This window comes from Bidens hawaiensis, unplaced genomic scaffold (genome assembly GCF_021521415.1).
Source record: "Bidens hawaiensis isolate Kalapana, Puna unplaced genomic scaffold, B.hawaiensis_p1.1 tig00032105_1, whole genome shotgun sequence".
NCBI lineage: Eukaryota > Viridiplantae > Streptophyta > Magnoliopsida > Asterales > Asteraceae > Bidens > Bidens hawaiensis.
This window is the reverse complement of record NW_027495448.1, coordinates 93,216-165,304: the sequence shown is the minus strand read 5'-3', so window position 1 is coordinate 165,304 and position 72,089 is coordinate 93,216. Positions and strand designations below refer to the sequence as shown.

General features: G+C 37.3%; 2 protein-coding genes across 2 annotated transcripts; one reads left to right on the top strand and one right to left on the bottom strand.

The window, feature by feature from the left end:
* The first annotated feature begins 42,961 nt into the window (after positions 1–42,961).
* On the top strand, positions 42,962–43,889 carry LOC143583039 (E3 ubiquitin-protein ligase RMA1H1-like). Its single transcript, XM_077065468.1, has one exon. The coding sequence runs from the start codon at positions 43,038–43,040 to the stop codon at positions 43,731–43,733; it is 696 nt and encodes a 231-aa protein (XP_076921583.1). The 5' UTR covers positions 42,962–43,037; the 3' UTR covers positions 43,734–43,889.
* Positions 43,890–48,907: 5,018 nt separating this feature from the next.
* On the bottom strand, positions 48,908–52,060 carry LOC143583038 (pentatricopeptide repeat-containing protein At2g20710, mitochondrial-like). The gene is made up of 2 exons (XM_077065467.1): positions 51,794–52,060; positions 48,908–50,065 (listed from the first exon to the last, which is right to left on the bottom strand). The coding sequence occupies exons 1-2, from the start codon at positions 52,058–52,060 to the stop codon at positions 48,908–48,910; spliced, it is 1,425 nt and encodes a 474-aa protein (XP_076921582.1).
* Between the last annotated feature and the right edge of the window lie 20,029 nt (positions 52,061–72,089).

Sequence of the window (72,089 nt, the reverse complement as noted above, 5' to 3'; positions counted from 1 at the left end):
ACACTCTTTTTTAGGTGCACACCAGTTGTTCGACCAAATGTCAGTTATTTACTTTGTTGTTAAAATAGTACTCTAATACATCAATGTTGTTAGGCTTACACATCGGTACGATAACATTAGGGCTGTGCAACTGTTTGGAACCGCGAGAACCGAACCGGAACCGGAACCATTAAATGCTAAATATAAGAACTAGAACCGAACCGTATTTTAACGGTTCCGGTTCAATTCGGAACCAAGTTAAACGGTTCTTGTGTAAACGGTTCTTGCCAGAACCGATTTTCAGTTAAAATTCTAAATATGAAATAATAGAAGGTGAAATAAATAAGCGACACCCGATAAAATAAAGCATTATCATATCAACATATTATATTTTAATGAAGGGGATTGAGAATAGATTAGAATGACTCAAAATATTTCATAAAACAATTATTTTTAAAACATATTCAGGACCGTAGAAGATGATTATCATTTATGATATCGTAAGGGATTAAATGTAACCGGGAAAGGAGAACGTGGATGGTTGCTCGTACATGGAAGTATGAAAGTGAACTAAATAAATAGGATTTTAAATGTAATCTTCAAAGTTTAAACCTCACCCGGTTCTAGCGGTTCTATAACTGGAACTGTCGGTTCTAACCAAAACCGAACCGGGAACCGTTTTCATTCAAATTTAAGACCCGGAACCGGACCCGAAATACAATAATACGGTTCGGATCTAGCGGTTCGGTTCCGGTTCCCCGGTTCACGCTGTTAGGAACCGCGAATTGCTCACCCCTAGATAACATGCTTACCTACAGAAGTCATATGGCATACTAACAATAAATCGATAACGTTCACGGGTGTGCACTCCTTATTTTTTTATGTTATTGCAACTTACTGTGGTCACTTTTCTTACGGGGCATTTAAGAGACAACTCCATAAGGTTAGAAATGGCTTCTTATATGTTGATTTGTATTTAAAATTGTAAACAAAATTTTACAAGTTTCTTTTAAATTTTACTGATCACGTGATCTTAGGACTACATTTGCATGTTAATTTGTGATTTATAAGTCATTTCATTTATCCAGATCGAGTCAGTAGACTAGAAAATAAAAGGTAACTGAGTTGTAAGAATCTCGGGTTCGCATGTGAACATTGGGAATGACCAATGTGTGATCAAGGGCTTTGGAGGCTGCCAAATGTATATGTAATGTTACACCATATTTCTTGTATTTATAGAGACTTGAATGCTATAAATCTGTAACCGTACAAGCACACGCGCAAGTAAAAACTACTTACACATGATATAGAACGTGAAGTGGATGTCGAAGAAAATGACGATGACCCATTTCTTTTTTTACTGCACATTAATATTATAAATCTGTAGTATTCTCTTTGAGATGTTAAATTGTTTTTTTCTTTCTCTTGAATATTACTTTAATATTTATGATTAATATTGATTTATATATTGCATGTTTTTTAATAGATAGTATGGGTTGAAGAAAATTTTAAAGACAAGAAGGCATCTTAAACTCAAGTGATCATACCAGTTAATGCAAGGTGGTCAATCAGATTCTCCAGAATATCTGTCTACAAATGAACCGGGTACTGAATTAACCTTATTGACTGTTTAAATCTCTATACACTTTTTGTTGCTTTACTCCATTATTTCAAACTGCCCCTGTACATTCTTTGATCTACAATCTTAAATTAGGCGCAGTTTAAAATGTGTACAAATATACCCTTTCCTTCAGCCTTTTCTGCATGTAAGAATTGGCCAATTAACAAAATGAATCACTAACGTTTTTTTTTTACACCAATCCGACCCGTTCAGTTGCAACAGTTGATTTGGTTTATTTACAAAAACACAATTTGACCAGTAACCAGAAATACCCTTGATGTTGATGACGTACACCAACAATTTGACCAGAATGCCCTTATGATAAAACCTGTAATGTGATCTGGATCTAAAATTACATTTAAACCCATAAATTCGCTGCATGTCCTTTTATTTTAACAGTTTAATCCGTTTGATGACATGCACCAACAATTTGACCAGAATGCCCTTCTTATGCTAAAACACATAATGTGATCCGGATCTAAAAATTACCTGTAAACCCGTAAATTTGCCACATATTCTTTTATTTTAACAGTTTAATCCGTTTAATGAGATTTACTCAATAAGAGTTTAAAAATGACCCGTATACAAGTGTGTGTGATAAGTCTGATCTGCTCAGTTTACAGCCTTTTCATCTCTAAAATTTTAGTAATTCCAGTTTTACCGTTCATTGTAAAAACAAACCTGTAATGCAAAGTTACGTAAGATGCCCTCCTAACTGAAAATTTTAGCCGAGTAGTTGCCTGAAACGCAGATAATAGCTGACCCGTAGTCAAATCTATTGCACCCCACATGTAGCTTGAAGCCTTGAACTTCTGTAGATATATATTTGACTACTTTCACCTCATTCCTAAAAGACGAATAATGCTCTTATTGTTTGCATATTGAAAAGTCCTTATTTTTTTATTAGGTATTTCGCATGAAGATTGATGATTTCGAAAGGGTTCATGCACTGAAGAAACACTAGGTGACCCAGGGCAGATTACGGATAATCTGTGGGTTAAGTAATGTTTCCCACGAGGATGAGGTCCAGCAGAGAAGGTTATTCTTCAGGTGACCTGCAAAACAGACACCGTAAGCTCGTCACTGAGAAGGGGGGGGGGTTTCTCCTTGTGACCACCCTCCGGCGTGAGAATCAGACTAGATTGCTCTGAATATAAGTGTATATTAAGAGATTGCTAGATAAGATGAGATATCAGATGATGTCCTTACCATTCCAAGGTGTTGGAGTATTTATAGCCGAAGGTAGGTTTCCTAGAAGGTACAGCCGGCTGAATAGTATTCCTGTTCTACCAACAGTGGGTTACGCACGAGCCATGCTGGTTGGTGGATAGGCTGCGGCCGACAGTGACAAGGTCGGCTGTATACTGTTCCTTTACTGCCGGCTATGCACTGTTCCACCAACTGTAGGCTGCGCACGTCCCACAGTAAGGGTTGGTGAGTAGGCAGCGGCTAATAGTGAAACAGTACTAGAGGGTGCTCCTCCTCGTACTGTTGTCGGTGAGCTGTCACCCTGTGATTGGTTCATGGGCTGCTCTGGTCAGATCGTCTGTTTTGCCCATACCTTGGTAGGTATAGTACAAAAGATCTTCCAGAAGTATACGGACTGGCTCAGTTGGTTTCTGCGCAGACGTCTCTTTTCAGGGTGAGTCTTGCGGGTCCAACTGGGCTCTGCTGGGACCTACCTCTTCAAGTCCCCCCAGTCCAATGTTCTTCTCATGAATGTTTAATAAAGTGAGGTGAACTTTTGGACTTAAGCAAAGGGTTTTGAAAAGGGTTTAGTTTTAAGGTTTTCCATGGGGATTCTTCCCGCGGAAGTCCTTGTCACTTGCAGAAATTCCCGACTTTCCTGCTTGATCTTTGGGTATGATGCGGGTAGGTCTGTAACCTCCTCGCAAGTCAGGAGCGTTGAGTCCCACGTGTGGATTCTCCATGAGGTTTTGGTAGTTTTGAACATAGTGATCAATTATGTTAAAACCACCAATTCCATCCTGGAGCTTCAAACAATGTAGTTCTCGACGTTCCCGCTATGCGGGGATGTTATTCCCGTTTCCGCAAGCATTGCCCAGAAGATCCTTCTTGGTTTCAATTCCCTGCGGAGCGCTAGGTATGTGAAGGGTTTTGCCTTAACACTGTACCCGCACTCGTCTTACGGTTACTTTACTTCCAAGGTGTTCCTGGCGTCAATTCCCTGCGAGTGCTAAGTATGTGAAGGGTTTTGCCTTAACACTGTACCCGCACCTGTCTTACAGTTACTTGGTTGCCAAGGTAAGGGGTATTTTCCCGCTTACTTTTGAATCTTTTTGAAATTTTTTGAAATTCGAAGAGTTGGTGAAAGGATAAGAACAGTCCAAACTGCTGAAACGTCGTGCGACGGTTTCTTCTGACTGTGTTAGGACGTGCAGGAAGTTATGGTGACGTGACAGTACCTGGTCATTCCAGACGCTTTTTCAGGCGCGTGGGCGCGATTTTTCGGGCGCGTGGCCGCGAAATTAATGGTACGCGTCCTTTCAACAGCTGTTGCCAGCTTGCTTTTTGCCACGTGTCATAGTTTCATTGCACCTGCGATTTCTCTCTCTTCCGCATTAAATTCATCGCATTAATTGCGATTAGTATATAAAGGGGGAGAGGGTTCTTTGTAATCCACACTTTCACTTTTCTCTTCATCTTCAAAACGATTTCCGGCGAAGACTCTTCTTTTCAGTCGAGCATTCTCTTGAAATCGTTTTCTTCTTTCATATCTGCAAGATGTCGTCTCACGATCTTGAGGCTACAGCCCAGGAGGCTGGGGTGTACGCCGATGACAAGAGTACTGCTGGCGAGTGCCAGTGTGCTCTGCCTGTCGATCTATATCAGTACATCGTCAGGAAGTTCATGCTCGAGTCTCTTGAGCCTGAGTTTCCTGAACCCCATCAGACGGTGTATGATGCCCCCAGAGGCAAGATCGGGGTATATGCTGCATTCTTTGTCTATGGGAATCTTAGGTTCCCATTGACAAAGTTTGTGTACCGTGTCCTAGAGAGGCACGGTGTACACCTGACCGAGGTGCACCCGATGGCGATCGCGAAGATTCGCCACTTCGAGTGGGTGTGCCGGATTCTGGGCATTGAGCCCTTCGTCGACCGCCTGATGACCTTCTACTCTTGGAGGTGCATCCAGGGGTGGTATACTCTGATAACCCGTATAAAGGGTTTGAAGATTTGCGCAACCGAGCACAGTCTTCGTTCGTGGAAGCGGGAGTTCTTTTTCATCTCCGCTCGCGCCATCCCCCTTGCCATGAAATTTAAGAATGGGCAAGCTCTCCCCAGCCTTCACGCCTCCAACTACCAGGAGGCGGAATGGTTTTCAAAGATTTCCCGAGTCCAATCTCCGGTTTACCGGTTTGCGGAGTCCGGGATGGTGATGCTCGGGATGAGCCGGGTGTGGAAAGATGCGGATGCGCAAAAGATCCCGATCGTTCTCGAATACGGTTTGAACTCTGTTCCTTACGGTATGCTCTGTTTACTTTGTTTATATAGGTTTGTCTTCTAACTGCTTTTCTTTTATTTCAGAGGGGAACGACTTGCAGTCGCTCCTGTATCCGCGTGAGGCTGACAGTCCCGCTCGGATGGGTACTCGTGCTCTAGATGAGAACGAGTTGCCCATCCTAGAACAAGCGGCGGATCGGTTCGTGGAGGTCTACCCGCTAGGCCACGAGATCCTGAGCGCCAGGCGGCCAGGTAAGGCGTTATTCAACCCTCGACCCCTCAATGCTGAAACCTCTGCTGGAATTCCTCTAATCTTATGTTCTGATGAGGAATCCGCAGATGGTCCTCCGTTGGTGCGGAAGAAGAAGGCTGCCGGCGGGAAGGGGAATGAGAAGGTGGCCTCCACTGCCGATCCGGTGCCTCGGTCTGACTCAGAAGCCGAGAGCGAGGAGGTGGCGGGGAACCCCGGTGGTGATAAGACCACCGCTCCGGAGGCTGCGACGACTGTCACCTCCAGAGAGCCCAGGATGACAACGGTGAGCGGCGTGAAGAGGCCGGCTCCATCGGGTTCATCCCCGCCTGTCCGCACTTTTAGGCTCAAGAAAACCCGTAAGTACAAACTTTATTTTTAACTTCATAGCTTTCCATCATTAATACTTATCTTCCTTGTGCAGGCGTGGATTTTGACGCATTCCAGGGTGGAGCGGGGAGGAGTACTTCCCCGCCCATGACGGTAGGCTTGGTCAGCCTACCTGAGGCGACGACCCAGGCGGCTGCGCCTTCGCCTGCTTCCGCTGGTTCAGTTGCTCACTCCGTTGAGCCAACTGTTCCAGCTGTGATGACATCACCGCCGGCTGTCAGTGCCATATTTACCGCATCTTTCACTGAGCCGGCGGTTACTTTTGCTGCGGACTCCGCAGCGGCGACTTCGGCGGCCTCCACCATGCCTCCTCCGTCATCGGCAACGACGGCCGATCCTTCAGGTATGCATGGGGCTTCTCGCCAACCTCTGCCTCCTTCCCATCTACCTGACCTCTTGGACGGATTTCCCTTGGGTTCAGGTGATGGGTTTGGCGGCTATCGGCCTGTTATTGACCCTACAGGTGCGTAGGGTTCTTTTGGCCTATTTTTTTTTTTTTTTTATATCATCTTTTCCTAACTGCTTTTTGTTTTTTGCAGTGTCGGATTCCAATGAAGTGTATGTTCCACGATGGAACATCCGCAGAGGAACAACCCTTCGCACACCTGTGGAGTGCGTGGAGTGGGCTCGTCACGCAGCTCCCAGTGGTGCGTTGGGGGAAGCCATGGCTAGCTACCAGGAGGGTAGGCTAACCAATGAGCTTCGGGTTCTCCTGGCCCGGATGCAGCCGCGCGTCGAGCTGCTTTGTCGTGAAAACGACAAGTTAAAAGCAGCTAGCATTCAAGAAGTAGCTCAGGCGCGGGCTGTCCGGGAGGAGAATAGGAGGCTCTCCGCCGCGGCTGCGGAGAAGGAGAAGGCATTCAAGGCCCTTGAAGTTGAGGTTCAGGCCCGTCTCGAGGCCCGTTCCAAGGCTGCCCAAGCTGTTAACGAACAGCTTCGGCTGGCTAAGGAAACTGCTAGGAACGCAACTGAAAGGGCCACCAAGGCTGAAGCTGTTGCTGAGCCTCTACGCCTCGAGAATGAGGAACTTAAAGCTAAATTAGAGGCGCTCCAACAGGCTCATGATGCCTTGGCGATGGAGGACGCGAAGAAGCTCCAAGAGATCCTGGACCAGAGGGGCGTGCTTGACCACACTGAGCGGAAGCTAAAGGGCGTCGAAGAGGCTGCTGCAAAGGAAGTGTTGCTTGCCAACCTCAATAAAAGTGAAGCCGAACGCGCCTGTAACCAAGCTCAAGCCGCCCTCCAAGAAGCTCTGGTTGCCAAGGAATGGCTTCTTCGAGAAGCGTTGTCTCAGGTAAGCTTTTCATGTCTTTACGCTTCTCTTTGTAAATAGAAAAGGTTTTGATACTTGAATTTTTTTTTCTTTTTGTAGGTTGTGCATCGGGTCTTCACGGAGACGTCTTATGACGATGCTATGAGCACAGCCCTCAACGCTTCTCATGAGGATGGGGAAAAGGCCAGCTTCCTGCTTGGTCTAGGGTTTGTTGAGAAAGGCATCCCACCTTCCAACTTCCCTTTGTATGATGTGGATACTGAAGCTGTTTATGACCAAGCAGTGAATCAGTATGCCGCCTTCCCGCATCCGGTGGTGGAGAAGGTAAACGAAGTCGCTGCTGCTGATGATGGGCTAGCTATTCTTAAAGCTTTCCTTGAACCGCCACGCTCTACTGATGGTGCGGGTCCAAGTGGAAGTGGTCCTGAAGCATGATCCTGAAGATCCCTTTCCACCATTAGCGTAGATTTTTGTTTTTGTATAGCTTCTTTTGTATGCGGGTATGCACCCAGCAATCTTTGTAATATTTGAATTTGATGGAATAAAGATTTTGTTAATTCCTTGCCTTGTTTATTTTACGCATGTTTTGATCTAACTTAGCAATTTCTTTAGTACTTAGATAAGTTAACTTTTTAACGTGGCAAATTATAAGTTTGTTTCGCTTCCTCTTTCATGATTGTGCGGGTATGACCGTCACTTACACTTAGTAGGATGGCTTAACTTTACTTATATCTGACCTGCGTGGAAGTTTTCCTCATCTTTTCCTTTGAAATTTTCTAAGTGTTCAGAATAAGTTAACCTTTGGACGTGGTAGATAATAGGTTGAAGTTTTGCCTCCTTGTTCGTGATTGTGCGGGTAAGACCGTCACTTGCACTTACAAGGATGGCTAAACTTTACTTACATCTGACCTGCGTGGAGGTTTTCCTTAAAACTTGAAATTTTTACCGTTGTGTTTATGCGGGTTTTGCCGCCTTCCACACGTAACGACTTACTTCTTCCCCTATTTATGCGGTGAATACCGGCACATCAGTGTGGGAAGTTCATAAGTATAAAGGTAAGGCTATCAACACATTGTGAAAGGAGAATCATTTCCATTAGAAGTGGCTCTAGGCCTTTTCTTTACAAGTTTGGAATTGATCTACATATAACATTTGCGTAATTGAGCTCCATTCCATGTTCTTGGGATGGGAGTGCCATCGAGCCTTTCGAGCCGGTATGCGCCCTTTCCCAGAACTTCTTTGATAATGTATGGCCCTTCCCAGACCGGGGCCAGCTTTCCTGGGCGTTCTTGGTTCGAAGCCTCGTTGTTACGCAGTATGTAGTCTCCTACATTGAAGTTGCAGAGTTTTACCCGCGTGTTGTAGTACTTTTGCATTTGTCGCTTGTAGTTCTCTTCACGCACTGCGGCTAAGTCTCTGCGTTCCTCGGTTAGCATAAGGTCTAACCGTCTTTCCGCATCATTGTCTTCTGGCTGAATCAAGACCCTTGGTGAGGGTAAACCAATTTCGACCGGGACCATGGCTTCAGTGCCATAAGTGAGACTGAACGGGGTTTCTTCCGTACTGGCCTTCTTCAGCATTCTGTTTGCCCAAAGGACGTGCGGAAGCTCGTCCACCCAGCCGGATCTGTGTTTCAAGAGTCTTTTCTTTATGCCTTCGACGATGCTCTTATTTGCTCTTTCCACCTCACCATTACCTTGCGGGTGTGCCACTGAGGTAAAGGTGTGGGTGATTTGAAGTTCTTTCAGCCATTGTTGTAGCTTCTTATCAGCAAAGTTGGTGCCGTTATCGCTCACCAAATTCTGGGGAAGTCCAAAACGACAAATAATAAATTCCCAAATAAATTTTTTGATATGTTTCGCGGTTGTTTGGGCTAAGGGTTTTGCTTCTATCCACTTGGTGAAGTAGTTGATGGCTACCACTAGGAACTGAACATTTCCTGCTGCTGTAGGAAATGGGCCTGTCATATCGATGGCCCACTTCTGAAATGGCCATGAAGAGGTGACTGGAACAAGTTCATTCTTCGGGCGGTGCGTGTTGGGTGCGTAGAGCTGACAAGACCTGCATTTTCTAATGTATGCCAGCACATCCGTATGCATCCCCGGCCAAAAGTATCCCGCGTTGTTTAGCTTAGCTACAACAGCGCGTGGACCTGCGTGTACTCCACAGATGCCTTCGTGTACTTCCCTTAGGAGGTAGTCAGCATCTTGGTTGTCCACGCATATTAAGAGTGGGCCAAGAAAGTTACGTCTGTAAAGGATGTCATCGATGAGTTGATAATTCAATGCTTTACAGCGTAGTTTTCTTGCTTGTGTTTTTGACTCTGGTAGTGTACCTGCCGCGAGGTATTTTATTATTGGTGTCATCCACGTTTCTGTGCCGGTTTGGATGACACAAATTTCCTTGTGCGGGACCGAAGGTGCCTCGAGGAGTTCAATGCGGATGTCCTTTCCCAAGTGGGTGAAGGCTAATGATGCAAGCTTGCTTAACGCATCCGCAGATTTGTTTTCACTACGCTTGACGTGTATGACTTTGCAGTCGTTGAAATCGCGCATAAGGGTTTTTGCTTGTGCGAGGTACAGGGCCATTGTGTCGTTCACGGCCGTGTACGTCCCGTTGATTTGATTGGCTACTAACATGGAATCCACGTGGGCTTCCAAGTGTTTCACTCCCATCTTACGCGCAATTCTCAGCCCAACCAAGAATGCCTCATACTCGGCTTCGTTATTCGTACTTGGAAAATCCAGTCGAATAGCGTAAGTGTATTCTTGGCCTGCTGGGTTGGTTAGTTTCAGCCCTGCGCCTGAACCCTCGTTACTGGCTGCTCCATCAGTGTAGAGTCGCCAGACATCATTGATGTCTTGTGCTGGAGAGGGTTGAGCCTCTTCCTGGCACTCTTTTTCCCGCGATGCAGGCACTTCCGCAATAAAGTCGGCCAAAACCTGGCCTTTTATGGCTGGTCTTGGCTTATACTTTATCGCATACTCCCCCAACTCAATTGCCCATTTGGCTAGGCGTCCCGATAACTCGGGTTTGCGTAGAACGTTTGCAAGTTTGAAGTTGGAGAGAATGGTGATTGGGTGACCCTGGAAATATCGTCTTAACCTGCGTGAAGCGTGTATAAGTGCTAAGACTAATTTTTCGAGGGTAGAGTACCGGGTTTCTACGTCTGTTAGGATACGGCTAACATAATAGATTGGCATCTGGATGCCTTTTCGCTCTACTAGCAGGACTGCCCCGGTTGCTCTATCTGTTGCGGAAAGGTATAGGATTAACTCCTCTCCCGCTTTTGGTGCTATGAGCGTTGGGAGTTCGATCAAGCGTGACCGAATCTCCTGAAAAGCTGCTTCCGCTTCTGGTGTCCAGCGGAAGTGCGTTTTCTTTAAACAGTTTCTCAACGTTGACACGAAAGGAAACGACTTATCCGCGTGGTTTGCCAAAAAGCGATTAAGTGCCACTAGTCGTCCATTCAGTGTCTGAGCCTGTTTGATGGTAGTAGGTGATTCCATTTTGATAATGGCTTCGACCTTTTCAGGGTTCGCTCTGAAGCCATCTTTAGTGACGATGACCCCCATGAACTTCCCTTCTTCCATTCCAAAGGCACACTTGCCCGGGTTGAGTTTCATGTTTATCTTCCTAAGCGTGTTGAAAGTTTCTTCGATGTCTTTCAACATCGCTTCTGCGTCAGGGCTTTTGATGACCAAGTCATCCATGTAGACTTCCAAGTTCCTCCCAATTTGGGCATGAAACTGGTTGTCCATCAAGCGTTGGTATGTGGACCCGGCATTCTTAAGTCCGAATGGCATCATTTGGTAACAAAATGTGCCATCGGGCGTCCGAAAAGCGGTTTTTGTCCTGATCATCAACGGCCATGTGGATTTGATGGTACCCCTTATACGCATCCAGGAAGCATTTAAGGCGAAACGGTGCTAACGAATCCACCTTAAGATCAATTTCGGGTAACGGATAACAATCTTTGGGGCATGCTTTGTTTAAGTCCTTGAAATCTATGCACATGCGCCATTGTTTGTTATTCTTCGGTACCATAACGGGATTTGCAACCCATGTTTGATATCTACTAACGCGTACGATGCCTGCGTCAAGGAGTTCCTTGACTTGGGTTCTACACGCGTTAGTTTGTTCTGGCCCCATTACTCTGCGCTTTTGTACGACTGGTGTAACAGCCGGATCACATTTGAGCTTATGCTCTGCCTTACTTCGGGGTACACCAGTCATGTCAGCTGGTGTCCACGCGAAGATGTCAGCGTTTTTCTGTGATAAGCGCTTGAGTAAGGTGCGTGTGGGATCAACAACTGTTGGGCCAATGGAAACGGCTTGGTCAGGGTATTTGCCGTTGAAGGCCCATCTTTCCGGTTCGGTGATGGTTGGTTTAGCCATCTTTGGTTTGGGTTTAGATGAGACAGATGCGATGCATACCTGGGGAATGCCGGTGATCATCGCTACACCCTCAGCTGTTGGCCATCCCATCATGCCGTGGACTGAAGATACCACGGCGTTGAATCTTGCCATCCCGTCTCTTCCGAAGAGAATGTCGTATGTGTGGTGTGGCTTCCTCATTACGACAAAATCCACGTCTTCTGTGCGTGAGTGATTCCCGTCCGTAAGAGTGACGGGGAAAGATAGGATACCCAGGGGGGTGTTTGTGCTGCCGTCAAACCCTTCCATCGAGGCGTAGATCGTTTCCAGGCGTTCCTTGTCTTCGTCATCTAGCTTGTCGAAGAACTGCCTGTACATCACCGTTGACGAGGCGCCGTTGTCAGCAAGAGTGCGAGAAGTGATGTAGTGTCCCAGCTGGCTTTTGATGACGATAGGGCCTTCTTTGCTGGGTCCTCTTGGCACTCGCGGGAAGCGCACCTCGGCTTCCTTCCACGCGCATGGTTCTGTCGCTCGCCTTTTTCTTCCTCTCATCTTACCATGAACCATGTTGATGCTGATGTCAACGGGCTTTCGTCCGTTGCCTCTGTACCGGTTGTCATTCCTTCCTCCCTTCTTGATTGATGCCACAAGGTGTGCAAGTCTTCCATCCTTGACGAATATTTCAACAATATCCTTCAAGGATGTACACTCTTCCGTACTATGACCTTTTGTCCCGTGGAAGTCACAAGATTTGCTCTGATCCGCATTAGGTCGCTGCCGGATCATTGGAGCTTTTGACCATGGTAGTTTTTCGGTGGCAAATATTTCCGTGACGCTTTTGGTGAGTGGCGTCCACCGGTGTTTTCGGCTTGAAGGGTGTGTGTTATCTCTTCCGCCAACAAGCGGATGAGAGCTGGATGAGGTGTCAAAGTTTACCCTTGACTGCCAAATACCTAGCTTCCTCTTTTTGTTCTGCCGGGCGATCCGAACATTGTTTTCTCTAGTCCTTTGCGTGTAGAGGTGTGTACTCTGGGGAAGATCCCTTCCCAGTTGCTTCTCCGTCTCGGCAAAGCGCTTGGCCGCCGTCATGATGGCATCCCATGTGGATGGCATGCCGTCCTTACCCGTCAATGTGCGGATAAGCTCTGGGTATTCGGCGCCCTGGATGAAAGCGGCGCGAACAAGATCTTCACTTATGTTGCCCGGACTTAGCTTTTTGGAGTTGAAGCGAGTGATGAAGTCTAGTAAAGATTCATCCTCCTCTCTCACGCAGTTGAGGATCGTCCACTGTTCTTCAGTATATTTCCTTTGTTGGCTGAAGTGTTGGCTGAACTTGTTTTGAAAGTCCGCCCAATCATAGATGTAGTGGACTGGTAAACGATCGAACCATGCCCTGGCCGCTCCAACCAGAGTCATCTGGAACATATAACACCACGTGGGTTCCGTCCAGTTACTGACGGTTGCCCCCGCAATGAATCTGTTCAAGTGGTCGTCTGGGTCGGATAGACCATCATAAGTGCCGATGTTGGACATTTGTTTGGCACTTCTCGGGGCGATTGCTTTCGCAATCTCCCTTGCAAACTTTGACTTTCCTGCATTCGCAGCAGTTGGTCTAAAGGTTTTGGAGAAGTCACGCGGGTTTCTCTCCGCATTCGTTGGTTTAAAGGTTTCTCCAAAATTCCTTGTCGGTTGGAAGTCCGTTTCCTTACGCTTCCCTTTTGCCTTATGGCGAGGGTTTGCGTCGGTATCGGATTCTTCCCGCTCATCTTCTGAGTACTCGCACTCACTGTTCATATTGAGATGTTGGCGAGTACTGCCGAATTCGTCAGCCTGTTGAAGTGAACGCAAGCGTTCATCCAGCTCAGCTTGGAACTCTTTCTGACGTGCTTCGGCCCACGCCTTAACTTGATCTAGTGTTTGGCGAGGGACCCTCGTCCGTTTCTCCAACTGGGCATCAGTGAACCCAAGTGAAATATTGTTTACTGCACTTGTCCCGGCTTGGGTAACCGGGGTAGTGTTCGTAAAATTTGTATAACCGCCGGTGTTCCCAGTTGCTGGGGTTGTGGTCACCGGGGTTTCTTGGTCACTTACTGGCCTTGGGACCGGAGTAACGTTAACCATTTCTTCAGAAATTTTGAAAAAACTAAGAATTAGTTCTAGCTTTTATGCACGGATGGCGCCAATGAAGAAACACTAGGTGACCCAGGGCAGATTACGGATAATCTGTGGGTTAAGTAATGTTTCCCACGAGGATGAGGTCCAGCAGAGAAGGTTGTTCTTCAGGTGACCTGCAAAACAGACACCGTAAGCTCGTCACTGAGAAGGGGGGGTTCCTCCTTGTGACCACCCTCCGGCGTGAGAATCAGACTAGATTGCTCTGAATATAAGTGTATATTAAGAGATTGCTAGATAATATGAGATATCAGATGATGTCCTTACCATTCCAAGGTGTTGGAGTATTTATAGCCGAAGGTAGGTTTCCTATAAGGTACAGCCGGCTGAATAGTATTCCTGTTCTACCAACAGTGGGTTACGCACGAGCCATGCTGGTTGGTGGATAGGCTGCGGCCGACAGTGACAAGGTCGGCTGTATACTGTTCCTTTACTGCCGGCTATGCACTGTTCCACCAACTGTAGGCTGCGCACGTCCCACAGTAAGGGTTGGTGAGTAGGCAGCGGCTAATAGTGAAACAGTACTAGAGGGTGCTCCTCCTCGTACTGTTGTCGGTGAGCTGTCACCCTGTGATTGGTTCATGGGCTGCTCTGGTCAGATCGTCTGTTTTGCCCATACCTTGGTAGGTATAGTACAAAAGATCTTCCAGAAGCATACGGACTGGCTCATTTGGGCGGGAGTATTCCCGCCTTGCTCATTCCTTCAGGTGACAACTGTATTTGAGAGCTAAGTGCCTTGTGCGTGTAGCCTTGCTGCGCGGGTGGCCTTCCCTGATGGCTTGTATCCGCAACTGTGGGAACAGGCAGAGTACTTCACCATTGGGAGGCATTTCCTGCGGGAACAGCTTGCGTACTGCGCGTAAGGACGTCACGTCTCTGAGCATGGTGGGTCCTGCGGATCCAGTTGGTTTCTGCGCAGACGTCTCTTTTCAGGGTGAGTCTTGCGGGTCCAACTGGGCTCTGCTGGGACCTACCTCTTCATGCACGCAATGAAGTTGAGACTTATTAGATATTCGTTAGTTTTCCTTTTTATATGTTTGACATTTAGACTTAATTTGAGACTTGTTTGACTTTGGTGTATACATGGATATGGTCGAACTTTTAAATGTGGTGAAGATATCATGATTTCTATTTTTTATGGTTTTGTTTTTATTATATATTGTAAATAAATATTGATTTCAATTAATCAAAATTAATGGTATTTAGCTCTTGTGTCACTAAAAGCCCTAAGTTTGTAGTGGCAAACAAAATAAGCCATTAAAAGCCAAAAAGTCTGTAATGGCAGATGAAAAAGTGCCACTAAAAGTTTAAAAGTTAGTGGTGGCAGATGAAAAAAGTGCCACTAAAAGCCTAAAAAGTTATAGTGGCAGACGAAAAAAGTGTCGTTAAATTCTAAAATTTTGTAGCGGCAGACGGAAAAGTGCCACTGAAAGCCCGGACAGTAGTAGTGGCAAACAAAAAAAATGTGCCACTAAAACGCCGAAAAGTTGTAGTGGCAAACAAAAAAAAGTGCCGCTAAAACTCTGAAAAGTTTGTAGTGGCAGACGGAAAAAGTGACACTAAAAGGCTTTAGTGGTAGCGATTCTATAGCACTTTTTTGTGTGTCACTCATTCCTACAAGGTTCTTTAATGGCATTTTTTTGGTTTCTTGTGGCACTTTTTGTATGTCACAAAATATCTTTTTGTTTGTAGTACACGTGGTGCTTGTTTGAGACCATAAAGGGATTTTTTTAACTTGCAAATAAAATTGGGGTATTGTGTATGAGTGTACCCTGGTGGTTGTGTCATGTAGACTTCTTCGTGCAACGTACCATGGAGGAATGCGTTGTTGATATCTAATTGACGCAACAACCAATTCTTTGCTAAAGCAATGGAGAGAATTGTTCGTATAGTGACCGGTTTGGTAACTGGACTAAACGTTTCAAAATAATCACGACCATATTGTTGATGGAACCCTTTGGCAACGAGACGGGCTTTATATTTTTCAACCAAACCATCAGGTTTTCGTTTGATCTGAAAACCCCACTTACAACCAATAGTGTGCTGAGATTTATTAGGAATAAGTTCCCAAGTACCATTTTGGATTAAAGAATTGAACTCATCGTCCATGGCCTTCCGCCAGTGTGCATCTTTTGGGTGTGAGTGATTGGTTCAATGGTGGGTGGGATAGGATGGAAAGTGGATGTGTTGACAAAAGAGGGATTGTAGTATTTTGGGTTTGGTTTGCGGATGCGTGGTTGTGGTTGTGGTGTGTTTCGGGATAGACAATGGTGGAATCGGATGAAATGGTAGTGGGTAAAATTTTGTTGGTGTATGGTATTTGAGTTTGGTTAGTGGGTGATGAAGAGTGTAAGTGGTTAGTGGGTGATGAAGAGTGTGAGTGGGTTGGAGATTGAGTCGTTTGTGATTGGGCAGTGGAGGGTGCTTGGGTAGGTGAGATCAGTGTAGATGTGGTGAGTTGAGTTTGTTCTGGTTGATTGGATGTGGGTTGTGATTAGTCTGAATTATTAGAGGAAATACTATGGCCCGAGTGTTGGTTAGTAGGGAAAGGATTAGGTAAGTGGGTTTGGATTGGTGGTAAGGTAGTGGAGGAAGGTTTGATAGGGGTGGGTTCAGTGGATGGGTTTGATAGGGGTGGAATAGGCAAAAGGGTATCGGGTGTAGGTAAAGTGGGAGAAGGGTGATTTGTATTTTTGTGTGGAAAACTTGTTTCCACAAAGTGCACATGTCGAGAGTGAAACAGACGTCTGTTCTTTGGATCATAGCATTTGTACGCCGCTTTAGATGAGGAGTATCCAAGAAAGATGCATGGGGTGGATCGTGGTTGAAGTTTTGAAGTGGAGTATGGGCGTAGCCAAGGATAACAAAGACATCCAAATGGTTGGAGTGTGTTGTAATTTGGCGGTTTTCCATGTATTACTTCAAAAGGTGTTTTAAGATCAATAATTGGAGTCGGAAGACGATTGATAAGATAGAAAGCTGTTTGGAAGGCATGTGACCAATAATGGTGAGGTAGCCCGGAAAAATGTAGTAAGGTGAGTCTGGTTTCTACGACATGACGATGTCGCCTTTCGGTAACACCGTTTTGTTTAGGTGTGTATGGTGGTGCTGTGAAGTGAGATATGCCATAGACTTTAAATACGATTCAAGTCCTTGATACTCTCCCCCATTGTCGATGAACAATGAAATTATAGGTGTTTTTGAAAATATTTTTCCACAAGCATTTTAAATTGAGGAAATAAGTGACATACATCAGATTTTCGTTTTATAGGGTATAACCAAACATATTTTGAATAAAAGTCAACGATAGAACATAGTAGACAAAACCATCAATTCATTGTTGAAGTGGACCTAAAACGTCTAAATAAATTAATTGTAATGGTTTAGTTGCAACAAACAAGTTAGTGCCAAAAGGCAATTTATGACTTTTATTAACTAGACAAGAATCACAATGATTGTTTCGGTTCATGTTTTTAATGCATAGTGTCACACCCCGACCATGACGGAAACGTTGGGGCGCAACCGATTGTTTATCGCACACGACACTATTAAGTGACAATATTTAATCAACTCATTTAAATTCATAAAAACACAAAGAGTCACATAACTTGTTCATACAATAACCGAATTCAAATCATAGTAAATAATATACTGTTCGTTTTGCTAATATCCTAATAGCCTCGATAACGTTTTTTCTTCAAGTCCTCGAATCAACCTAAAGTCAAACATTAACATTGAATAAATAGATTTTGTCAACACAAAGGTTGGTGAGCCATTTCATAGTTTTTGAACAATAGATATATAATATGAAATTCCACAACTTGTATACAAAACAATAAATAATAGCAACAATTTAGATAAATGAAATCGTTAATAAGAATACATTAACGACACCTTATACTATAAGGGGATGCCAAATATACTCGGATTTTGTAAGAAATCGTTAATAAGAATACATTAACGACACCTTTCTATAAGGGGATGCCAGATATACTTGGATTTATGAATCAACTATCCAAAAGCAAAAATGGGGCTGCTGCTGGTCAGCACGTCGGTTCGCGTCCGGAAGTTCGTTTTTTATGTATCTTGAGCGTTTTAAGTAAATTTTCGAATCCGTAAAAGGGTTTTTCAAATTAGACGAGCGGGAATGTTTTAGTAACATAAAATCCAATATTTTATATATTTGAAATGTTCGGGATATAAATCGGGTCGGTTTACAACATAAAAACAAATACAAAAAATATATACCATTTGACCCGAAATCGAGAGATGTCACACATAGATGCTTGAGTAAAAAACGAAAAATACGGATAGATGGATGTCCCAACTTATGATGTAAATTGAGAACAGGTACTTTTGCAGCGTAGTTGCTTGAGGAAGGGAGCCAATGCTAGTGTAATAGACATCATGGATGTTCGAAGATCCTTAACAGGAAAATGAAACGGAAAAAATTCAACGGAAACACGATTAGTACGACATAATTTAGCAACGGAAATAAGACTTTTTTATTTGCGGGACACATAAAACATCGGTGAGTGATAAAACTCGTGATGAAGTGGGAAGTTTAGTGTGTCCTGTGTGAGAAATTGAAAGAGTGTTACCGTTGCCAAGAACAATTTCATCCGGACCATTATAGTCAGATAAAGGGTTCAAGCGAGACTGATCATTGGTGATATGATTTGAGGCACCTGTGTCAAGCATCTAGGGTGCGGCTGTAGGGGTTGTAGCATTGGCTACAGGATTGATGATAACCTGATTTTCTTTGAGAAAACGAGCAAGCTTGCGGCAATCTTTTGTGCCATGTCCCGGAACATTGCAATATTGGCAATATGCATTATTACGGGCAAAACGATGGCCATTGGTTGGCTGTTGACAATTCAAACAATTTGCTCTCTGATTAGAGTTGCTGTTGCGGTTTGAGGTTGGTCCGGAAGCCCGATTGGAGTACCTGGAGTTGGAACGTTGGGTGTTGTTGGCTATGACAAGCCCAGTTATGGGTAGTTCGGTGTCTTTTAGGGTTCTTTCAAATCAATTAATTTCTCAAATAGTTCCGGGTATGAAATCAGGGTTTCACGGGCATTGATGGCAGTAGCAATTGGTGCGAAATCATCACCAAGTTGAGCCAAGATGTGAATCATGAGGTCTTCATCATTAGCCGGGTTTTGGACGAGTGCAGGTTCGTCTGCAATGTTTCTCATCTCATGCAAGAAATCCGCAGCAGGTCGGTTTCCTTTGGGATTCTTGTTAAGTTTAGATTTTAGAGAGATGATTCGGAACCGAGATGAATTTGCATAGCTTACTGTTAGTTGATTCCAGGCTTCTCGGGACGTGTTGGCAGAGGCGAGAAGTGGTTAAATACCCTCCGAACAACTTCCAATAATGGTACTTATAATTATATGATCTTGTCGTACCACGCGACGTATGTCGGGTTAGAGTTGTTGTTCGGGAGAAACATAGGTGGTGATGGGGTTGTTCCAGTGATGAAGGAGTCAAGTTTCAACCCTATGAGGGTTGATAGCATTTGTTTTCGCCATACCGGGAAGTTTGAGGATGAAAGTTTGATTGGAAAGTGAGTGCTGGCAGTGATTTGAATGATTGAAGATTGGGAAGCCATTGAAGAAGATCAAACAGGATAGGATCGAGAAACTCTAACGGATTAAGAAGGGCTGTGATACCATATAGAAAATACTATATTGGTATGAAATGTTGTGTCTTTCATTTACTTACAAGATGACTTTTATAAGCCAAATAATATAAAGGAAATGAGAGATCTATGGGAGTGATACAAGCGATTTACAGTTACAGAATTATTCAATCAATAAACATATTTATGGTCTTGAATGAGATCCCGGATTATGTGTTATTTCCTTGTATAGGTATGTTGACTTGATCAATAAAACCAACCAATAATATGCTGCTTCATTTTCTCACAACGTAATAATTAGCAATGCCACCCTTGACCTTGTTACGATGATTAACTCTCGATTCTTGGACGGATTCTTGAAGGAACAACGGTTTAACAAACGAAGGGGTTTGATTTTACAGATTTTTATTGGTAAAAGTTGATGGATTATTTTTAAGTGAAACTATGTGATGAACTTTTAGTTGCAAAGAGAAAAGGGAAAGAGAAAGTAGTGAAGTGTGTTAAAAATGACAAATAAGTGAGAGAGAGAGGGGGTAGAGAGGAGAGAGTGTGTGTGTGTTTAAAAAGCGCAAAAGTAGAGAAGTGGAGAGAGTGAGAGTAGGTGACTATTAGTTTTTGAATCATTTGTGTATTTGTTATGGGCTTTTTAAAAACTGTCGTCTTCACAACAAATTTGGTCGTCTACGTCAGTTTTGAGAGGAGAAAATTGAAAACTTATTATAAGTGAGGATATTTAAGGAATCTCTCTACGCAGAGAATTATTTTGGGAATTTTTCCTAAAACTGAACATAGCAAATGACAAAACATACAAATAATCTAAACTTATGACATGCCAATATACACGTTCATAATATCACCAACACACTACATAAACTTGTGTAAGAGGGTGTTTGAGATTTGCGTATTTAACTCTTAAAGTTTTTTTTTCTTTGTCAAAAGTATTTATTGACTTCTGACTTGTCTAAAAGAATAAAGTTGTTTTTTCTTTGTCAAAAGTATTTATTGACTTCTAACTTGCCTAAAAGAATTTTTCAAAAAAGTGTTTGTATTAATACTCTTAAAGTTGTTTTTTCTCTGTCAAAAGTATTTATTGACTTCTAACTTGCCTAAAAGAATTTTTCAAAAAAGTGTTTTTATTAATTTTAGTGACGGGAAAAGCCAATAAATTAATAAGTTGTTTTTTAAAAAGTGTTTGGTTTAGCCTTTCGTTGAGTTAATTTCCATTTTAGTACATGTGGTTTGTCCAACTACGCAAATTTAGTATCATTTTTTAATTCATTGCAAATGGCTACCTCACTTTTCTAAAAACTTGCCATTTTAGTACTTTTTTCTAACCCTGTCTATTTTTTCAGTTAAGACAGGGGTAAATTGGTAATTTTATGTATTTTATTTATTTTCTCTTATGAGCTAAGTGTCATTTCCATACATGTGGTTTGTTTAATTACGCAACTTTAGTACATTTGTTTTGAATTTATTGCAACCGGATACGTGGATTATTTTTTAATACATAGGCAAACCAAGAGAGGCATTACACATTACAATTAAAAGATAATTTCTAACCCTAAATGAAAAGATCACCCCCCCCCCCCCGCCGCGCACGCACGTTTATCGATTCTTTAAACCCTAGCCATATTTCGTCTTCAAGTTCAATGAATTTCGATATGGTTTTTTGCTCATATGGTTCGTCAACCGTTGTTCATCTACATGTTCAATTGATGTTATACTGATAGGTGCAAAGCTATGGGATTGTTATTTGGCTTGATCCTCTGATTTGTCAAAGAGCTACTACTATTATACCCGAACTTTTGAAAAAAAATATCAATGCACATGAAGAAAGTGCAAGAGAAATGGCTAAGATGAACTCAGATATTGAGCTATTGAAAGTAAATTGGCAATACACAACAAAAGGCTAAAAAATATGTTATACATTTCATGGTGGTTGTCATTTTCTATCATGTATTTTAGTTACCTTTTAATTGTAATATGTAATGTCTGTTTTGGTTTGTTTATGTGTCCAAAAGTAATCAAAGTATCCCGTGCAAAAAAAGGTACTATAGTTGCGTAATTGAACAAAATACATGTATGAAAATGACACTCATAAGAGAAAATAAATAAAATAAATGAAATTACCAATTTACCCCTAACTTAAAGGAAAATTAGACGGGTTTAGAAAAAATTACTAAAATGACAAGTTTCAGAAAAGTGAAATAGCCATTTGCAATGAATTCAAAAACGTTACTAAAATTGTGTAATTGGGTAAATCACAGGTACTAAAATAACATTTAACTCTTTTCATTTAAAATGAACAAAAAGTGATATTCTTGTATATTTAAAACAATTACTACTTTTACGTATATTTTTATATTAACAATTTTTTTGGACAAAAATTATAATTTTAAAAACGTTACAAAATATACAATATATATTTCTTTTAAAAGTTCTATAATTTCTTGATTAGACCATATCAATATTACGTTCAAGTTAGGGGTCATTCTATTTCAAGCGTGATTCTGACAAATATAACGGCAGTTGAGATTCCTAGTAAGCTTCAGTATTCTGAACTAACTGACTAGGGTAAGTTATATTTATTTTTGCTTGCAGGCTACTCAAGTTTATAAAAGCTCATAGTAGCTAATATGACTGATTCTCACATGAATCTCAGAGGACCATCCAAATCTCGTGTGGATAGAATAATAAGTCTTCTATCGGCCACAGCAGCCAGGATTTCTGAATTTGTAGGAATTTTAGTTATTTTCTTTTTTCTGTATAAGGAGGCTTTGAGAATGATATAGGTACCATTGTATTCACCCGCTATACTACTCTCTGTACTCTAGGCGTCATTTGCAATCAATTCTCGAGCTATAACCCATCTATTCACCATTAATAAATTGAGGCAAAGGATAGTTTTTTCCCTCCCGTGGTTTTTTTCCTAGGATCTAAGGCTTTTCCTCGCTACATCGCGTGTCAACCATTTACTTTTACCGTACTCACTTACCATAGTATTGCAAACACACTACCTCACTTAACGAATTTATTCATTAATTTGCTTCGACAATTTTTTAACCAAAATAGTTCATACGAAATGTAAATACTTCATAAATAAAAATGCCAAAACTCCGGCGAGGCCTGTCCGACATTTTAGTCGATGACAGCGAGAAGTAGGTCGGTGACTCCGAACGATGTATACTGTTGGAGTAGGGTAAAGTGTGTGTAAATTGGTAATTAGTCAATCAAAAAGCCAAAAGCCATTTTAAAGAACAGAATTTGTAGATTTTAAAAACAGTTTTTTAAGAATTTTCATAAATCTAATATAAAAACGACTGTTGTGATTGACAAATACTTTTTTTTAACTTATTAGAAGTTATTAGATTTTGAAAAAAAGTGAATAAGTAAATAAATTATTTTCAAACTCACTCCCAAACTTGCCCTAAGCAATACATGAATTTGTGTAGGCTGTACATGATATTTGACTAATTACGAATGAAGATATTCTAGTATTTCATTAACAACACTTCAGATTAAAAAAATAAATTAATATAAACAATTTTTAAAAATTTGACTTGTAACTTTGATTTAATTAGTTATAAATATCAGTTGATGTTAATAATAAACACAAGCTAAACTAATAACTCAATTAAACTTTGAATTAATTAGTAATAAATACCAATTTGTTATTAATAATATACATGTTTTTCATTAAAATACTTGTTAATAAGTTTTTGTTAAAGCCGTTCAAAAAAAATTTATTAATTACGAATTGAGCATCTATATTTTGGACTATTAATTACACTTATTAATTGATAGGCTTAAGTAGTAAATGGGCTTTAAAAAGGATCCAGGAGCTTAAAAGAGTATAAGTACTCTTAAACCATGATTTTCATGCAACGCACAATATTTAACTTCAGAAATATATATTAACTCCAAAATGTTTCATCATATATATCCCATACAAATCTTAATTTAACCCCAATGTTTTACAAACGTCCATTGAGGATCAGGAAATGGTACATTCCACAAAGATATGTAAAATCCATCAGGTCGTACCAACCAATAGCAACTGTTAAGACCAAATCCCATCCTCTCACACTTGGCTCGAGCAAGGTCATGAAAAACATCCGCACACTGGTATTTTTGGCCCCACCAAAATTCAGCATCGAATCTTGTCCTTCGATCAAATCTATCACAAAATGACCAGTGGTATTCACCTTTGAACGGGATAATATGATTTCCGAGATCATCATCTTTTGATAAAGCATGAGTAACAATATTTTCAGGAATATCATTAATAATGTAGATATGCCATTTTGCAGTTAAGAAGCAAGAAGTTGTAACGGAAACACCTGAAGACGCTAGAATGAGAAAGATAAAGAGCAAGTGCATTGAACAAGATGCAAGTTCAAAGCAAACCTTTTATATATGTATAGGTTTCATTTTAAAATCCATATGCTTTCAACATATATATAGAGAGCTGAATATTAATTACGTAACTGAATCAAGATGTATGCTACCACACATTGGAATTCTCATTGTTGTAATGAATGCTCTTTTCATTAATGTAATATAATATATAACACGATATAATATAATATAATATAATACTGTATTATAATATAATGTAATGTAATAATTCTATACGATAAAATATAAAATGGCACGTTATGATACAATACAACGTGGTACATGTGATACGATCCAATAAACAAATAATACGGCAATTATTGTTTAAAAAAAAAAAATTTGTAATGATACCATACGAAACAATACAATATATACCATAACATAATAGTATGTAGTATATACAGAGCTGACCTTGAGAATTCACGTGCCCCCGCTGAGAAAAAAAATATGCCACTTAAGCCTTAAACTTACTAAATAATGTAAACACATTTTTTATACGTTGATTAAAGTTATGACAAAAAACATAACAATTAGCAAAATCATGGTATTAGAATGAGTTTATGACATACTGAATAGGTAATGACTAACTGAGGATTTGTGAAACTATCTTAACATTCTTGATAGCAAATTGGTGAATCAACTCTTCGTAGTTTACGCACTCTAATATTCCGTTCTCGATAGCTATCATCGTCAACTCGCTAAGTATTTCTTGGGGCAGTTTGGCTCGTAAATAAGATTTCAGTAACTATAATTTCGAAAAACTCATTTCTACAAATGCTGTCGTGACTACTGGCATTTCAAGTCAATTTTCTTGTTATCCTGCTAATTCGTTTCTTATTTTTTCCGTTATTTCACTTTTATTGATTAATCAAAAGTAATGGATTTCAATTTTTAATGGGCCTGTAAGTTTTTGGGTAATCTAAAAAAGCGGATCTAAAAGGTGTTTGAGTATTATAAAATAGTGGAATTATAAGCGTTCGGGTATTCTATATATATATAAGCTAATTAACATCAGAAATTGTTAAAAATTTTTATGCCCCGGAAAAAAACGTGCCCCGGTTAAACGCCCATAAGCATATATATTTATATATATATAGAAAAGGGTTCAAATAAGAATAAAGAGTTTCCTATAAATGGTAAGAACCAATAGATTTTTGACATTTGCATTAAAACCTATGGTAAAAGAATAATTCTAGGAAACTATGTCGGTTTTTGGTAATTTTAAATCTCAACAATTGATTAACATGATCCAATGACTATGATTTATTCCTAGTCTTCCTAGGAAATTACTTATTTCTACTATAACCCTCCCCTATATATATATATATATATATATAGGGGATGGATCATGCAAGAAGTTATTTTATAGCGAGAAGTAATTTATAACACTTGATTAAGTTTAATCCACGGTCTACATTAAACATGGCAATCGTGTAATTATTTCATCCTTTGTTTTAATGTCTTTTAGTGCAAAAGGGTATTATTGTATTTTTCATTATATGCATAGATTTGTAATGTCTGATTGAAGATCTTACTAAAACCAAATAGCTCTTAAATGGGTTATAACATCTCATTACATTAAAAATTAATCTCGTCAAATATTTAATATGAAAATCCTATAAAATAAGGATATACTAAAAATTAATATCCTATTTTATTTAAAAAAGATATTATATATAATTAAGAAACAATTTTATAATAAACAAAATAAATGGGTAATAGGTATCACCAAACCCAGATGACTTTTAAATCGGATTATAACATATCATTTATTTAAGAAACCGTTTTACCATCAAACGTTAAATATATTAATTATTAACTTTCTTACAATAAATTAAATTAAAATCCATATGTATATATATATATATATAGGGTTATGTTAGAATAAAAACCCAATTGAGTTGTGAAAACTCTAGAAACTCATTCTCAACCACATGTTTTTAATTAAAGATTAAATCTTGTGGTCCACAATTAAAGTTAAAAAAAAATGTAAAAGTTTATTTACATTTTCTTTCTCCTGAAAACATATATAAAAATTACTAAAAAATGTATAAAAAATAGCAAAACATTTTTTTTATGTTTTCGATGTTTTGTATTAAATGTAACAACATATATTATATGTAACAAAAAAAAACGATGTTACATAGGGTTTTCATGGGTTTTCTCAACTCAAGAAGGTTTTCAAATTATATTTCTCCTATATATATATATATATATATATATATATATATATTAAAACGAATAATGTAAAACAACCACCGTAATACGGGGGATAAAATCTAGTATATATATGTATATATATATAACAAATTATAGCATACTTAAAGTAGTAGGAGGTAATACTGAAAAATAAATTCACTTTGTAATAAACTAGTTTCATGGTTTATTTTAAATCATGAGCGGCTCAACCATTAGTTGGCCAAAGTGGAGTAAAATCCGTGGCCCATTTTATAAATTTCGTTGTCACAAAACATGCCTCCTTTATGGTTTTTGATTTTTAATAATAAGTTTTTTGTGTAATAGATGTAGTATTATATGAATGAAACATTTTTTCTGTTATTTGTGACTAACTATCAATCGAAGAATCAAAGTTGAATTTCTAAGTGAATACCAATAACCAGTTGGATATCTATAATATATATACCCCAAAATCCTACGTGTCGTGATGTGGTCACTTTCCCCTTTTATGAGCCACCAGATTGTTTGATTTTTAAATGAAGGTCTCTCATTGATTTAACCCAAATTCATGGGTATGGGTGTTACCAAAACCAGATAGCTTTTAAACGGGTTATAACATCTCATTAAATTAAAAATTAATCTTACCAATTATTTGATATGAAAATCCTATAAAATAGGGATATACTAAAATTTAATTAATATCCAATTTAAAAAGAAAAATATATTTTTATAATTAATAAACAATTTTATGGTAAAAAACATAAGCGGGTCATGGGTCACCAAATACAGTTAGCTTTTAAACGGGTTATAACATATCATTTTTTTATGAAACTCTTTCATCATCAAACCCTAAGTATATTATTAACTTTCTTACAATAAAGAAAATTAAAATCCAAAAAATAAATATTAAAAAAAATATATAAAAAAATCATTTTCTCAAGCCATCAGATTGCTTTATTTGTAAATGAAGGCTTCTCACGTATTTAACCCGAATTCACGGGTAAAGGTCTCACCAAACCCAGATAAGTATATTAATTATTAACTTTCTTACAATAAATAAAATTAAAATCCAAATATACATATATAAATATTAAAAACGAATAACGTAAAGCAACCCCGTATACGAGAAATAAAATCTAGTTGTAAGATAAAATTAGAGAAACTACTTCGAGCTGGTTCAAAAGGTGATTTATTAGAGTAACTTGTAAAATAAGCAATGAGAGTTCAAGAACGGAATGCCTATATATAGGTTGGACTTGGGCAAAGAAAAAAGGTAAATTGGCGTCAAGTTGTAAAAATACCATATGTAAAGATCGACTGTTAATAAAAGGAAAATTGGATTTTAATAATTCAAACTATTAGGTATTGACCAATATTAATTCCAACTAACAATGTAACTAATGATAATCCTAACTTTCAACTTCTTTACTAACAACAATTTCATGCTAACAAAAAATTAACTACGTTAACTTATGATGATGTGGCGTGTGATGTTGACTTGGATTTTTTTTTGAAATTTATCAAAATTTTTAGTTATGTGTTGTGAAATGACGAAGATACCCTTACTGTTAAAATAATAAATAAACAAAAAATTAACTACGTTAACATATGATGATGTGGCGTGTGATGTTGACTTGGATTTTTTTTTTAAATTTATCTAAATTTTTAGTTATGTGTTGTGAAATGACGAAGATACCCTTACTATTAAAATAATAAATAATAAATAACCACCACCAATCACCGTCTGCAACCACTGCCAAACTTCATTCACCATCGTAACCACCGCTAGCGTCACCTTTCAACGCCATCACCATTTCCAATATTCAGCCACCGCCACCATCATCTCCGTTTTCGGCCATCTTTCATTGCCACCACTTTCATCGTTTCTGGCAACCATAAGTATCCCCGGCCACCATCTACAAGTTCATCTCTCTCTCTCTCTCTCTCTATTTGTTTCCTTTTTCCAAATCCGGCTGGGAAAGATAGTCCGACAAGTCTTCTTTCTCTCTCTCACCAGATCTGAAATATAATCGTTCAATTGATGTTTGCTTGAAACACATCGAAAGATAAATAGTGGGGGCAAAAACAAAAATTAGATCTAAAAATATATTTGCTCAGATTTAAAATCGAATGAACTGGAAGATATAGTGTGGGTAAGTACAAGTTTCAGGTGGTTTTGTTGTGTCGGAGGTGATGGCCGAGTATATAGATATGTATCAACATGTTTTTCACCCCAAAAATTCGTAAAACAGTTTAAAAGTGGGGTTATGAAACTCACGATTTAGTAGATGTTCAGTGCTGTATCGGTTCGTGTTTCGTCTAACTCGCTCTTATTTAGTCCCTATAATCAATAATATAATATTTTAATATTATTATAATCTTCATACTAAACTGGGCTATATATCTAGTCTGGGTATAGCTGGCACACCCAGAAAGTGTCAATAGACTTAGATTGTGATGTTGTTCAATGTCTAATACTTAAAATCGAACTTGGCTCAATTTCCCCGTTTTACCAGCTGAGCCAAGTTGTTCGTTTACGTGTTTAGAAAACAGGTATGGGGATGTAAGCTTGGGTAAATGTGTTGGTTGATGAAATGATTAAGTTATAAAGAAAGATTACAAATTAGGGGTCTGGATTCGCTACGGGGCTTGTTTTCGTTTATTCTGTTTGGTTTGGAGAAAAATACGCACAATTCACCCAAATTGTCCGAATTTCACACAAAAAGTTCATTTTTTACTTAATGAGTTCATAAATATGGTTTTTGATCACTCTTGATGTTCTGATATTTCAACAGGTTCGTTAATCACGAACTCGTCGGTTTTTATCAGAATTGAATTTGTTTAGTTTTCAAATTAGCATAATTAATTATCATTTAATCATTAAATTATGAAAATTAAGACACTTATCAATTAAAATATGTAGATTTGAATAAAAATATTTTAGGAATTATTTACAGATTTATTAATTTATAAAAATTCATTTTATATGCTATATTTAGCCTGAAAATTATCCGTTTATACCAAATGATTTTTGAAAATCCAAAAAATTTTCTGAGTAATCAAAATACTCTATAAAACAACCTATAAGATTTTCAGAAACTATCAACCTTGCCAAATACCCTTTTCGAGCCAAAAACGACTATGAAATCTTCAATAAACGTGAATCTACAAAACATATTTAGGGTTTTCCAAATGACCCCAAATTTCAAATGTGATGATATTATACCAAATATGAGTTCCCCACAAAATTTCATAATTTTCCAAGCATTTTAAGTATTTTTCCCAAATAAGCGTCCCAATTCGGTAATAAATTCGCCAAATATTCTCGGATGGTCGAAAAATTACCAAATTTGGATAGGGACTCATTCATATGGTCCCTTATAACCGTGAAAATTTTCATAGGCTAAAAATAAGCATATCACAATTGAATCCTAAACAGCCCCTAAATGAATATTTTCGGCATTACCTTTGCGATTTTCGCTCGTTTTCGCTCTCTTCATCACATTTTCGGGTTCTTGTGCTTCTAAGTAAGGTGAATACAGGTACTATATCACAAACCAAGCATATATCATAAACATAACAGCCTTGAAACTTAGGGTTTCGGCTAGGGCGTTAAACCGAACTTTTGAACCGTAAAAACGTCGTTTAAACCCTCTAATCCGTGTTTATGGCCAAGAAAGAGTATGATTCTGATTCCTAACCATTTGTATGATCAAAACATTATTTTGGACCATTTTTAGGATTTTTGCGTGGTTAGGAATGATTTTTGGTAATCAAATAATATTTATATGAAATTAACCATGTTTAAATAAAGCTTAAATGACCAAACTAAGTGAAATTACCTTATGTTTTTTGTGGTGTGTTGTAAGAACAGCAGGGAATCAGAATATGCAAGGAATTATGGAAAAATATCTCAAGTTGGTTAGTATAAAAAATATGAGACTTGGGGGGGGGGGGGGGGTTTCCTATTTGGCAGCCGGACCTATGGCCCCCCTTGGACCTTTTTTTAGTTCATTTTTCTTGATTTACGTGCCCAAACAAGAAATACCAAGTCCAGATTTATTTAGGATTCGGTTTTTGACGCGAAAACATATCGGGTACGACAAACAGTGCGAAAACGAGTGTTTTTCGGCTATTTTTGTGTAAATTTATAAAAACATAGTATTTGTTTGTAAAAATTGAAAATATTTTCATGGATCGCTTAAAACATTTCAAATAAATGTTTTGTAAGTCTTAGTCTTTTTCGGCTTAACAGATAATACAATGCTTGTTTTGTAACTATTTTTCGCATTTAAATTCATAGCGGGTGGTTAAACAAGTATGATTTTGATTAACTAGTTTGCTATCGAACTAAGGTCACAATACTAATATGTTGGCTTATATTCAACGTATATCACTTATAGATGCCCCCCCCCCCCCCCGAGATATCTGGGTCATAACCAGACCCGTTTGGTTATCCGTTCGTTCGTTATGCAATAAGCGGTTAAACGCTTATTCGATTTATGAATACTGAGGTGTATCCGGTTTTATCTCGAATGTCACGTTAAAATTGTTCGAGTCTTAACTTATCGTCTTCATACGAGTGTGTTTGGATAATATAAAAACACTATTAAATTAGACATATGCTAGTGTATGGAATCTAACGTCAATAGCCTATGTAATTAAGGTAGTAACCTTAAACTATTTAACTATTTACAATTTAAACATTAATAATATACTAAGAGTATGCTAACAAATTAGTAAACAGAACTTGGCAATCACCATTTGCTACTATCTCACGACCTAACCACAAATGGGGACTCCTTTTATCTGATTCTTTTGTGACTAGTTAGATGTGATTCCAAAGTTGATCACACGTATTTAAAATTTGAAAAGAAGCATGTTGGTAATCAAAGGACACAAAACTGTTTTTGTATTAAAGAAAGGATCAAACCACCATACTTTTACAAGACACTTTAGCTACCTATTTATACTAAAGCATACAACATAAAATCTGCATAATCTTAAACAATTTGCACAACTAGTTGCAAGTTACAACCTTATCTTCTTAGATATGCTAACCTTCATTATTTTAACTTATCTAATATAACAACTTGACACACAAGTTGTCGACACAAAACATCCTTTTAGTTTTTCTAGAAGTCTGACCCGAGCATTGACTCGTGACCTGTATGTTAACAAACCTGTGAACATAACGATTATGTCTAACAATCACCCCCCTAATCGTTTAATGTTCACACTGCCCTTCACAATAATGTCGAATCATCGTCTTCCCAAGCCAACTCGACTTTATACCGGAATCTAACCTTTACTCTGGGCACGTCTAGAGTCTTCACTCAACTCTTCTTGATTTGACCTTCGTTACCCCGGTACGCTAGTTTTTTTTTGAGTTGTAAGCCACACGCTATCAACCACCAACCAGAAGACAAGCCCGCCCTCTTTTCTGTCTTCCATGCCGCTAAACGAAAGCAGCCCCATTGATTCGTTTTTCCTGCACTATCTAGTTGGAACACTTCTGCCAAAAGAACCAGCCAACTGCTGTTCTTGTCCTTGGCAAGAAAGAAACCGGGTCGAAGATACCTTTATATATTTTTTTTCTTGACGCCCCTAATCCTTCTATTCCACCATGTTCCACTCCAACAGACTCTTTCCCACTGCTTTGGACAATCCACTGGATCTTTCACTGATCCTACCTGCTCCGCTTTATCCTCACAAACAACTGGTCACAAATCTGCTCCACGCAGATTGTTGTTGTCTACTTTCTCTCAACTATAACCTCGCTCAGATTCTGATCACTCGCTAAACAGAAACCGCAACCTGAATCACTCAGGCCTTCTCCTTCGGCAGTTGTTCCACACAAACAGTCTGACTCAGTCGTTTCACACGACTAACCTGTCTTACGCGCACCTTCTGGAAGCTGTTCACAGCCCCTCCGATTTTTCCAGCAGCTTTCACAATTCGATCTATCACATATCGATTTCAGCTGCCTCAATCGACCACTACAAGGTTTGCTGATAACAGTCTTCTTCATAAACAATCTATTACAGATCTCTCTTCAACAGCCCCTGAACCCGTCACAGGTTCTAGGTTACAAACGATCAATCACAGATCGCTTCTTCAACAACCCCTGAACCAGTCACAAGTTCTAGGTTGGGTGGTAGTAGCCCTCTTTTTTTCTTTTTTCGAACAGCCCTTCGATCTTGCAGCTCTGATACCAATTGTTGGTAATCAAAGGACACAAAATTGTTTTTGTATTAAAGAAAGGATCAAACCACCATACTTTTACAAGACACTTTAGCCACCTATTTATACTAAAACATAAAACATAAAATCTGCATAATCTTAAACAACTTGCACAACTAGTTGCAAGTTACAACCTTATCTTCTTAGATATGCTAACCTTCATTATTTTAACGTATCTAATATAACAAATTGACACACAAGTTGTTGACACAAAACATCCTTTTAGTTTTTCCAGAAGTCTGACCTGAGTAGGCCTGTAAACGATCTGATCGAACACGAACATGGGCATGTTCGTGTTCGTTCGTTTAACTTTAGATGAACTCGAACCAAACTCGATCACTTAAACGAACATAAAATATATGTTCATGTTCGTTTGTTTAAAATGTGGGCCTGTTCATGTTCGTTCATTTAAGACCTCAACGAACAGTTCGTGAACGTAAATGAACGAACGAACATAAACGAGCAGTTATACGAACATAAATGAACACAAACGAACACTAAATGAACACAAAAGAATAATCATTAACAGCATCATTCATCCCAAAATTACAGTCATTAACAACATCATTCATCCAAAAATTACATCCAAATTGTTGTTTATGAGCACATAAAAAGAATCCATCAAGATTCTATCAAAAAGTTCATCATGATTCCACAAAAAAATCAACCGTTCATCCTTGTTTCATCGAAAATGTGCTATCCAAAGTCTTCTACTCTTCCATGCTAACCTATAATAAAAAGAGATATATGCTATTAGTGGTGTCCACTGTCCGGTTTTGAGTCATTGACGGTTTTTAAGTCAAACTGTAACCGAACCTTTAACTTATGAAACCAAACCCAGCCAAACCGTTAGTAACGGTTTGGTGCCAGGTTGGGCTCAAACTTGAGCTTGAACTTAAGCGGGTTGGCTTGGCTCGGCTCGGCTCGTTTATTATAACGAGCTGAAAATTTGAGCTCGAGCTCGGCTCATAAATATCCGGGTTTAAACGAGCCAGTTGAGCGATCTATTGAGTGAAAGTCACGCCTTGTTTAATCAAAATGTAAATTCTAAATAATGTTATTTAAAATAATATTTTGTACACTTGGCCCATTCTAATCTGTATAAAATTTATATATTCTGACCCGTTACCCGACCCATCCATTTTAGTGAACTTAAAACAAAAATATAAACAGCTGAAGCCGAAGAAGCCTTTAAAGCAGAAGCCGATAAAGCCGTTAAAGCAGCTAAAGCCGTAGCAGCTGATAAAGAGGTTGAAAAACCGGACCTAGTTTTATTTTTATAGTGAACTTAAAACAAAAATAAACAATCAAATACTTATAATATAAGTCAACTTAAAAAATAATTATATTAAAATCTCACGGTTCGGTCCGGTTTTTACGGTTTGAAAATTTTTGAAACCGTAAACCAAACCGTTTGTTACTGTTTGAAAAGTTTGAAACCGACCGACCAAAAGTTAATTAAAAAACCCGACCGTGAAACCAAACCAACGACCGGTTTGGGCAGTTTCACGGTTTTAAACCAAACCGTGAACACTCCTATATGCTATTAGTGGTCCTAATGTACATATTATATTTACGAAACCAATAACACAATAATTAAATACTTCACCGTGTTTTTCATTTAAGCATGATGTATGCAATATCATCATTTTCCTACAGTTAGCAATGAAAAATATGTTAGTTGTTGAATAGAAATAGTAATGAGATTATAATTGAAAGAATAAGCAAATCACCTTGGTTTTCTTTTTATGTAATCCATAATAATGACGATACCAATCAGCTCCACAAACAAGTGTATCTACCATCTTCGTTCTTGAAATTCTGTATCATTTGAACCAAGTCTAGACATCACTCAAGTCTCAATTGATAGCCTAAAACAAAAAAAACTTACAAAGTCATATTATGATTCAAATAAGCATAGTTTTTTAACATAACTATTTAAACTACTTGGCTTAGAATTATTTCAGTTGAACGACAAACCTACCTGGCTTAGTATTATTTCAGATTTCAACCTAAGATACAATATTAACATCTTTAAAACTATCTAGATTTATACAGTGAGCATGTTCGTGTTCGCATTAGGAAGAATATTTTCATCTAGATTGTGAGATAAATGTCAAAAACTTACTTTACAGCGTTGGATCTGGAGAAACGGATGTGTGAGAGTGGAGCCGGATCTAGAGAATCAGTTGAGATACATGGAGATGATGGCGATTGGCGAAAGAACAAAGCCGGAAATCATGGAATCGGTGATGATAGATATGAGCTTGTGAGTTGTGGCTTGTGAGTTGTGGAGAAAGTTGGAGATGGAGAGGCAGAGTCGCAGAGAGCAGAAGCAAAGCGGCGTAAGTTTCTTTTTTAGACTTTTAGGGTTTACTAGTTTAGTTATGTTATTTACTTATTTAGAGATTAAAAAAATTCATACATTATGTAATATAATTTATAAAATGCAAATATTGATTATAAACGAACATAAATAAACGAACATAATCGAACACTTAAACGAACATAAATGAACGTTCACGAACATAAATGAACGAACGAAAGGTGTGTTCATGTTCATTCTTTTAATTAAACGAACACAACTTTTTGTTCATGTTCGTTCGTTTATTAAATAAACGAACATAAACGAACTTCCCGCCGAACGGTTCACGAATATTTCACGAATGTTCGGTTCGTTTACAGGCCTAGACCCGAGCATTGACTCGTGACCCGTATGTTAGCAAACCTGTGAACTTAACGATTATGTCTAACAAAGCAAAACCTCAAAACCATTTCCATGATGTTTGTTAAAGAGAAAATATTTCATAAAAGTCAAATATTGTGACTAGCATAACTATCTCAATCAAAAACTCTTCATTCATTTCTTCCCTCACATAACAAAACTTCAAAGGGACCCCCTCTCCACTCTTTTGTTTTTAACTCCTACTTCGCAATGCAAGATGTTGTTCCTTATATTGCAACACCTATCCATTATTACATCCATACCTCAAAGCACAAAAACAATCTCTTCTCCCTCCCTCTTTGAACCAACCACCACTCAACATCATCCATCCTTTTAGTTGTTGCAAATACTTTTCATATTTCAAGCTTAAATCTCCAAGGACATCAAGCATATAAGTTCTAGAGATGGTGAATCAAGTGAAAGGAAACTAGAGTGGTGCTAGGAGCTCAAGCTTTCCTCCTCCTCCTCCTCCTCCTATTATTATTATTATTATTATTATTATCATCATCATCTTAACTAACCTTGTTCTAGGTAAGATCTACACACAATCTTTCATGATCTAGGTAAGACTTTTCTTCTTTTGCTTTACTGGTTCCATCCAGTAGAACTCTTTGAGGCTATGTTGTACCTGGTCCCGTGGTATTCCTGTCATATCTTCATGATTCCATGCGAACATATCAGTAATTCTTAGCAAAAGTTCCTTCAATCCCACTTTCCCTTTGTTGAACAACAAGGTCCCTATCTTCACTGTTTGCTCAGGATGTTCTCCATTTAAAACCCATTCTTATGTTCTTTCTTGCTTCTTTTTCGGCTCTCCCCTCAGCCCCACACTTGCCACAATCTCGACGAGGAGCGTATGGTGGCTACTCCCTTAGAGTGGGAAATTTTATGCAGCCATGTGTTGTGGAGGCTATTGCTCTGAGAGCTCTTATTCCATGGCGCTCGAGTATAATGTTGTATTTGGACGGGGCTCTTACCACTGATAATTGTAAACGTACCGTCCGAACCTTTTCTCCGTCTCTGAGGCTGAAAGGGAGGGTTAAGGAGCCTAGGGGTTTTACAACTTCCCCCGAGAACCCTACTAACGGGCATAAATCTTCTTCTAGACGATTCCTAATTTCTTTTTGGAGCATGGCGAAGCAATGCTCTTACATGACTTCTACACCACTCCCCCGTCAACATGTACACGTGCTATACAATGTCCTACCACGCTGGCTGATATGTTCAATGGCATCTCCGTAGCGTCTTCGTTACTCAACCCTGAAAACGACAAAGGCACATTCATCCACGAGGGGTTTGACGGGAATGCCTCGATCTTCCCTACCTTGGATGCTCTCTCCTAACTCTCCCCATCACCTTCCCACCTTCTAATCATGTCTACAAAATGTTTTTCTTTGTCCTCTTCTTTAACTTTCGAAGGAGACTCTTAGGTGGCAGTGGTAGTTGCCCTGCTTTCGGTGCGGCTTCCCATAACCTCTTTAGCTGCACACAATTTTTCAGTGGCATGCCCCTGGCTTTTATGGTAATTGCGGTACCCCTGGGGGTTGGGCCTGTAAGGTTGCTTCGCGGGGCCAGGGATCTAGGGGCATACTTGGTTTTGTCAGTCATCATTACGTCTCCCGGTCCCGAGCCCAGTCTTTCGCCCAGAAGAGGCTTGTAACGGTGGATCTCTTGCCTGGGGTACGTAGGGAGTCGAGGAGGATAATAGTAGGGGCTTGAAGACGGGGGGTGGGGAGGCCTTTAAGGAGCAAATCTTACCCCTTCCCCAAAGGACCTCCCTCGAGTAGCTGGAGCTCCCCCCCATATGTTTCCCTCCTGCGCCCCCTGGCTTGAAGACTCCCTTCTTTCCTTCTCACTCCCTCAGTTTAGAACCGGTGTCCTTTCTCCTGACAAAGGCTCTTACCCTTTCCATGAGCTGATCAAACATTATAGAGAAGTCTTTTCCTGGTTTCTCCGTGAGCTGTGAGAATCTCACCCCGTTAATGAAATCGCTTATCTTCATTACTTCCGGAACTCCCTTGATGTTCATACTTTCAGCCGCATATCTTTCCATGAATAGTTCCACCTTTTCCTCATCCTTCCTTCTAATGTGCAGGTTCTCATTGGGTTTTTTCATGGCCTTTCGTTGTTGACTAGAGTTTTGAAGGAATTTTTCTCGCAGCTCTTCGTAGCCATCGATGCTTCCTGGCTCCAGGCTATCAAACCAAACCCGTGCTTCCCCCATCAGCGTTTGGGGGAACATGAGACATCGATGTTTTTGGGTGAACTTAGAGACATCAGACATGTCTCTGGGTGGGTCGGTAGGGGACTTACAGAGGGTCCCCTGGATCTTCTCCTTTCCATTGACTGTAGAAAGGAGAGTAACCAAAGATTCGAGCAGTGCGGGGAACATGAGACACCACACAGACACGAACCAACCACTCACGAGCCCTATTCCCTGAAGGCATGCAGATGGTCCTCCTCCGGGTCCTGCGTACCGTCGTATTTATCTACTGTGGTGGGGTATCGTAATTTGGGGGGTAGTGGGGCTTCCGTTATTCTCTTGGGGAACTTAGAGACATTAGACGTGTCTTGGGTCGGTAGGGGACTTATAGAGGGTCCCCCTGGATCTTCTCCTTTCCCTTGAATGCAAAAAGGAGAGTCACCAAAGATTCGAGCAGTGCGGGGAACATGAGACACCACACAGACATGGACCAACCACTCACGAGCCCTGCTCCTTCGAAGGCATGTAGGTGGTCCTCCTCTGAGTCCAGTGTACCGTCGTATTTATCCATTGTGGAAGGATATCGTAACTTCGGGGGTAGTGGGGCTTCTGCTATTTGCTTGGTGAACATAGAGACATCAGACGTCCCCCCTGGATTGTAACATTTCGGATTTTTCAAACCCATATTAGTTTACGTTTAACCCGAACTGGAATATTTTAGATCTTTAATATTAATCAAAATCAAATATTTGTAAGTAATTAAGTTTCTAATATTTATTTTATACCCTTTAAGTTCTTAAAGTTATTTATTCTATGTTTAAACTTTGAAATAATAAAAAATTGGACATTATAGGAAGTATAGGGACTAAACTTGTAAAAAATGAAATCCCCCCTTATGAAAGTCGGAGCGCTGCACGGTGGACATCACCCTCACCATCGCGCAGCGCTATGGAGACCCTGCACAGATCGTTTAACTTTAGTTCGTTTCCTAGTTCGTTTAAGGTATAAAATCGTTTATTTTAAGCATGTTTGAGAGAATTTCCACATGTTATTAACGATTTTAAGAGTTGTTATAAATTAAACTTTTGCGCATATCATGTCATGAATCAAGTTCCTTTATCTATCGTGGTTAACTTCATATTCCACTCTTAGTTTATTCTCGATCATCATAATTCACTTCAAATGTCTGCTTCAAGAAATCCATTTCAATCTCCAAAATTTGTAACTTTCCTAATCAAAAGATATAATAGAAATCACATGGTTTTATTAATCAAATCCGAACGTTTAATAAGTGTCTCTTGAATTTATATTTAAAGTTATCAAAACGTCTGTTTCTTACAAAATGATGATTTTAAATGTTTTATAACCCACATGATGGAACGAATTACGCGGACCATCCGACGATCTAAGTAATTATGGGTCAACACGTAATTACCAAAGTCCTCGCATGGAAAGCATAATACGTATAATTATGTGTCATGATTTAGAACCTAAGGTAGCTTGGGTAACGGTACAGATGATGAGATGATAAGGACATGATGGATACGCCGCTGGTACATCCAATATATAAGTGCCCCTATCGGATTGCCATTTGAAGCATTTCTTTGGTTATTAGAAGTTCTATGATTATGATATTTTCCTTAAAAAGTATAAATTATTTTCAAAATGATAATGTTTTGGTTTTCCTTAATTTCGGGACGAAATTCCCTAAAGTATGTGAGACTCTAACATTTCGGATTTTTCAAACCCATATTCGTTTACGTTTAACCAGAAACGGAATATTTTAGATCTTTAATATTAATCAAAATCAAATATTTGTAAGTAATTAAGTTTCTAATATTCATTTTATACCCTTTAAGTTCTTAAAGTTATTTATTCTATGTTTAAACTTTGAAATAATCAAAAATTGGACATTATAGGAAGTATAGGGACCAAGCTTGTAAAAAAATGAAATCCCCCCTTATGAAGGCCGGAGCGCTGCACGGTGGGCATCACCCTCACCATCGCGCGGCGCTATGGAGACCCTGCACAGATCGTTTAACTTTAGTTCGTTTCCTAGTTCGTTTAAGGTATAAAATCGTTTATTTTAAGCATGTTTGAGAGAATTAAGGACCAAGTAAACATAATATAACTAAAACACATATTCTAATTTGTTTTCCTTTGCCAAAGATCAGATCTTTATGAATCTTTCGGTGATTCTTTCCTTTAAATCGCATATACTTGCTTAAACGAGTTAAAAGCCCATATTTAGTTCGTTATTGCTATTTCTATATAAACAACTCATAATCTCTGCCACAAACCTTCACCCCAAACCCTAGAGGAGCTTCTTCAGCCGTCCTAACTTCTGCCTCTCTTCATATGCTTCGGTTTTCGCTATTTTGTTGAAGACATGTTCATAACCGTTTGAGTTTGCTTACGTGTGGAACTTTGACTTTCGTTTCTCATCGATTCTTTCACTTTCCGGGTAAGTTGTAAACTGTAAAATCGTTCATACATATTCCCTAGTCAATAACCTTCAATCAATTTCGATGATTGAAGGGTGTTGACTGGTCAATTCGCTTAAAACTCGTTAAAGGGCAAAACAGTCATCAAGTTTGACTTTACATTTTCTCATGCTTCTGGTCGGATTCAATATTCGGTCCATAATACTTTTATTCTCGTAACGTAATTTTAAGGCTACTGCCCAAAACCCGACTTCCGACTCGCTGTTCGGATTCTGGTCAGTACCAGCTCGCTTAAACGTTTAATTCAACATAACTAGAGTTCTACTCATCCGTTTGGATTGATTCCAGCGGCATTAAGTTCGTTTTTATTTATAGTTTCATATCACATAGTTTCAGGTTCTAATCAGTTATCTCGTTTGACGCGTATTGGACGACTCGCTTATCCGTTGACTCGTTTATTCTTAATTATACTCACTTGCCTTTAATCTAAGGTGAGTTTTATCATTCCCCTATTTTACTCAGTTTTTCTAAAACATTTTGGGGACATATGCGTATATCATACTATTTATATACATATTTATATATACATATATGTCAAAAATAGCAAACGTGTAATTGTGTGTGATTAATCAAATCTACTTGTTATGTGCTTATTTGTCTTTGTATGCGATCGTTGACATATCCCCTTGGAGAGGGTTCTCATTGACCACCGCCCGATTCGCTTGGCAACGGTCTTATTCTCATTATTTGCTCATAGTTGATTTACTGGCGTCTGATTCGCTTGGCAATGGTTTAGTCGACAACTTATTTGCTTATGGTTTGATTTCATTACCGCATTTATTACGTTTTGCTTATTTATTATATTAACATTATTTTTGGTGTCAAAAATTGGTGATAAACTCACTCAACATGTTTGTTGACAAAATTCCATTTTCTACGCATATGCAGGTTGTTTGTTTAGAAAGACCTTAGGGTTATAATGAAGACAAAAATGGATTTAAACTTGTTATATTTATTTATTTGAATTGTTTTGTTATATTTGGATATTATGTGTATTATTTGAAATAAAATAATTAAATAGATATTGTCACATTTATATTATGATAGTATCTTCGAGCTGTGAGCAATCGGATCACGCTCCGGCATTTCCGCCTTAGGTTGGGGTGTGACATTGATCTCCTCCCTTCTCTTGACTGCAGAAAGGAGATTCACCAAAGATTCGAGCAGTGCGTTAGGACCTTTGTTAGTTACATCTTTGTCATCTGCGTTCTGTTCTGATCCCGAAGTTTTGAAAAAAAGTCGAGCTTGGAAGGCCTCTAGTCTTTCCTTCTTCTCTTGCTCATCAAGGAAAGCCTTCAGGGCATCTTTGTGAGCTCTTATGAATTCTAGGGTCACTTTCCACCCTTCTTTTTCATTTCCCTCGTCTCTCGGATCATCTCTTCCAACATCGTCTTGTTCAGTTTCATCTTCGATTAACACGGGTCCGTCAGTATCTTGCTGCGTACCCGCCTCTTGTCTATATGTGCTTGTTTCTCCTGCTATATTAACCGCGTTGCTCTTCACTGAGCTCAAGTGGAATGGTGGCGGTGTGTTGCTTGGGTTTTGATCAGCCATTCTTCTTCGCGGTTTTGAAATGAGACCTATGATCAAGAGGTCCCATGGATGGCGCCAATGTTGGAACCTATTCCCACAGGGGGTAAAGTTCCTAATAAGATAGAGAGAACGGTGATCTATGTTATATGAACAAGTATTTGAATGCCTTTACATTGTTTTCCTCCTCCTTTTTAGAGGGGAGGTATTATACATAACATCTATTGGTTATATCTATGTTTGATATGTCAACCGGCCTATCTTGCTTTCCTCCAGTCCTACAGCTTCCTGGATCTTTATCCCGTGGGTTACGTTCCTATCTTGAGAAAGCCATGCGTTGGGCCACCAACCGGATCAGGCGTGCAGTGGACGGTTTCCCTCCAAATCTGTTTTCCTCCAAATGGCCTTATAGAATGCCTTTTTTGTTGGGCTCCTTATATTGGGCTCTTTATTATCTTTGTTGGACTAGAGCCTATTTATGAGGCTCATCTCATGAGTAAGCTCTTCAACACCCATATACGTAGTTAGGATTATATTTTATCATTTCAATAGCTGAGACCTATGTTTGTCAATCAAAAATAGCTTGGATTATATTAAACCAATTTACAAATTATAAAAGAATATTTAGGTTTGCAAAGATTAATTTATTCATGTTGAAACGTGAGGAGTAGAATTAACTAATATATTTGGGCATATTTCCCTTTTTAAATATATATAGTTTCAAAATGAATTAAATTTGCATCTCTCAATGTCAATCCCCATACGTATGCGTTACCTTCCAACTTGATAAATCAACGAATACACACCAACACCGATACCAATATACCAATACCATCTTCAATTCCATAATTGTTCATCTTAATTCATCCCCAATTCTCCCAAATTAGGTAACTTTACTCCTTCCCTATCTTCTACGCGTATTTAATTTCAATTCTATGCGGTTTAATTTGAGATTACGCCGATATCGATCGAAACCCTAATTCTGCTTTCCGATTCTCAAATTCCGATCGTATACACGATCAATAGTTTGTTAATTATTTGGAATCGAAACAATTTGCACCGAATTTCACGATGATGATGATGATGATTGTGATTTTTATTATTTTTTATTAATTTAAATTTTGTGATTTTAGGAATTTTGTCCTGTTTTGGTGTTGGATTTATGTGATAAATACAAACTTCAATCTTTACATGTGGTAATGTTTACCTCTTTCCATTCAGGTTTCTTAATTTCAAAGCTAGAAACCTTAATGGAAAGATGTAGGGGTGTTAACGAGCCTAGCTCGAGATCAACCAGGCACGAGCTTGGCTCATGGATAGTTTTCAAGCTCGAGCTCGGCTCTTCTAACTTGTATGAGTAGTTTTTCAAGCTTGAGCTCGGCTCGTTTATTATTTATTATTAATTAATTTGTGTATTTTTGTAATTACTTTTAGCGGTTTTTTAATATAATTTTATATTTAACATAATATATATTATTTACTTAATTTTATCATAATTTTACGCATAACATTAATTAATATATATTGAACAAAATCATATAACTAACATGCTTGTATAGGCTCACGAATGGCTCAAGCTTAATAAGTGAAGCTAGGGCTGGTGTACTAAACAAGCTTATTTTCAGGCTCGGGCTTAGGCTTGTTTAAGCTTGGCTCGATTCAAGCCTTTTAGCGAGCAGATCTTAAGTAGCTCGCAAGCAGCTTGGCTTGTTTAAACCACTGCTCAAAATTCTTCTGCTGATCATTTAAAGCAATTCAAACACTGTTAAAGTGCAAAAAAGTGGGGTATTTTTTAGTGTTGGCTCTTTAATGATTGTATAAATTATTGATGTTCCTTCAAGTTAAAATATAAAGAATTTGTTCAGTATTGTCACAATTGGGTTTGGTGGCAACCTTATCCTTATTTTTAATATCAATGGCAAGCAAAAACCTTATCTACTAAGCAATAGTACAATAATCACTCTTTTTGCTTCACCTGACCACATAGCATATATCTATGCACTACTCATGACTTGTTTGGCATAATGTATCAAAATAGTAATTTTCTTTTATTATATGTTTACAGGCGCGGTTAGTTTATGATCAAATGGCGATGGAGCGGTATCTTCAAGACTCGTTGTCACAAAACAACCTTAACAAAGAAGATGATGATGGTTTAAACAAATGGAAATCTTCAAGTGAATCCATTGATGAATCCGAAAACAGTCCTGCAGGCGGGTTTGACTGTAACATATGTCTGGACGCAGTCAATGAACCAGTGGTGACATTATGTGGGCACCTCTACTGCTGGCCCTGCATTTACAAATGGATCCACCACCAAAAAAACCCGCCCGAACACCCGAAAAACGTGCAGTGTCCCATTTGCAAAAGTGAAGTCTCGCAAAAGACTTTAATTCCATTATACGGTCGTGGCCAGACTGCAGAACTGGTATCTGATGAGAAAGATGACATCAGCATCCCGCGTAGGCCTGCGAGTCCCAGATGTAATGTGCCAGCTCAGCAGGTTAATCATCGGGCTATGGGTGTGTCAGGTCTTGGTGGCGTGACGATGACAAATATGATTAATCCTACTAGTCCAACAATGGGTATACTTGGTGAGATTGTTTATGAGAGGATATTTGGTAATTCGCACTCGACTTTATTCACGTACCCGAATTCGTATAACTTAGCAGGGATAAGTACTCAACGGGCACGAAGGCAAGCGATGCAGGCTGATAGATCGTTGAGCCGGATTTGCTTTTTCTTACTTTGTTGTATAATTTTGTGTCTTCTTTTATTCTGAAAACCCCTTTTTGTTTGTGTTTATCTTTGTCTTGTGTATAATTTTAAGTTTATGAGGATGATAGTTTGACCTCTGGTTGACTGGTTTCGCAACCTTTTGTGGTCGATTAGCGTATATATATGTACCTACTTGTGAACATTGATATTTTGAACTCATTCTGGAGTTTGTTTATGGTGTTCTGAGAACATTTTAAAGAAATTTGTGAGGAGGTTTCCTTCTTGTTTATTGTCAAAATGGTAGTTTATCGCTTTAATATGACAATTGGTTTTTAATTAGTAATAGTATTGCGCGTACAGTATTTGGTGATACGTGACTCATTATATGAAGCACACATACTCGTTTACCCAAAATATCCACGGGTAAACATGTTCTTTTTATTTTTGTTTGTCAGTACCCTACTGATTCGGTACTGATTCACTAATTTGTAGTTTTTATATTTCTGGCTGTTTTGGGTGATAAAACTATATAGACACTGAATCAGTAAGAAGTTTATTTAAAAACTTCTCAATTGGTAATTTTTAACAAAATAATTATACTCGTGGTTTATAGCACAAAAGCAGGGGGTGTTGTCTTGCCATTTAATGATTTAAATGATCATGCGTGCAATATGAGGATTCTACCATATTTGAGAAAACAAGGACAATTTGTTGTCTTGAAATTTAAAAACTAAATAATTAAATAATAGATTACGGCTTATGAAAGATAAAAGAGTTTTAATTTCCTTGGAACAAGGGTGCAACGTTCCAGAATCATCCTTTCTGTTTGTTTTCACCTTGCGTACACTCCAACTTCGACTCAGATTTAATCAAAAACCTTTATTTTTTGTTTAGAAGTTAGAATGTCAACCAACTTATGCTGAGGTTAAGAGGTAATTAAAATATGGTTTATATAGTTTCGCTAAACTAATATTTCTAATATTTTTGGGTACTATCTATTAAGATTTACAAGTTACAAGTTTGAGGTTAAAGACCAATTTTTGTTAACTTTTCAGTTAATTCCATAGTTATCAAATGCGCTAGGCATACTCAAGGTGCATGGACCTTGCTTGGGGCCTAGGCGCAAGACACACAAAAAAAAAAGAAAAAAAAGAAAACAATGGTCCGAGAAAAGAAAAGAGCACAATGAAAAACAAATAAAAGATATATTTATGTATTCCAAAACTTGAATCACAAAGTTCCAATGCCAAAAATTATCCAATATCAATAGTTCTAAACCCCAAAATTATCCAATATCAAAAGCTAAATTTAATAGCATCAACAAACAACATAAATTCTGTAGTTACCACAAGGCAAATTGGAAATGAATAATCCCAACTTTAACGTCATTATGTTATTTACCGAGTTTCAAACCGTTGTTTTAAGGTTTTTGATCGAAAGAACAATACCAGTCGACCGATGTAAAATTTATCTCGAAACGGTGATCTAAGTGATGAAACAATGTTACAATTCGGGTGTTTGAATTTTCAATTAACAAAAATCAAGTCATTTGAATCACCGTTTCGAGAAAGTTTTACATCAATCGAATCGTATCGTATCGTTCTTCCGATCAAAAGCCCTAAAACATCGGTTTGAAACTCGGAAAAAAACTTAACTACGTTAAGTGTTTTTTAATGAAGGTCCATTGAGACAAAAATAGTTGAAAGTTGGGACCGCTGGTAGTGATTTTTAAAGTTGAGATTATTATCGGCCAATACACAAAAGTTAGGATTATTTATTTCTAATTTTCGTTACCATAATTGAAGTCATCTCTACAAATTTTAAATTAAATCCGACTCCTAATTATGCTCTATAATTTCTAGAACAAATAATAATTTTCTAGATTAAAAAACGCACCTTTGAATTTTAGTTTTTAAGTATAAATCAAATAATGGGAATTTAGTAAAGCAAATTAAACTAAAAGAAACATGAGCATAATTATTAAATAATAACAAAATCACCTAAGCATTCATCATCCAGAATTGTCGATAATCATACAGGGGATTGGATTAAATTAAGTAAATTTGACTTTTTATAGGTAACTCTATAAATGAAAAATAAAAAAAAATCATAAAAAGGTAAAAAACGAATTCAAAAAACGGAAATTGCTCCTACAAATGTGTCTTCTCTATTTAGAAGCGCTAAATCGTCGCATCAACTAAAAATAGAGCCTAGGCGTAGTGGGCGATCACTTTTAATAGCTATGGTCAATTCTAAGTAAAATAGCACAGACGCCCTTCACCAGTATTGTTATGATTTAGTGTGCTATAAGAGTATTTTTAATGGCTTCACTAAAGAAGGAAAAGCGCTCCACCACATAGGTAGGCGGCCTTTTACTAACCCAAACCACTAAAGTGTGTTAATGATTTCAATATGTTCCATTTTTTATTTTATTATTTATTTCTAAAATAAATAAGACATGTAAGGTAGTTATTGGTCCGTTGTCATTCTTATTTTGGTGAAGTGCTGAGATGGTTATTGTGTAGAATAAAAGGTCAACTAATCAAGGGTTTAATCCTTATAGACTTTAACATTTAAATGTTTAGAAAAAAAAGTTATTGATACGTTGAATTAAATACGCAAACAAACAAGCACTCCCTACCCCCTGGTTTGTTTACGCCACCCACCTGCACAAAAACACCAAAAATGGCAACCTAAGGCGGTGTGCGGGAAATTGTTTGGCTGAGTTGCCAAGGGCGTTCTCCCATTGCCGATGCCCTAACATGGGTGCAATCTAAGATTCTACCCTATTTGGAAAAACAAGTACTACGATCAAATTGGTTAAATTTTTATAACTTTTGAACAGCTATAATTGATTAGTTGTCTTGAAATTTAGAACTATAATTGCGTTAATTAAATAATGGATTGGTAAATATAAAAAATGGATCTATTTAAACAGGTCAATAAAATAAGAATTTAGTCTGCTAATTTCTAAAAGCAACGTAAAAATCTCTCTGCATTTTACGTTTCTCTTACAAACGCCCTAACTTCTAAAAGTTGGAAATTATTATTAATTCCTAGAAAACTATTACAACTATGCTCTATCTCGAGATTTAAGTTGGGTACTCGCGAATTGCAATATTTTACAATTAATTCCTACGGATACTGGCGAATTGCAATAAACCAAATGTATTCGTATAATACTATAATATAATAATATATATATAGATAAGGTAAAGTTAAAATACAAAAACAACAAAAATGAGAAGCGTAAAAAGTAATCTAATATATTGATTTTAGATTTGAATGGTGAAGATTAATTTTAAGAAAATAAATTGATGTGAAGGGCATAAAGGTAATAACCTACTTTTGTTGAATTTTTATTTCTATATGTAAGGCACATGTCAATTCCGCTATCATTTTAAAACATTCATAACTTTTTCATGTAACATTATTTTTTTAAAAAAAGTTCACCATAATAACAATTGTTTTTTAATCTTTAATATGAGTATCATATTATTAAATAAAAATAAAAATTATTAGTGGGTTTTTTATATTATGTTATTAGTTGTTCATTATGATTTTTAATTGAGTTTTTCTATGCATTGTGTTATATATTCTGATCATTGTGTTATTAATCAGTACTCGTATTAAAGATAACAATTAAAATAAAGATTACGCCATTGTGCCTTTTTGTTTGTCATTTTGTCTTTGTGCCAGTGTTTTGAAACCCGGCCCGGCCCGGCCCGTCGAACCGGTCCGACCGGGACCCGGTCCCTATATCGGGCGGGGTCAGTGTATTTGGGACGTTTCTAAAAACCCGGCCGGGTTTTGCGGGTGGCGGTCAGCCCGGACCGGTTGACCCGACAGGTGGACCGGTATAACCCATTTTTTGTTAAATCAAAAATGAAATGTGTATACCAGGATTTGAACTTGGGCCATTTCAGAGAAAGAAGCTTTGATAAGTACCCCATGAGCCAACCAACTAAGCTTCATTGATGTCTCTATTGATCAAATATAAATCATATATATTTAAAAAACAATGTATAAAACATAAATAAATATTAAAGTTTGTTATTACTATTATTTTTGGTTATTATTTTTTTTATATGTATAAGAGTTATATATATATGTAAATATATATTTAAATTATTTATAACGTCACCCAGGTCAAACACTGGTCCGTCCTCCCGGGTCGGTCCGACCTTTGACCCAGTAAGGCGTTCGGGTCGACCTCTGGGCCGGGTCTGAAAACATTGCTTTGTGCTCATCATTTGTCTTTCTACTTATCATTGTGTTTTAGTAATTGTGTATTATGCTCATGCCATTTTGTAATATGTAGTTTCCATTGTGTTTTGCGTTTTATGTCATTATGTTATATGCATTCACCATTGTGTTTTACGTTTCAGGTCATTACATGTATTCATCATTCTGTTTTTACGTTTCAGGTCATTGTGTAATATGTATTCATCATTGTGTTTTATGTATTAGATTATTTGTTGTTATTTTATCATTATATTTACATATTATTATTACACAACCGTATTATTAGCATTAAAAAAAAAAAGACAATGATGATTTGAACGACACAATGGCGAAAAAAACATAATGACAAACAGAAAGACACAATGACGAAAAAAGGACACAAAGACAAACACAAAGACACAATGACGTAATTTTTGTTTTAATTTTTTATAAAACAAAGTCATACTTATATTAAAGATAAAAAATCGCTTGTTATTATGGTGATTTTTTTTTAAAAAAAATATCATATGAAAGAGTTACAGACGTTTTAAAATAATTGAGGAATTGAAATGTTACTTACATGTGGAGAGAAAAAATATGTATTATTACTTTTATACCCTTAATCCTTTAGTTCCCACTTGACACATCAATTAATTATGAATTCTTACACTTCTCATTGTTATTGGTCATTGCAGAATTACTCTAACCCTATATAGATAAACTTAAAAAAAAAATTCCGACATCAATAATCACTTCTAAATTGCAATAAATAGGTAAAATAACTGGCAAAAAAAGGGTAAAAGGTGCATAGATGACCACTTTGATGCTTTGAAAACCCTCAACAATCAATATTAAATTAATAATATTTAATTTAAGTTCTAATACAGAAATCTAAAAGTGAGTCGCAGATAATAATTTAAAGGACTCACATTTCTTAGAACAAAAAGTAACTAACATGAAAATACAAAACGATCAACAAATACCACCTTAATAACTAAAACAGACAACCTGTTCTCACTTCATCAACGACTCTGACTCTTCAGCTTCATCATCAAAAGACTCCACATCCAAGACCCGTGGAACCCGAACTCTATCCTTAAAAACTTTCTCAACCTCCTCCATCATCTTCAAATCACCGTTCCCTTTTAAATACTCAACACAAGCTGTAAAAACATCTGGATCCAACCTGCAACCGCGCATATCTTCAGCAGCGACACACTTCTTTAACATCTCAACCGCTTTCTCCATCTCCTCGCCTTTTGCATATGCACTCGCCAACAAAACCCACGTGCTTGCAGGTGGTTGTTTCCCCATACCTACAAGCCGGTCAACATAAGCTTCGGCTTTGACCAAATCACCCTTTGTGCAATAAGCCCTAATCAGCATATTAGGAATCCTAAAGTCGAAAGACAACTTTGCATTTTCCCATTCGGTCAATAGTTTCTCGGCTCCATCAATGTCGTCTAATCTCACTAACGCGTTGACTATAGCACTATAACCGCGGTTATACACCTTACTCCACGAGGTTTTGTATAAATTCCATATGCGATACACGTCGTCTTTTTTACCAATCGAAGCATACTTCCCAATGAGAATTTCCCAAGCTGCCCCTTTCGAGTTTCCTTTAATATATTTTTCCGACTTTTGCAGCACCTCAAATGCTTTATCATTTAACCCGGATTTAATATACCCACCGGACGCGATAGTGTAAGCATTCCAATCAACTCCAAGGCTGGAATTATCTTCCATATGTTTAAGAATCTTTTCCATTTGTTCAAGATCAGAAGAAGTCGCGCACGCACTTAATCGAAGATAGAAAGTTGGCTTATCACATGAAACACCAGTTTCTGTCATTTCTTGATAGGTTTTGTCTAACTTTTCATAATCTCCGGTTTTCTTGTATAAGTTGATCATCGAGTTGTAAGAAAGGGTTGTCATCATGCCCATTTGCTTCATTTTCTCTGCAAGGGCTTCTGCTTTTTCGGTTGATTTTGTGGTTGCATAACAGTTAAGAAGGGCACCGTACACTTGGAGACTCTTGACATTCTCGGGAACAGTATTGAAATAGTTTTCTGCTTGTACTACCCCTTGAACTCTTGATACTAAATCCAAATGAACAGCAACGCCTGCGGGTGATAATTTGCCCTTTTTCTTGGCCATCCATTCCGACAGCTGTTACAGTTTATGATCAAGAAAGATAGAAAGTGTTTAGTGTATCTTTTAAAGCTGCCTTTCAGCTGAAATCCAAGATTCTTGTCACAAAAGATTTGATTGTAACAGCTATAATGTACAAAAACTCAGAAGACTCTTAATTTAAGTACCCATTTTCAGATAAAAAAATTACTATTACCAATCAGTTTAGTATAGATACTCAACATAATGTCATCTGTCTGTCACTCAGAGTCCCTCTTGACAAAATAAAAGTTGCATTTGGTATAAAATAAACTTTGCCCTGTATACGAAGCAGAAGACAAACTCTCAACGCCTCATCAGGCCGGCTCTGAGAAAGCAAAAAACTTTTGGGCAGAAGGCAAAAATTTTTTTGGGCCTCAAGTAAAAGAAGTATTTTGTTGGGTTTAAACAGTTTAATTTTTATATGGGCTTACTTGGAATTTGGTTGTGTAAAAAACTTTTGTATAAAAAAAGAATTAAACATGTCTCAAGTGAGGCTAGAACCCGTAATACCCATTTGCCACTAGACCAAGCTAATGGTTATGTAATTGTGTTTAAACATTAAATATATATATTGTTTTTAATAAAAATACATATAATTTAAAAAAAAAAAATTTAGGGCCTAGCAAGGTGTCGGGCCCGTGGCCGTCGACCACCCTGCCACCCCCAAGGGCCGGCCCTGCGCCTCATGTTCATATCTGAAAGGTAACAAATCTAACGGTTTGGTTCTGGTTCAGTATCATGGTTTAGACTTAATGGACCCATATAAAAAAAAATTTCAATCTTACGGTCCGGCCCGGTTTTATACGTTTGGTTTTTGTATATAAATCGTAAACCCAACGTTCGTAACGGTTTGAAAACATTGAAACTGACCAACCGAAAGTAAAATAAATAAAAAAAATACAAACAACACCCCGTAACTAGTATATACAATACACACTTTTCATTTTTCTAGCTATAGGTCACAAACATAAATGATGACCCATAATATAATCAACATTTGGTCGTTTAAGATGTTATAAAATAATTAGAGCAGAAGCTTCAGCCATCCAAATAATCTATAATAAACACTATCTGGAAACCAATACCAGCACCAGGGGTTTGATTTTATATTCACCTACCTTTCTGTTCGGTTTCGATTTAGCGCGTAACTAAAAAACGAAAAACCGAACCCAACTTGTAGATTTTAAACTTTAAGTAATTTATAACAATTTAATAAATAGTTTAACCCAAATATGTTTAGGCCAAATGCATAAAAATCAAATAAATTATTAACAAACAAAAAAGCCTGCTTAAAAATCAAATAATTAAATTCATGTTGTGGGTCGGGCTGCGTTGAAGGCTGAATCGGGCAAAGTTGTCCAACACAAAAAAGCCTGCTTAGAGAATCAACATGTGTTTCTGCCCTTTGCTTTTGATACTTTTGGGTTTCTAGCCCCTGAGGCGGTGAATTTTCTGGGCAGGGTTCAGCAGGTCATGCATGGTACCTTTTCGGCCCCTACGTCCCAAAACTTCGTTTTTAGTAGGATTGGCTTTGCTATTCAAAAGGGTTGCGGCGCAGCTTGTTGCCCGTTTGCTGCCCCTTTATTATAATTGTTTTGAATTTATTGAAAGCCGAGTCATGATTGTTTTTAAAATGCTCCAATGGGAAAACCTAAAACCCCAAAACCGTAAACCGAACCGTTGGTTACTGTTTGAAAGTAAAAAAAAAAAAGAAAAGAAAGAAACCTGGAGGGCGTGGGTGTATCGATTGAACTTGCGGAGGCTTTTGATGATGACAATGAGCTGACTAAATATCACGGCTTTGCCTTCTTTCTCCCACTGATTGAGTATGGGTATCAAGGACACGTTTGGATCGCCGACCGGTGAAATCCTCCGGTACAGATTGTCATTGCTCGGTTTCACGCTGGTTTCCGTCGAGTATAACAAAACCCTAGAAACGGAAAGACGGCTAATTGACGACGGCTTAAAGGATCGAACTAACGCCATCATCATTGATTGATCTGAAAGAAAAATTCGGGTGTTGGAAATTAGGGTTTATGCTGCCTTTGGGGGTTTATGATCTCCGTATTTACACATTTGGGCCTTGACTATTTTCAATTTGCTAAGTTGTTCCCTTTATTTTATTCTTTTCAAAAGTAATCTATTTTAAACACGAGGGGTTAATAATTTATTAGAAGTCTACGTTTTGAATCGAATCAACTAGGCCTAGGGGTATAGCTTAACGCACAGAGTGTTAAAGCTAAGTTGGCAAGGTTAATGAGTGGCATACCACTCCCTTCATGGATTAAGGGGCGTTAAATGCAAGACTAGTTAAAATGTTAATAGGCTTTAAAATCTTTTACATAACAACAGTAATAATTTAAGAATCAATCTTACATTAAATAAAGAGAGGTAAAGGAGTGGTTAAACAATTTCCTTATGGTAAGGTGGAGTGAATGGGGATAAAGTAGGTGATTTGATGGCTACGTGGAGTTAAGAATCTTGAATGTATATCACATGACCTTATATTAGAAAATCTACAGTTGTCGAAATAGCAATTTACTCTAATAATAAAACATGTTGATTTTGTTTCGGTGGAGGTACTCATCCTTCAACCCATTTCACTCCACTTCACCAACTAATGAATTTGTTTCGAATACCTTTTGCCAAAGCGAGTTTTATACGTTTTTGATAAAACTACATTGCTACACCGTTCATTACTCTTATTTTGGTATTGTTTTATATAATTTTTATTGTATAATTTTATAAAAATCTTTTTCGTTTTGTATTTCAAAATAGTAAACAATATTTGTATTTGATAAAACTTCATTGTATTTGTTTTTATTAGAGATAAAAAGTATATATTTAAAAAACCTCAAAATCCACCAAAAGAAACAATTAAATAATAAACTAAACATCTAGCTCATTTCTTCCTCTCCGAGTATCACTAATCACATTCTAAGTCAATAACCCCCAACCTAGCATCATCCGAGGCGATAGGATAACTCGAGCTCAAGAGGTGAGGGACTGAGAAAGTAGGGTGCTAGAAAAGGAAACAAAAATATCGAGGAATTAACGGAATCGGTCTTTAAATGGACGGTCAAACAAAATTAAGACAAAATAACATAATCAAATCTCGAGCTTTCTTTCAGCAAATATTTTCTTGTTTAAGCATAACTTGTATCTATATATTTATGTACAATTGTTCAAAGTAAAATAACCAAAAGTTCAATACAATTCAAAGCTCTTGATTCTCAACATGGTATCAGAGCAGTGTTTACTATCTTAGAATCGTTTCTGCTCATAATCTATCATCGATTACCATAAAAAAGGAAAAAACAACACAAAACCACCAAATTCGCCACATAATTCTTTCATCTTCGATCACCAATTCACCATTAAACCTGCAGCAAATCAATTACAATGTCACAGACCGTTGTTCTTGAACAACAAATTGTTGCAGCAACTGAAACTGTTCCCTCATGTTTGAACAATAGACTTTAACATCAGCAATCACTCAAGTTTGACAATTGTTCGTTGAAATCAAACCCTAACCCCACTGCCAGTTCCAAAACTACAAACCAGGGCACCATGGGTAATAAAAAAACACAAATAGCGTCGGATTGACGAAACTTTATTAACATGTAGCGATGAATTTGGTGTCAAGAATACAAAGCCCACCAGAAAAGAAAGAAGAGGAGATTGCGGGTTGCTTTGCGACCGTTATTGAAGAAACATAGGGTGAGGATGCAGGTATATGGTTTGAGAATGTTATCTCAAGCCCCTATATTTCACTTTTACCATTTCAAACCTCTCTCCATCAAATAATTCAGTTATCAACAGAAAGTTCTTTAGCCCAAAAATGCTTAATTTATTAGAAAACTCATAAGTTTCAAGCATGGCAAAAAATTACCCTGAAACTTATATGAGTGTTAGAGAAGTTAGCATGGCAACAAATTATGAAAGAAGTAATGATATTTGGATATTTGATTGTGATGCCACTGATACTATGACTTATGAATTATCAGATTTATCTCGTCTTCAAAACCAAGGAAGATACGCATCCAAACCGCAAATGGAGGAATGATGGGTGTAGAAAAGGGGGGAACTATTGAGATTTCACCAACTTTGAAATTGCAATCGATTAGCCATGTTACAGAAGAACTTAATTGCATTGTTTTAATGCATTCCACTTTTTTGAATCTTACAGACATCAGGATATGGATGATCATTGGGTGTGGCACTGACGACAAGGATTATATTATGTGGATGAGGTGACATGGCATGGTAATGTGATGCTTTTCTCATGGGACAACTTATAGGGAAACATGACTTTGAAATAGAAGACTAGGGCATCTGTCCACCGGTTATTTGCATCTCTTCCTTAAACTCTTCCCTTTCAACGGTATGTTAAATTGTGAAACTTGTATTCTAGTCAAAATCCATAGAAAAAAAATTTAAACCAACTAACACTAGTGTGGGTTTACCTTTTTTGTTAATTCATTCCAATGTTTGGGGTCCGACCATAGTTAAAGGGGGATGATATATTGCTAAATACACATGTTTTCCCCTATATAGTTTGTAATATTTTATTAGTATTCGATTAGAAAATGTATACTACAAACTTATTTATGTTATGTAGGTCTCGGGGCATATAAGGTGTTGAAAAGAGTAATAAACGAAGCTAAAAGATCTAACACTAAGAACCGTGACAAATCAGAAGTGAATCAGACCAAACAACACGTAAAAAAAAACGGGATGAGGAGGCTACATCACACATCCAGTCAAGCCAAGAAGGCCGCGCGACGTGTATATGGTATATGGGAAGCCGGTTTTGTTGTCTTGGGTGCGGTGTCAAGCTGACCCTACTTGCTCTCCATGAGACGCAAAGAGCCCAAAATTTCCAGAATGTTTCGACCGTATGAAGGGTTTTGTGGCCTTAATCTCTTATATAATGAGACTTATCAAAATGCTAATGATAACACACGGCCACAACCATTTTTAGAGATTTCTGGAGCTCAATATTAAAGGTTTTGAAGGCTTGGGTGACTAGGAATCATCCGGTGAAGTGCTATTCAATCAGGATCGAAGATACACGGGTTCTATCACCCCAACTATTTCGTATTCTATTTTATTATTATGATCACCTTGAATTTCTTTTGTGTATTGTTTGATTCAATAATGCTCGACAAAAATGTTCTAGACCGCCTAGGCTTTATGATGACAATTGTTGATGTTTGATTTTAGTTTGGATTGTGTTTTTGTTTATGGCATTATGACTAAGTAAAATGTTTCATGTTATTCATTCAATACATGTGTTTGCTTAAGTTTGATTGATGAGTTTTATTGTTTCACAATTCTTCGGTGAATGTCTTTCATAATAGGATTCCGTTAGGTCATCTACTGTGTGTTTTTGACTAGTTTGTGGTTGATTTTTAATAAAACCATAGAAACAATATTAATTAATCGATTAGATCTAAGTGTGTTGCTAATCTAAATGTCTGTAAGGTGATAGATTATGTGATAGGTCTTGGTTGATAAATTGCTAGATTTAGTTCTTCGTGAGAAGTCCGTCTAGGTTTCATTTATTTGCCTTGTTTATCTAGTTAAGTGAATTCATTAAACTACCTTTGATTTCCGCGCTGTGAGGTAGGATTTCGTATAGAGATACTTGTCATAAAATTAAATTAGCGACCGTGAGGGGATCTAACTAAACCGGTAATTTTAATAACTTATTAGGGTTCCATATGTGTCTCCTTAAGAAGGTAGAGGGCCCTGTTCGGTTTCCCATTAAGTGAATACTTTTCCATAACATAACATTTTCCAACTATTTGATAACTGATACATTATGGATTCTAGCCTGGGTAGTTACTTGTCATTAATTGAATTAAATCCGTGTCCTAAGTTAAGTCATGTCTAGCTTTATTAACTAGTTTAAATTTAGTATTTTAGTAACCCCCCCTTAAAACAATATAAATTAAATAGTAGTTTAAAGAGGTCTCGTGGGTTCGAAATCCGGAGTTACTTAGCTTTACTAGAGTCGATCGGTTCACTTGCCGTTTAGTATTTTAGTCGAGTTTTAGAGAGTCTAGAGAATAACTTAGCGTCTAGATTAGGTTAATTTAGTTAATAATTAATAGACTACTTTTAGCACATCAAGTTTTTGGTGCCATTACTGGTGACTCTTGGCGATTGCGTTCATTAGCTTTGATTAGATTTGCTTGACACATAGGTGCTATTTTTTTTGAGTCGCAGGAGTCTAATTAGTTTTATTTTATTTTATATATTTTATCGAGTATTTTAGTATAGTATACTCATTTTGTATTGTCTGTTTTATAGGTTTATGCCATATCTTCGATCACAAGGACCTCCACTAGGAAATATTAGACCTACTCTATTGAAGTCTGAGGCTAGTTCATCATCAGGTTCAGGTTTTTCGTTTTCAGATTCATTAAATTTTGATTATACACCCAAGACATCACCACATAATTCACTACCACTTAGCCCTAGGCAAGTTTCAGATCATCAAATGGCCAACAACAAGCTTTCGAGGGTTCCATCGGAAACCACTGCCCCATCACTATTCCCAAAATCGTTAACCCAAACTGATGGTAGATCCCATCACACATCATGATCGTCATTACTCAAAACTGTTAGTTTCATGGGCGCAAGGACGAAGACGCACCCGCACACATTTCTCGCCTCACCTGCATTCTAAACACATTCAAGATGCATGGTGTCACAGAAGATGTCATATTCCTTCACCTTTCCCATTCTCACTTGTGAGATGGGCCGCCACTTGGCTCGAATCGCAACCGACCGGCACATTCACCACTTGAGAGGCGCTTCGATCCGCATTTCTAAACAAATACTTTCCGCCTACTGAGGCATCCCGTCTTCACGATCAGATCCACTCTTTATACAAAGAGCTAAATGAGCCATACTACCAAGCTTAGGAGCGATTCCAAAACTTATTATCTCGTTGTTCTGAGCATGGTCCCACTAAATGGGCCCTCGTTGAAAAAAATCTATAACGGTCTAAACTATGAAACTAAAGCCCGATTCAATACGTCAGTAGGAGCCACCTTATGGGGAAGAAGAACGCCGCCGAGTGTAATGATCTTTTCCAGAGTTTTGCCTAGTTAGAACATGCGCAAAGGCCACTCAACAGGACTTCCACTCCTGTCACTAGTACAACCTCATCCGTTCGAGGCATGCACCAGTCACACTGGATACTAGTGTGGTTACTACTCTAGAAAATTTAACCCAAGAAATTAAAGAAATAAAAGCTAAGGTGGACAAGTGTGAGTTGTGTAGAAGGGGCATGGTACGTTAGAGTTTCCGATGATGAGTTAGGAGCATGTAGTGTTTATAGGAGGTCAAAATAGGGTTCCAGATGCTTTTAATAGAAATAATAATTCAAATTGGAACAACTATAAAATTAATAATAATAACTATAATTGGCGTTCTTCCAGTGCACATCCTGGTTTCCCGTTTAATTACAATTCTAACGGGGGCGGGATCAGTCGTTTAGTGGGGGTCCGAATGGTCAGAGTTTTAATAGTGTTCAGGGGTCGAGTAGTGGGTTAGAAAGAATAAAGGAGCTGTTGACACAGCTAGTTGTTAAGGAGCAGGCCAATCAGAAAACCTTAGCCGATCATGACCTGCTCTTAAGGAATCATCAATCCAAACTTCTAGATTTTCAAAGGTCTATAGGTGATATAGCACGTTGTTTAGATGAGAGACCCTTAGGTCAGTTTTCAAGGAACGCTCAACCTAATCCGACTGCTCAATTAAAAGAAATCTCAACTCGTAGTGGTAGGGTTTTAGGTCCGGAGTTAGTTAGAAAAGAGGTTGAGGTAAAGGAGGACGATGAGCTAGTAGATGTGGAGATTGATATAGAGACTCTTGGGAGGGTGCAAACTAGGCTAGGCCCAGAAAGTGGCGCACCAACCAGTGAACCCCAAGTTGGAGGAAGCGTGATGAAGAAACCGATAGAAGTTAGGCCATCACTCATCATAGATCATGCTCGCATTCCGTATCCCGCCCGTCTTAAGCAACATAAATTCACTAGAGAATATGGGAACTTACTCCACATGTTCAAGCAACTAAAAGCTAACCTACCTTTCATCTAGGCCTTCCAGCATATGCCGAAACATGCCAAATTTTTGAAGGATATTCTTAAACCAAAGGATAGACTAGAGGAGCTCAAGACCATTTCACTGAACAGAGGGTGTTCTGCGGTGGTTCTTAATAAACTACTGGAAAAACTAACCATCCATGCGTCATCACTATTCCATGTTTATTCGGTAGAAACACCACGTGCCAAGCATAGGCAGATCTAGGAGCTAGCATAACCCTAATGATGTATTCGTTATATGATAAGCGAGGCCTAGGAGAACTTACATCAACACGCATGTCGTTATCTTTAGCCGATCGCTCTGTCAAATATCTTAGGGGAATCGTAGAGAACTTGTTAAAGTCGATAATTTGGTTTTCCCCATAGATTTCATTGTTCTTGATATGGAGGCCGACGAAAGAGTTCCTATTATTTTAGTTCATCCATTCTTACGCTCCGCTAAGGCACTACTTGACATTTTTGAAGGAAAGATCACTCTTAAAGCCGGTGACGAGAGTGTCACTTATATTGCAAAATCCATGAGACACCCGAGTGGTTAAGACGGTCCCATTGATCCATGCCCTGTTTATAAGATAGATTCATTTATCTCGGGAATGGATCCTCGTATTGATTATTTTTGTTTCGTCACAGTTAGCGTGGTGGGATGAAAGAAAGGCTGAAAGCTATCGAGAGATGATGGAGTGTGATAGAGTGAGTGGTGAAGTTGTTTTACATCCAGGGCCAGGGGAGAAGCCGGGAAAGCGGAAGTTCGAGGAGATTCGAGGAGTTAGAAAGAAGAGAAACGAGATTGGTGATTGGTCGTCTCGTGAGGCATTATCTTGGAGGGCACTTGAGTTTAACCAAGGTGGAGGAAGCTCCACTCGGACAACCATGTAAAACACAAAGCAGAGTGTCTTGAGTGAAACTCAAGTGTAGCGTTAATATTTTTGTACTATTTTTATTTAGTTATTTTATTTTTATCTTGAGTCTTGTCGGGTCACTAATGTAGTTTATTGTAGTTTTTCTTTGTTTTTGTTTTTAAGTTTTGCAAGACTGATGGAGTTTGATCAAGAAGAAGGGTTAATTTCCAGGAAGAGTATAGTAAAAAATACAAGTGTGGGGATGGATTAGTAGCGGAACTGTATACTTTGTATTATTTATATACTGTTTATTAATCTTGTCTGTTGGTTGGGATGGTTGGTTTAGTGTGGAATTTTGGAAAACTCGTTAAATGCATAATATCTATCAAATTGGTTTGTTTAATAAGATGAATTATTAGAAATTTTGTGATTTATTTTTGCCGCTTTCGTTCGTGTGTGAAAGAAAGAGGTACTGCTTGCTGAGCACGTCCAAAGACGGAGGGCAACTATAGAACGAAGACTTTGTCATTATATTTCACCCATATTACCAACTAAGTCTTTTTCGTTATCTCTCTTGTATTTGTTATCTTGTTTTTATTTTTAGCCTTTTAGTTTTGTAGTCTGACTTTGTTTTTTATTTTCTTTATTTTGTTTTAAGTCGTCCTTATCCTTGTATTGAGGACAATGCAAAATTTAGATGTGGGGAAATGATATATGAGTCATAGTTAGTTTCATTTAAAAAAAAATAAGAATTTAAAATATTTTCAAAAAAAGTCCATTGAATATAAAGTTTTTGCACTAAAATGGAAAATGGTAGAAAATCGAGAATTGATTTTTCAAATTACTAATATATAAGAGATAATATATATACAAAACATACTAAGCTTGGGATGTGCTGGAAGGCCCAACTAGTTTTGAAAGATTTCCCATTGCATATTATTAATATACCTAATTAATCATAGAATTTGTGGGTTCTCATCCTAAGGGGGGATAGTTAAGCTGAAATTCGATAAAGCATAGAGAGTATTACCATCTATAAGTGATATACATATATTAGAAGCTAACATATTGATATTATGGCCTTAGTACATAGCAAACCAGTTAAACGAAAAGATACTCGTTTAACAATACGCTATGACCTTAAACACGAAAGCTAGTTCCAAAACAAGCATCGTATCATCCGTTAAGCCGAAAAAGAGTTACAAAACACTTATTTGAGATGTTTTAAGCGATCCATGAAAATATTTTGTATTTTTACAACCAAATGGTATGTTTTTATTAATTTACAAAATTTAGACGAAACACCCTCGTTTTCGCGCTTTTTGTCACACCCGATCTATTTTTCTTGCCAAAAACCGATCTCGAACAAATCTGGACACAAGATTTCAAGCATGGCACGCAAAACAAGGCAAAATAGCCACATAAGGGGTCCAAGGGACCCCCATTACTTGTGGCCACCATATTGGACTTTTCACCCCTTTATATATTATTTCATTATAACTTCCTAAGCAAGTTTAAACACAAAATATCTGGTCACTTTGCAGCTGCTAGCTTGCTTCTTCAAAAACCCCAGCCAACCCTAAGGTAAAACAAAAACTTTTGGTCATATAAAGCTTGTTTAAACATGGTTGTTACCTAAAAATTAAACTTTGATTACCAAAAATTACATCTAACCTTGCAAAAACCCTAAAAATGATCCATAAACATATTTTGATCCTAAACATGGCTAGTAATCAGAATCAATAACTTTTTTGGCCATAAACAAGGATTAGGAGGTTTAAATCGCGTTTTTACGGTTCAAAAACTCGGTTTGAAACCCTAACCAAAACCCTTTGTTTTAAGACCGGATTATTGATGATACATGTTTGGTTTTATGATATAAAGAACCCGGACAAGCGAGAAAAGGGTCGAAACAGTTGAAAACCGCAAAAGTATTGTTTAGGGGCTGTTTTAGAATAGCTTGTGGCGTGCTTGTTGTTAGATTGTGAAACTTTTAAGGGACCATATGAATGAGTCCCTGTCCAAATTTGGTAATTTTTTGATAATCCGAGAATATTTGGCGAATTTATTACCGTTTGTTAGCGTTTAATTGGGAAAAATACTTAAAATGCTTGAAAAATTATGAAATTTTGTGGAGAACTCTAGTAATGTATCAAATGATCACATGTAAATTTTGGGATCAATTGAAGAAGCCTAGCTATGGTTTCTGGATTCGTGTTTATTCGAGTTTTAATGGTTGTTTTTGGCTCAAAAAGGTAATTTAGCAAAATCGTTAAGTTCTCGAAATCTTAAAGGGTATTTTGGAAGTTATTTGGATCACTTAGAAAATTTATCAGATTTTTCAGAAATCATTTGTTATAAATGGACGATTTATCGGTTAAAAATAACATATAAAATGAATTTATATAAATTAATAAATCAGTAAATATTTCCAGAAATATTTTTATTAAAATCTACATATATTAATGAGTATGTGTATAAGTTTTCGTAATTTAAGAAAAAAACAGATAATTAGTTGTGCTAATTTGAAAGTTAAACAAATTCAATTTTGATAAAAATCGACAGGTTTGTGATTAACGAACCTGTTAGAATATCAGAACATCAAGAGTGATCAAATATCATATTGTTGGGTTAATCGAATAAAACCAAACATTTTGTGAGAAATCCGGACAATTCGGATGAATTGTGCGCGCTTTTCGCCAAACCATATTGAATAAACGGAAATAAGCCAAGTGGCGAATCCAGACATCTAAACTATGATTTTTCTTTATAAATTTAATCATTTTATCAACCAACACGCTTACTCGAGTTTATGTGATCATACATATTTCTTAAACGCGTAAATGATCAACTTGGCTCAGCACGTGAAACGGTAAAACTGAGCCAAGTTCGATTTTAAACATTACACATTGAACAACGTCACAATCTAAAACTACTGACATGTTTTGGGCATGACAACTATATCCAGACTATATATACAGCCCAGTTTAGTATGAAGATTATAATAATATTAAAATATTAATATTATTATAATATTGGTTTTAGGAACTGAGGGATAACAAGTGAAACTAACCGTGAACTAGGGGTGAGCAGAAAACCGAATTAACCGAATCGAAACTGAATTAATCGAAAAAACCGCACCGAAAAAACCAAACCGAAGCATTAACCGATGGTTAATTTTTTTTTTTTGAAAAACCAAAATTTAGGTTTCGATTCGGTTATTCATTTTTAAAAAACCGAAAAAAACTGAAATGAACCGATTGATGATGATAAAGATTATCAAGATGATGAGGAATGCACTAAACTTTTAAGATAAATAAATAAGATGATGAATGAAGAACGAAACTAAACTTTTAATGTTTTTTAACTTTTAAACTCTATTTAGCAACTTTGTATTCGTATGATTCCGCGTAACATGTGCCTATTTTTGTTTTTTTAAATTCAATATATATGTGGACTGTGGTACTCTAACACGTTCTTATACAAGCTTAAAATATGCATATTCATTTTTTTTTGCAATGTCAACACATAATTGAAAAAAAAAACCGAAAATAACAGAGCCGAAACCGAAATTAACTGAAAAACCAAAAACTAAAAATCCAGAAAACCGAAAACCGAACGGTTTGCATATTCAATTAACCGATTACTTAGGTTTCGGTTTTGCCTAATAACTGAACCGTGCTCACCCCTACCGTGAACTGATACCATGCTAAGTACATACTATAAAGTGAGTTTCATGACCCCTCTTTTAAAATGTTTTACGAAATTTTGGGGTGAAAAGCATGTTTGTATTCATCTCTCTCTTTGGAAACGATTCATGATGTGAATTAACTAAGTATTAATACACGAGAAGTCCCCACAAACACAATGATTAACTACGAACAGGTAGAATGTGAATAGTATTGTTGATTGATAAGTTAAGTTGAGCTGCTACGAATGCCGAAACATTATGTAATTACATATGACTATATGCTTATACAGACACGCTATGTAGTGTTAGGCATAGCAAATTGGGTAATAACTTGGTCTGAGAAGGCCATGGGAATAACGTGGTCTGTGAAGACCATGGAAATTACGTGGTCTGTGAAGGCCATGGGAATAACATGGTCTGTGACGGCCATGGGAATAACATGGTCTATGATGGCCATGGGAATAACGTGGGCAGTGGAGACGTGGGCAGTGGAAGCCAAGTGGTACAAATGAACAGTCGAGGTTTCACCCGCGATTTAGCATAAATTCATCACATACATATAACGTACATACATACATGGGTACATACAAACTATGATTGCTGTGGTTACGCATAACTGATTTAGTTGAAGCTTATGAAACTCACCAACTATTTGTAGTTGACCCGTTTTAACATGTTTTTCAGGTGTTAAGAAAATTGGAGTAGATTGCTTATGTGCTACGTGTTTCGACTGTGATCGATGCAGTGTAAATTGATCCAAAAATGCTAGTAAGAAGTAAAGCAGTTAACGGACTAGTTTTGATTTTTATCACCTAGTTTGTAAACGAAGTTAGAACGATGTAATATATTATTAATTAGTTTGTAATATTTCTTTATAAACAATGTGGTTGATACCAGAGGTGTCTGTTACATTCCCGTTTTACGCTTCCGCAATTGCTAGTCGGGGTGTGACAATACCCTGAGGTGGTGAGAACTGAATGTACTTTAAATTAGCACAACTTCATTTTTGAAACTAAATAAAGAGTCGTGGCTCTCCGCTTTAGTTTTTAGTTATATATGTATAGGTTGAAAAAAAAGTATGTTTTGAAAGTTATAAGTATATTCCGAGAATTGGTCCAAAAAGCAAAAGAGAGAGAAAGCTATGTATTGTAAAAATTCAAAAGAAGCATTCTCAATAATATAAAAATAGACCAAAGTGCACATACTAGACGGGACTGAGAGTTTACGTGTTACCTTGGGGATGATAACTCTGAGGATACACTATTAGGGCTTAAGGTTTTTTGTCAATAAATATTTTCTTAGGAAATACATAGGATAAAGTCTAATAATATTTAGCGCATTCTCGTATAACCTCATTTGACATATCATTCATAATTCCATCTAAGTGTATTTTCTTCTTACCATTAAGGGGTCCTTAGCTTACGGTGATAGGTTGAACCAGTCTCCTTCAACCCGGTTTTAAATTGTCTTTATTATGCTTGAGATGGGGTAAGTGGATCTGTAACTCTTAAGATGTGAGACCCATAGGTTTCTGATATTACTTGAACATAATTGCTTAATGTGCGTTGGGGCTTGAAAAGCTGGTGGCTGGGTTTAAGTAGACAACAATATCGGTAATCGTGGTTTTATGTTTATTTGAGGTTTAAGATAATCTATATGTTTTTAAGATCAGTTTTCTGATTATGATTCCATTGAATAGGTCTTTTTCAGGCACAAAAGAAGAGTAAGTGTGGAAATATTTGATATACTGCTAAATACACATGTTTCCCCCTATATAGTTTGCATCATATTTTATTAGTTTTCATTTGTTTTCAATTAGAAATTGTATACTAGCTGCTAACTTATTTATGTTATGTAGGTCTCGTGACATAAAAGGTGTTGAAAAGAGCAATAATCAAAGCTAAACGAGCAAACACTGAGAACCGGGACGACCCAGAAGTGAACCGGACCAAACAGCACAGAAAACGAGACAGAATGAGCAGGCCACATATGTCATTCGGCCAACCAAGCCAAGAAGGCTGCGCGACGCGTCTTGTATAAGGGAAGCCGGTTTTGTTGTCTTGGGCACGGTATCATGCGAGTTGACCCTATTTGCTCTCCGTGCGACATAGAGAGCCCAAAATTCCTAAAGTTTCGACCATCTGAAGGGTTTTGTGGCCTTAATCTCCTATATAATGATGCTTATCCAAACCCTAATGATAACACATGACCACATCCATTTTTAGAGACTTTTGTAGCTCAAGATTGAAGGTCTTGAAGGCTTGGAAGACTAGGAATCGTTCGGTGAAGTGCTATTCAATCAGGATCAAAGACACACACGGGTTTTATCACTCTAATTCTTTTGTATTCTATTTTATTATGATGTTCACCATGAATTTCTTTTGTTTTTCGTTTGATTCACACAATGCTAGGCTAAAACGTTCTAGACCGCCTAGGCTTTATGATGAACTACTGTAAATGTTTGATTTTAGTTTGGATTGTGTTTTTATTTATGACCTTATGACTAAGTTAAAGGTTTCATGTTGTTCATTCGATGCATGTGTGTGCTTAAGTTTGATTGATGAGTATTATTGTTTCAAAAATTCTTAGGTTAATGTGTTTCATATAATAAGATTCAGTTAGGTCATCTACTATGTGTTTTTGACTAGTTGTGGATGATCTACAATAAAACCATAGAAACAATATTAATTAATCAATTAGATCTAAGTGTGCTGGTAGTCTAAATATCTGTGAGGTGATACATTATGTGATAGGTCTTGGTTGATAAATTGCTAGATTTAGTTCTTCGTAAGAAGTCCGTCTAGGTCTGGATTATTTGCCTTGTTTATCTAGTCAAGTGAATTCATTAAACTACCTTTGAAGTCGGCGCTGCGAGGTAGGATTTTGTATAGAGGTACTTGTCATAAAATAAATTAGCAACCGTGAGGGAGCCTAATTAAATCGGTAATTTTAATAACTTATTAGGGTTCCACAGGTGCCTCCTTGAGAAGGGTCGAGGTTCTTGTTCGGTTTCCCATTCAATGAATACTTTAAGATCTCGGTTCCATAACATAGCATGTTCCAATTATTTAAAAACTAATGCATTATGGATTCTAGCCTAGGTGGTTACTTGTCATTATTTGAATTATATCCGAGTCCTAAGTTAAGTCGTGTCCAGTTCTATTTATTAGTTTTAATTAGTTTAAATTTAGTATTTTAGTACCCCCCCACCCCAACAATATAAATTAAATAGTCATGTCAGTCAGTCTAATTAGCTAGTTTACTTAATTTAAAGAGTCTCGTGAGTTCAATATCCGGACGTACTTAGCTTTACTACAGTCGATCGGTTCACTTGCCAGTTAGTAGTTTAGTAGAGTTTTAGAGAGTTTAGAGTATAACTTAGTGTCTAGATTAGGTCAATTTAGTTAATAATTAATAGACTACTTTTAGCATATCAGGGGACAGGACTTCCGTTTTTTCCTATTTTTTGTAGATGATTTTTCTCATATGAGGCGGGTGCATCTATTGAAACACCAGTCGGAAGTTTATAATAGGTTCATTATGCTTTACACTATGATCCAAACCCAAGATTCTTCCAACCTGGTGTTCGAGGTAAGTAACTCTAAAAACTCTTATTCAGATAATAATCTTGAAAACAACTCTGATAATATTGAATTCCTTCATTTCCAACTACTAGCCATGAAGACCATGAGATAACAATTGAATAGGTTGAAACCAAACAAGTTGATGAACATGTTGAGACTATTGAACCAGAGCAAGAAACAATAACACAGGGGTATGTATTACCACTAAGAACAAATAAAGGGGTTCTTCCAAAATCTCCAGAAAAGCAGTCTAAAACTTCTAAGTTTCATAAGGCAAACATAGCCAATGGCAACTTTACCAAAGAAGCTAAAGCCTTCATGTCATCAATATGTTCCGAGAAAATTCCAACCACCATAGAACAAGCCATGAAATCTTAATGTTGGAAATAATCAATGAAAGAAGAGATACAGGCATTAAAGAAAAGTGACAACTGGGAAAAATGTATCCTTCCATCAGGAAAGTCTATGGGATGTCGTCGTATCTTTACAATTAAACATAAACTTGATGGAACAATTGAAAGATATAAGGTACGACTGGTTGCTAAAGGGTACACCTATACATATGACATTGACTATTTGAAAACCTTTTCTCCATTGGCTAAAATTAACACAATCCAGGTCCTTTTTTCAATATTCACAAATAAAGGATGGTCACTTCATCATTTTGACATGAAAAATGCTTTCCTTTATGGTGAATTAAAAGAAGAAGTATATATGGAGGCTCTACCAGATTCATAAAAAACTTCAAAGACAAAAAAGTTTGTATGTTAAAGAGTTCTCTTTATGGGCTAAAACAATCCACTAGAGCTTGGTTTGGAAGATTTATGCTAGCAATGAAGGCATATCAGTACCACCAAAGCAATTCAGATCATACTCTATTTCTCAAACGAAGAGGCGAACTTATGACATGTCTAATTATTTGTGTGGATGACATGATCATTCTGGAGTTGATAAGGAAGAAATGATGAAGTTAAAGGAGAATTTGTTTGCAGAATTTGAGATGAAGGACTTGAGAAGACTTGAAGTACTTTCTTGAAATTGAGGTGCTCAGATCTTAACAAGAGATCTTTATCTTTAAAAAAAATATATATTCTAGATATTCTTTCAAAGACAAGGATGGCAAACCTACAGTGACTCCGATGATGGTGAATACAGTGACTCCGATGATGGTGAATCATAAGCTTCTCATGACATAAGGAGAAGAACTAGCTGACAAAGAAATATATCAACGGTTAGTAGGAAAATTAATATATTTTTCACATACTCGCCCAGATATAGCCTATGCAGTTGGAGTTGCCAGCAAATTCATGTGTTAGCCACAAGTTAACTTTAGGGAACATTAGGCCACTGGGTTCTCTTCAAACCAAACAATCATTTAGAGATCCATGTTTATACAGATGCAGTTGGGAAGGAGATGTAGAGGATCGAAGATCAACTTCGGGTTATTTTGCTTTAATTAGTGGAAACCTAGTCACATGGAGAGCAAAAAACAAAGGATAGTAGCTCTTTCAAATGCTGAAGCCGAACTTTGAGGGATAGCCAGAGGACTAGAAGAAGTCTTATGGATGCGAAAACTCGTAATTGAGATCGGCTTCCCTCCAGCCATGACTAGCAGAATTATGTGTGATAATCGAGCATCAATCCAAATCTCAGAAAATCCCGTCCAACATGACTTTACTAAACATGCGGAGGTTAATAGAAACTTCATCAAAGAAAAGATAGAAACAAAGATAATTGAGCTTTCGTTTGTCTGATCTGAAGACCAACTCACAGATATATTAATCAAAGCGGCCAATGAAAGAATCTTCAGCGATTGTCTAGTTAAGTTGAGTATCGGAAATCACATTACTCACCTTGAGGGGGAATGTTAGAAAAGAAAACAAAAATATTGAGGAATTAATGGGATCAACCTTTAAATAGACGATCAAACATAACCAAGACATAATAACTCCAGCAAATCTTGAGCTTTTATTTCAGCAAATTATTTCCTTGTTTAAGCACAATTTGTATCTGTATATTTATATACAATTGTTCAAAGTACAATTACCAAAAATTTAATACAATTCAAAGCTCTTAATTCTCAATATAGGGTGCCTAGCTTACCCTTAGAAAGTTGTATTCTTAAACGTATTAATTATTTATTGAATTATAGGTCAAAATCTTTGTAGTACTAACAAATGAGTACTTCATACGTTGGGTTGTTACATGAACTCATTTTTAGAAGGATCACATAATTGCAGCATCGATCGTATACCTCAATATTAGTAGTTACAATATGAAAAGAGGAATACAATTACAATATGCAAATAGCACAAGCCACAATCTCACGCTGATGAAACAAATAGCATGTGTATAACAATCACTCAACGTATCAATTAGCTTTAGTTAAATGCTTTTAAAGGAAAGCACTCATAGGAAATCATTGAAAAACTCTAAAACAAAACCATCATATTGTAATGCAATAACATGACACAATATATATGTATATAAGCATAAGTATACTGTTTGTGTTAATTACATGATTACCCCCAAACATCTTAATTAATACCGGGACTTGGACCCGAAGGAGGCACAGGATTGCCCTTGGGTAGCATCGCTGCAAATTGACTGAATCTTGATGAGTTTGGGTTTCCAAATTGATATCCACTGCAACCGGTATGGCCAACTTGATGAGTTGGTATTGGTCGAGCAGTAAGCCGGATCGTGACCATGACTATGATCATTAGGATGCACATTAACTTCCTAACACATGATGTGAACTTCATATTGAATGTAGGAGACAGCCGACAACAAATGGGTATGTTTGTGTAACGGTTGACGGCTGCAACAAGATCTTTGAATGGCTTTTGCTTTTGTTGGTTTGTGGGTGAAGAGCTTAAGGCTTTTTATAGGGTGGATTATATTTTATTAATTTTGGGAGTTGACATACCGTTGCACGAAAGGAATGCCGGCACATGAACTGGGATTTGGTAATAACGTACCATTTTAAATATATATTGACCTTTTTCAAGTTTTGTTTTTTAGACACTATTGGATCATCCATTACTCATTCTGTCGCCCTCTCTAATTTTTTTTATTTAATTATTACTTTTTTTTATCAAAGATAACCTTTGATATTGTTTTATAATTACTCACGTTTTTAGGACATATAACTAGAACATAAGCTGTGATTTATTCCATAATCTTACAAAAAATGTTATTTATAGGTGACAAACAAAACGTTTATCAGTTATGACAATTTTTTTCATTTTGATGGAAAAAGTTCATAGTTAGTTTGGTTGGTTGGAAAAGTAGAAAACTATCGTTGGAACATCCATGCGAGCGTGCTTTTCACACCTCTTAACGTACATTAGAGCTCAACTTGTTGATAACACAAATCATGCAATGTTTAATATCAATAACATAGCTTCCGTGATAGCATGACCAACATAATTATTGTGAAAAATTTTATATAAAAAAAAATATTATCGAAGAATAGATAAATGAAATTTCATGGTTTATCAATAATAAAAAATATTGGATTATAATTTTTTACTGTTACAATCACATCGTGTATATCACAATTTACTCACATTAGCTAGCATAAATCTGCCATAAATTAATTAATTAATAGTCATAATTATGTTTAGCTCCTCATGTGTGTTCTTTCAAACATGTGTGAATCAAATCAATCAAACCTTGAACCCACAAATTAATCGAGTTTGATCAATATGCACCATTATCTGGCTCAACCACTGAATGCACACATCCGAATGAGTGATTCATGATTTTGCCATTTTGAGCTTTGAATCTTATGACTTAGATGCTGCCGGCAAAATGGCATGTCAATCTTCATATATAGGTTGGCCGGCAAACCAGAAATAGTTGACCCTTCAATTTAATTAATCATTTATACCCACGTAGCCGAATTACATATCACCGACTTTGTTCCACTCAAGAAGATTACGGATAACATGGGTTTTACACGATATATATATTATGGGTTTCATCCAAGTGTCAGGATGATAATTAAAACTACTGTATTTTATAGTCCAATTTGGCATTCAAAAACAATTTGTAATCATAGTGTAGATGTTTTGATTTGTAATTAAAGATGGCAAAATAAATAAGTTATTTATTTATAAGACTTGAAAAATTTGTACCAAATGTTACTCAATAATTAAATTTAGCAACTATTGAAACACGGTTGATCAAGGGACCTCCAGATCATCGTGGATGGGTGTTGCTTGAGAAAGAGCCTCTGAACGTGAACCCAATGTTTTAAAAACCGGATTTTAACTTTTATCGAGTTAAACTCAAAAATGGTATAACCGGTTGTACTAGAAGGTTCAACCGGATTGACTAATTTATCCTATAATTTTATGTAAATACAACTTTAACTCAAAAAATAATCTAAAATTACATGATTCCATAATAAAAAGTAACATAAAAGTTAATTCATAATAATAATAATAAAATAATCACAAGACGCTTGATGGCATATTTCAATGACAGGAACCTCTTAATGACATCTTAAGAGAAGATGGCAAAAACCTCTTAATTCTTAGTCGCGGGTTAAGATATGGCAGGAAGGATCGATCATAGGTATGGGAAACGTCATTTCACGTTTCACGCTAGATTAAAAGTTTTAAAGTTTAAATCGTTGGTTAATTTTGGGGGAAAACAAGTCTTGGTTTGAAACCGTTTTTTCATGAAAAACCAGCAGTACGATAATCAAACCGACCGCCCAAATTACCGGTTTCTTATCCGAAATCCTGTTTAACCAGTCGGTATGCATGTACTAGTTTTTTAAATCATTGCATGAACCTGCTAAAATGAGCAACACTATAAGCCTCGACACATGCAGGATAAAGGAGTATCCTGTGAATGTGATGACCCTTCAGTGTGAGAGTATGTAATCGTATGTGAGATTAATAAGTGAGGAGTGAATGAATCTTAATATGCTTGTTGAAAGGTATGTAGTTGCAATATGGCACGATAGTTGTTCTAATGCAGTTTGGGGAAGTGCAACCATATGATTCAAGAACACGATGATTTCATTCAAACGATTCAAACCGAACGATTTGATTGACAATCTTAAAGCTTACAAATTCTTTATAAAAAACAATCAACTAAACGAAAGACCTACACCTTAATTATAAATAAAAATAAACATTGGGCCGGGCCGACTTAATGGACTAGATGCTCCCGCATCATACTGTCACTCTTAAAAAAAAACTCGTCATCAAGTTTTGTCTCCAGACAAAAGGCACCTGAATCAAATGGAACATCAATCCGGTCTTTATTTATTGTCATCATGACCCGCCTAAATAACTTCACAGGTCGTCTCGCGCGGTTTGAACACGTAGGGTTAGGCTCTTGTGTAATTTGTCTAATAATCATCAGTTATTGTTATTTAATTGATTGTCATGAAATATAAATTAGTAATTGGGTAGATCGAGTTCAATTGTGTCAATAATTCGGTTAGGTTATCATTTATCATCACAATCAAACTGACAGGTCTAATAATTACTACGCAATAAAGTCAGGTGAATCTGTGATTAAGATTGAATGTCACATTACCCGAATCTAGAGTGAACATCTTTCATTAATATTTTTACAAATCTCCAAAGTAATCGTTTTTAGTTTTTAATCTTTTCAAAACCGCTTGGCATCATCTGTCCGCCTTTAGTTAAATAATTAAATTAATTAAAACATAAAAAATACTAATTAGCACTTTCCATGAGTTCATGTGGAGACGACCTTACTTACCCGTACTAGTATAGGTATTTAAGTTATTAAAAATCAA

Bases quoted from the DNA above. Each gene is read 5' to 3' on its own strand.
- LOC143583039 (XM_077065468.1), top strand. From the start codon at position 43,038: ATGGCGATGGAGCGGTATCTTCAAGACTCGTTGTCACAAAACAACCTT.
- LOC143583038 (XM_077065467.1), bottom strand. From the start codon at position 52,060: ATGATGATGGCGTTAGTTCGATCCTTTAAGCCGTCGTCAATTAGCCGT. The intron at 50,066-51,793 runs GTTTCTTTCTTT...AAACTGTAACAG, and splicing joins GATACACCCACGCCCTCCAG to CTGTCGGAATGGATGGCCAA.